This window comes from Nicotiana sylvestris, chromosome 8 (genome assembly GCF_000393655.2).
Source record: "Nicotiana sylvestris chromosome 8, ASM39365v2, whole genome shotgun sequence".
Taxonomy (NCBI): Eukaryota; Viridiplantae; Streptophyta; class Magnoliopsida; order Solanales; family Solanaceae; genus Nicotiana; species Nicotiana sylvestris.
Genome location: NC_091064.1, coordinates 10,902,632 through 10,974,720, shown reverse-complemented (window position 1 = coordinate 10,974,720; position 72,089 = coordinate 10,902,632). Strand labels below are relative to the sequence as shown.

Below are 72,089 nucleotides of genomic sequence, written 5' to 3'. Positions count from 1 at the left end.
CAATTGATTGCTACAAATCAGAAAAGCTAATTTCTTCTTTGAGTTTGTGATTGGAGAAGGATGATGAGGAAGACGAAGAAGTTAGAGAAGAGAAAGAATTTTATGAAGGTGAGGAGAAAGGGTGGAAGAAAGACATGGCTTAGATCTGCAAGTAATTCACGATGATAACTTTAATGCTTCATGTTCTTGTTTCAAGAGACCATTGGGTTCCATAAGGATAATATTCAAGTTCTTAACTCAATATTATGTAGAAAAGTTAGATCTGAAAATTAAATCTATGGATACATGTATTTTCTTATATATAATAATTAAATTTTAATTATTTCTTAAGAAGTTGTTCTATAGGATGACTCAAGGTTATAATAACCATCTGCAAGCCAACTGAGAATTATCATATCCATTTTTCTCAGGAAAACTGCTTATAGTGCAGATCCGGAAGGATCACAATGCTAACCTTAAGAGATCTTCTTATGAAAAATATAAGATCTAAGAAAAATATAAAAAATGTCATATATCTAAGTCTGATCTATCAATACCGCTCATGGCATGGTCTGATGGCTTTCTATATTTGGGATGGCTTGGTTCAGCTGCACCTTTTGTGAGTTGCTTGGAGGCAACTGAAATGGTTTGTTGTTTGGAAACAACGTCTGTAGCAGACTATTTGGGTACTGCTTCAGTAATATTATCCTCCGGCGAAGAGCATGTATTTGAGGATCTGAAATTTCTGCTTTCTTTTTTCTTGGCATTTTATCCCTTGCAAATCGGGTAAGAAAATCTGGAATATAGTTTGAGCTCCCTTTGATATATTCTATATCAAAATCAAAAAATAAAATAGCTTGCCATCTAGCAAATATATGTTTAGAACCAAGATTTTGTACCTCTTTTTGTAAAACAGATTTCGCAGGTTTACAATCAATTCTTAACAAAAAAAATTTGATTTAATAAATCAGCTTGAATTTAGAAATGCACAAAACAATTGCTAATTCTTTTTAATTGTAGGGTAATTTTGTTGGGAATTATTCCAATATTTTGATGCAAATGCAACAATTTGTCCCTTGTCATCTTTTTCCCGCTTTAAAATGCCACCATAACCAATATCGTATGCATCAGTCTCAACTATTTTGAATGCAGAAGGATCAGGGAGAGATAAGAAAGGAAGGTCTTTGACTTTCAATTTGATTTCTTTTATAATGTTGCTATGGACTGAAGTCCACGGAGGTGGAGGTTTCTTCAACCTATCGTGGAGAGGTTTTAGAAGATTGCTAAGGTTTGAAATGAAATATGATACATAATTAACACATCTTAAAAATCTTTGAAGCTAGATTTTATCTAATATTTGGTCAGAAATTTGTCAGCAAATTTTATGGATCTTTGAATAGGAACAATAGTTCCCTGCTGGATATTGTGCCCAAGAAATCGGATATTAATTTGAAAAAGACTATATTTAGTTTTTGACACCTTATTTATTTTAAATAAATACCATTTAAAAAAATTATATTCTATAGATACCTTTTAAGGTTTATAGCAAAATATTTAATTTTGGTTACCTCCTAGCCCTAAGCTACTAAATACGCTAATTTGTTACCCTATTTTCTTTCTCTCTCTACTTTGATACATCTCATTCTCTTCCCCCATCCTATTAAAATTTCCGATCTCCTCATCCTTCCACTGAATTTGTGCAAATCCCACTTTAGAGATGCTGATTTCGACCATGGAATTTCAGGGGATCTCAGGTTTCCTGATCGAGTCTTCCCCGGGCAAAAATCCATTCGCAATCCATGGTCTTAGTTTTTGTAATCCACCATCTCTTTTAAGAAACAGAAGCTTCTAAATGAAGATGATGATGTTCTGAGTGATGTGCAGACTCTAAATTCTTTGGGAGCCACAAATGATTATTTGGTCCTTCAATATGCACCAACAATGCGAATCATAGTAAAAATTATTAGTGGACGCACTTTAAAGTTAATGGTTGAGTCTGATTATATTGTTGCGGATGTTAAGGTCGCAATTCAAGAGAAGGAGGGTATTCGATTTCATAAACAGTTTTTAATCTTTGAGGGACGGCGATTGGAAAATACTAAGACTCCGGCGGATTACGAATACAATTTCAATGTATTGTAATTCAATGTATCTCGTTGTATTCCATGTATTTCATTGTATTCACTGTCTTTTTTTCATTGAATTTCAATGTATCCTATTGTATTCTATGTATTTTATTGTATTCACTGTCTCGCTATATACCATGAATGTATTCATATATTTTTTTAATTAATATAATTTATGTATTCAGATGTATTATATAATTTCTCTGAAGATTGCTATGTTTTGGGGTATTTTTCGGTTGAGAATCTTTCTTATAACTGAAAATACAATTTTTGTGTATTATAATTGAGTTTGTTGAGTTATATTAGGAGTCTATTATGTTAATTGATTCACTTTCCATTTTAAAAACAGTGTAATCCCCTATTTCACGCCGTGAATACAGTCGAATACAATAATCTGTCCAACTGTAATCCTATCTTTCACTCCATGAATATAGTCGAATACACTCGAATACAACAATTGATTAGTTGGACTTCCCTGATTCACATCTATTTTTGCTACTGTATTCATGAATACAATAGCTTAAATACATCAAATACATCTTATAACCACAGAAAAGGTATCTATAATCCGTAATATAACAAATGGTATTTATAGATGGCTAATTACTAATAAAACATAGTGCTTTATGAAAATTTTTCATTAAAAAAAACCTTTAGATGTTTAAAATATTGATCTATGCTAGTAGAAAATACTAAAATATCATCAATATAAACAACAATAAATTTTGAAAAGGGATTAAAAATATCATTCATTATCCGTTCAAATTTGGCAGGAGCATTTTTTAAACCAAATGGCATTACGTTCCATTCATATTGTCCAAAATATACCGTACAAGCAGTTTTATACCTTTCCTTGGGATCTACTTGAATTTGCCAAAATCCTTATTTTAAATCAAATTTTGAAAACATAGTTGCAGCATAAAGCCTTTGAAGTAATCCTTTTTGTTCAGAATAGGATCTCTATTCCTGGTATACACACACACACACACAAACACACACACACACATAGTGAGCCATACGCAAAACCTCTTCATTCTATTTTGGCAGAATAGCTTCTTGGCCACTTAAACTTGTAGGGTTTTTAAAAGCCAATACATGACCTTTCAACTTTCTCATTTGAACACTCGAACTCATTTTTCCTGTAACTAATAAACACATTTGACTATTGACCATGCGCGCGTGTATTACACATACACACACACGCACACACACACACACACACACACACACACTGTAGACATGTGATTTTTGACCCTCCCCAAGATTTTACATATTTTAGCATTTAAATACTTAGTTTAGGTCTAATATAGTTATTTCAACTAGTTTTGACTCTTTTACTTTATTTTATCACAAAAAATAAAAATTACAAAAATAGTTTTGTTAATGTTTTGTAGTCATACTATTTTACTAGAATTTTTATTTTTTATTTAATCTTGAAAAAATACCAAAATAGTCTCACAATATAATACTAGCTATTTTAATTAATTAAGATTAGTTTTATATTTTTATGTTATAAATTGTATATAATTTTAGAAGGAAGAGTTAGTTTTGGGTTGGTTTATCCCATTTTTATGAATTTTGTTGTCCATTTTTAGTCTTTGGCCCAATTTTAAGGCCTAATAAGATCAAACTCATACTCCCTTAACCTAAAAAACCCTATACATATACATTCTAGACCCCTAGACCTATACACACATCTAATCCCCCGCTTTTTCGAAAGGGACCCTAAATGTCATCTTCTTCTTCATGAGCACACCATAGAAGACCTAAGAGCTAAGTCTCAAAGCCAGCCGTTTTTTAAGGAGGGAGAACCTCAATGAACCTAAGCTCTTCTTCTTCATGAAGATTGAACAAGAAACAGGACCCTAGCGTGAAGCCCCAACCGCTGAACACTAAAAATTGACCCCAACCCCCTGAAGATCATTGTAGACATGTGATATTTGACCCTCCCCAAGATTTTACACATTTTTGTATTTAAATATTTAGTTTAGGTCTAATATAGTTATTTTAACTAGTTTTAACCCTTTTACTTTATTTTATCACAAAATAAAAATTACAAAAATATTTCTTCTTTTTAGTTGCTTTTAGTTTATATACCTTTCGTAAAACTAAAAAAAATACAAAAATAGTACCTTATTTTTATTTTAATATGATATTTAAAAATCCAAAAAATAGGTTTGTTTTAACGGTTAGTCTTATTTTAATAGTTATTTTATTTAAGTAGGTTTAATTAGTAAATGAGGTCGTATTTTAGTGTCGTTCACGAAAAAAGAATAAAATTTGAGCTCAAACAACCTATTTTAGGCCTAATTTTTGGATCTAGCCCATAATTCCCAAGCCCATACCTCCTAACCTAAAAATAACCCAAAAAACCTAATACTACTTAGAGCTATCAGCTGAAAATACACAAAAAAAGAGAACCTAGAGACCCCTAGACCTAAGCAGCGCCGCAAAACACAAAACGACCCCCCCGAACTTCATATCCCTCGACACACCCCATCAGCTCTCTTCTGCTGGAACAAAAACACACACAAACCCTAATCAGATTTTCTAACACAATAGGGGAGATTAGCCGCACCAACAAAAGGGACCCTCCCCTCCGTTCTGCTTCGTCATCATCTTCCTTTACAATAAAACACACAGAGATTAAAGAGAGGCAACAACCCAGTCCTCTCTCTCAAGCAGCGAACCAGACGACCCCATCCGTTTCCATCATCAACCTTGAACACACCCTAACCTAGAGCTCCATCGGCGGATCCTCTAAAAAAGCTGTTGGAAAACACGGTTCATCGTCATATTTTAAAAATTCAAAATACACTTCTACCTCTTTCTTAGATTCCGATCGTTAGTCCCAAACATGGAGTACGATTAGGTTCGAGTTGAGTTTGATATCTCCGGCGTTGTTCGAGTGATATTGCTGGTTGGCATTTCGTTTTTGTGGAACAAGTTCCTGTTGTTCATTCAATTGTATTTCAGAGCTGAAATCCCTGTAATTGTTGGGAGTACTCATCAATTGAAAGACTATTTCAATCAAATTTTGGAATCGGAGCTGCTGTACTCTTTTGATTTTTCTTCATTATTGAGAAGATTTTGGGTTACCACTATTGCCGATTCGAGATCTTGTTTGATCTTATTGCTTATGAGTTTCAAAGCAGTCCAAGCGTGTGAGTTTCAAATTCAATATTAAGCTCAGTTGAAGGTGGATTGAGCTCCTGAAGTTGCTGTCGCTTGTTGAGAACCAGTGGTCTAGACTTCTGATGTTATAGATTTTGTTTGGTTGTTCGAGCTTGTATCTCTTGCTGAGAGTGAAACGGAAAGTGAGGTCCTGCTGAGAGTGAAACGGAAAGTGAGGTTCGAGTCAGTTCAGTCGCCGATTCGAGTTCGCGTCTGCGGTTCATCATATTTTTCAGTTAAAACAGTGAAACAATCAATTTTCTGGCTATATTGAGGTTGAACTCTTTCATCCTCCATTCATTTTATTCTAGCTTAATATTTATTGTTGGTTTGGTGATTTGATTCTATGATTTGTTTAATTGGTGACAATGGTTTTGAAAGTTGTTCATGTAGTTATCTGCTCGCATGTTACTCGAATTGGTAATAGCTGAACATGGTTTTGTCACAGTATAGAAATTGGGTTGCTATCGATCAATTGAATTACGCCAAATTAGATAAAAGGGGCTCGGATGTGGATTTCATGTGACCCTGCCATAATTTCGAATAATAATAATAAAATAAACATGTTTTAAATCGCGGGTGCACTTCATGTGACGCGGTTCGCAAGTGTATGAAAACCGTGACTTGTTTCAGAAAATAATTCCATAAATAATTAAAAACGGTTAAAAGGTTAAAAATGCACGTAGGTTTAAAATGCGTAATTAATCAGATAATTGAGCCAATATCAATAGTTGAGCGGCTGTGCTAAAATCACGGAACTCGGGAATGGCTAACACCTTCTCCCGAGTTAACAGAATTCCTTACCCGGATTTCTGTGTTTCGCGGACCATAAATAGAGTCAAACGTCCTCGATTCGGGATTTAAACCGGTGACTTGGGACACCATAAATTATCTCAAGTGGCGACTCTGAATTTAATAAAATAATTCCGTTTCGATTGTCACTTTAATTGGAAAAACTCCCTTATACCTCTCTCAGAGCAGTAAAAAGGAGGTGTGACAGCTCTGACAACTCTGCTGGGGAAAAGAACCCAGAATCTCTGGTTCAGGGTTCAGAATTCAAGCTTAGAATATCTGTTATAGTTGGCTTTATTCATTAACTGATTTTTTATATGTTTGAACATAATGTGCTAAATGCCGTTTTTTTTACCGCTTTGATATTGTTGAAATGTATATAAATTATTATGAAACCTTTCTCTCTCTAAGTCTTCTAAATCATCTGGGAAGTGTGCACTTCATGTGACTTCTTTTCTGTTATAGTCATATCCCAATTTTAGAACGAGGTTCGGACAAGTTGCAAAGCCGGTGAAACTTCTGTATTCCCGGTACGCTGCCTCCTTCGGCTCGAGCTGTCCGCTCGGGTAAGCCAGGTCTAGAACAAATAAGTCCAGGATTTTAAATCTAGAATAACATAGTCTCATGCCGGATCCCTAGTAGGAACGCTTGTTTGCATCACGCGCATCTGACTTTCCGGACTCAACACAGGGTTTGGGTCCGTCTAGAATAGGTGTACCCAAAAATAAAAGACCATCCTGATGCATCCTAATGTGCTACACCTTGCAATCTTCAAGGGTAAAAGGGGTCATTTGACAGACCAATGAGGTTTGAGGGTAAATGAGAAAGAAAACAGGTTGAAGTGCAAAAAATAAAGTGTGACGACCCGGCCGGTAGTCTTAAGAATTAACGCCCCGATCCCCTATTAACTGCTTTTCCCAAGTTTATTTCTGCTATTTCGATTTGTCGGGATGATCGGTTTTGAGTTTTAGAGGGTTTTGGGACACTTAGTCCCTAAATGAGAGCTTAAGTGTTGGAAAATTGGTCGTAGTCGGAACAATGTGAAGATGACCTCGGAATGGAAATCTGATGGTTCTGTTAGCTCTGTTGGGTGATTTTGGGGTTAGGAGCGTGTTCAGATTGTGTTTTGGAGGTCCGTAGCTAATTTAGGCTTGAAATGCCGAAAGTTGAATTTTTGAAGTTTCCGGTTCGATAGTGAGATTTTGATCCAAAGGTCGAAATGGATTTCCGGAAGTTGGAGTAGCTCCGTATTGTTTAATGTGATGTGTATACAAAATTTCAGGTCATTCGAACGAGGTTTGATAGACTTTTTGATCGAAAACATATTTTGAGGAAATTTAGAGTTCTTAGGCTTAAATCCTTGGTTAATTCGAGGTTTCGAGGTTGTTTTAAGTGTTTTAAGGATTGGTACAAGTTTGAATAAGGTATTAGGTGATGTTTGTGATTTTGGTTGAGATCTCGGGGGTCTCGAGGTGATTTCGGATGTTAACGAGGAGTTGAGGAAATATTGCAGCTGCTGTATTTTGCTGCTTCTGGTATTTTCGCATCTGCGGTTTGGGGACCGCAGATGCGGCGCCGCAGAAGCGGCTAAGGGGCCGCATAAGCGGATTTTGGTCTTTTCTTCAGGAACCACAGAAGCGGTACCGCATCTGTGGATTTAGAGTCGCAGATGCAGAAGTTGGCTCGTTAAGTGAAAGTCGCAGATGCGACATGTGCTCCGCAGAAGCAGGACCGCAGATGCGAAAATTGCTGGTCATTATTTTAAAAGGGGTTCCGCGACTTAGGGGTTTATTTCCACCATTTCTAATCGTTTTTGGAGCTCTTTGAAGGGGATAGAAGAAGGATTCGAGGGGAATCGCTTGGAGGTAACATCCTTGACTTCATAACTCATTTTTATGTGATTAAAGACCTAATTAGTGATGAGAAATTTGGGAAAAATGGTTAATTAGGGCTTGAGTTTAAGAGGCCTTTAAATGAGGATTTGGGGGGTCATTTGGACTCCGATTTCAGTGTTCATGTTATGTATAGACTCGTGAGTGTACGAGGTTTCTGAAAATGTAAATTTCACCCAATTCTGAGATGTGGGCCCGAGGGGCATTTGGGTCATTTTACATAATTTCGCGTATTCGCTTAGACTTTAATTGTAGAATCAGTTACTTGCAATGTTATTTGTGTCATGCAATTGCATTGAATAGATTTGGGCCATTTGGAGTCGAGTACTCATGGCAAAGACGTGGTGTCGGGTTGATTTTGAGCTGGTTCGAGGTAAGTGACTTGTCTAACCTTGTGTGGGGGACATTCCCCTTAGGATATGATATATTTGATAATTGAAATGCCTTATACATGAGGTGACGAGGGCGTACTTGAGCTAATTGTTGAAAATCCGATTTTTCCTTAAGTATTTCAATTGAGTTCTGTTTCCTGTTTTATTCTACTTGTGAATTTAGCATGTTGCTAGTTAGAAAAGCATGTTTAGTTGACTTAATTGCCTATTTGTTTAAACTGCCTTGATTGCATTACGTGAAGCATGTTAGGCTAGAATTAATTATTTACTTGGTACGAAATTTAGCTTAATTGAGTATTTTTTTTGTTGCTGCTGTGTATTTTTACTTTGGGACTACGGGACGACATCCCGGAAGATCCCCTGTATGTATTTATGATCTGAACTGAGGTGTGGGATACCAAGAGATCCCTGGCACGTATATTGAGGATACCAAGAGATCCCTAGCCTATATTGAGGATACCAAGAGATCCTCGGGATACCAAGAGTTCCCTAGCATATATTGAGGATACCAAGAGATTCTCGGGATACCAAGAGATCCCTAGCATATATTGAGGATACCAAGAGATCCTCAGGATACCAAGAGATCCCTGTTATCATCCTTGTTATGAGTGGCATTTCCTAGTGTTTGCCTTTATTTCTGTTTCGTTATTGTACTCTTATTAACCTATATAGATTCTTACTGTAGATTTTCAATTGTACTGCTTATCCTATCTTGTCATCTTTATATTTATTTAATCTCAGTAGGGCCCTGACCTTTCCTCGTCACTACCCAACAGAGGTTAGGCTTGACACTTACTGAGTACCACTGTGGTGTACTCATGCCCCTTCTGTGCATGTTTTTCATATGCAGATCCAGGTACCGCTATTCAGGCCTATCATCCTTGAGGAGGCGACTACTTTAGAGACTTCGAGGTACATCTGCCGCGTCCGCAGACCGAGAAGTCCCTTTCTATTCCTGCTTTTAATATTTAGCCCTTCTGTATATTTCTGTTCTTATTAGACATTCCGGAGTTAGAGCTATGTAGTATTGATCTTAGCTTGTGATTCGTGGGTTTTCGGGTCTTGGATTTACGTATTGGTATTGAGAGTTAAACATGGTGTATGCCGAGTGGCACATTTAAACACTATTATTAATTTATTCCTGTTTTAAATTATTTTACTTCTGCAAATTTTGGTTTTTCTTCCGCAATTTAGGCTTACCTAGTCGTAGAGACTAGGTGCCGTCACGACGGTTCACGGAGGGCGAACCGGGGTCACGACATAAAGCAAGTAGGGCCCAGTTATAATTTTCTTTCACGCTTTTTCAAGAAAAGACCAAAAATTGAAAATGAAAAAAAATCGAAAAAGATTTTGCACTTTCCCATCATTTTTTTCAAAAAACAAAATCAAAAAAAGAGGAAAACCAAAATCCAAAAAGATTTTATATGTGTCACACCTCCTTCTTCCGCCCCCGCGGGGGTGCAAGGGAGTTTTTTCCAATTAAAGGACAATCGAAACGGGATTTATTTATTTATTTCAGAGTCGCCACTTGGGAGATTTAGGGTGTCCCAAGTCACCAATTTTAATCCCGAATCGAGGAAAATAATGACTCTATATTACAGTCTGCGTACCAGAAATCCGGATAAGGAATTCTGTTAACCCGGGAGAAGGTGTTAGGCATTCCCGAGTTCCGTGGTTCTAGCACGGTCGCTCAACTGTTATATTTGGCTTATTTATCTGATTTTTAATACAATTATGAACCATGTGCAAATTTTATCTTTTTACCGCTTTTATCATTATATTTTTAAAAGAATGTGAACATCGTTTAAAAACATGTCTTTGGATTGCGTCACATAAAATGCACCCGCCCCCCGCGGGGGTGCAAGAGAGTTTTTTCCAATTAAAGGACAATCGAAACAGGATTTATTTATTTATTTCAGAGTCTCCACTTGGGAGATTTAGGGTGTCCCAAGTCACCAATTTTAATCCCGAATCGAGGAAAAGAATGACTCCGTATTACAGTCTGCGCACCAGAAATCCGGATAAGGAATTCTGTTAACCCGGGAGAAGGTGTTAGGCATTCCCGAGTTCCGTGGTTCTAGCACAGTCGCTCAACTGTCGTATTTGGCTCAAATATCTGATTTTTATACAATTATGAGCTCATGTGCAAATTTTATCTTTTTACCACTTTTATCATTATATTTTTAAAAGAATGTGAACATCGTTTAAAAACATGTCTTTGGATTGCGTCACATAAAATGCACCCGCGATCCGGAACGTATTTTTATTCAATGTTTTGGGATTTGGATTTGGGTCGCATAAATGCGCACCCGTGTTTAAGAATGTATTATTATTAAAATCGTGCCTAAAGCGATTAGCGTATTATTATTTATGGGTAAGACTGTGGAATTCACTAAACAGTCCATCCCGAATTCTAAATACTCAATTAAACATTTATTGAGGGCCCCGCAATTGATGCATTTTATTGGGCGAGGCTCATCTCATTTTATTTTTAAAGGACAATCCTAAAATGCCTACATTTTTCTCTTATTAAATTTGTCTCTACAAAATAAAAGAGAAAATATCTTAATTTATTTACATGTTATTACCTAGTTACATTATACTAGGCATGTTCTCAGTTTGTCAAATTAAAAAAAACTTAGAAATCTAATTTTTATCCTAGACCATTTACATGCTGAAATTAACCAATATTATTTAACTAAACAATATTCCTACCAAGTTCCTACTAGATGGCTTATTCGTTTGATTTTTTGACTCGACGGAGTTACTACACCATTTATTTATTTTTAGGCAATATATATAGATAGTTCATCCGTTAAGCTATCGTCGGATGTTCCACTATATATATTAAATAGCTACATGATTCTGATTTTTGCAAGCTAAATAATTTATACATACAAATAAAATTCAGAATATAATTAAATATAATTCAGAATTTCAACTCTTCATTTTTTGTATTCATGCTTCATATTTCGGTTTACAATAACCAGCGTGTCAGTTGTGTACCTGATATTGGAAGCAAAAGAAAATGAAGATGAGAATCAGCAGCAGTAATAATAACAGCAACAACAGTCCAGCAACAGTAACAACCCAGGAACAGAGTTTGCAAACCAGTGGAGCAGTAATCCCAAAACAAAAATTTCTAGCTTGTATGAAACAACAACAATTAATGCTGATTTCAAACAATGAAAGAAAGCAGAAGATTTTTTTTTAGTTTTTTTTTATTTGAATGTTTGAATATTTTTCGGAATTTTTCTATCTCTTAAATATTCAGCTCTTTTTTCTCTCTATTTGTGTTTTAATTCTCTCTCTTATTATTCTCTGTTATTCTCTCTTTTTTGTATTCTTCTCTTGTTTTCTTCAAAAATCTGATTCAAGACTTCTATATATATCTCATCCCATAAATCTTTTAATCAATTAAAATCAACCCATTTTCTCCTACCAAACCCATTATCTTCCCACTCATCCCCATTACATTAAATAAGTATATCAACCCCACCCCATTATATTTTGTCCCCCATGCCTACCATAAACAATTACCATATTCCCCTCCATTATATTTTGTCTTGTCCCCCATTCAATTAAACAATAATATCAAAACTCACTCCATTACATTTTGTCCCTCATGCTTAACATAAAGAATTACAAAATGTTCAATTACCAAACTACCCATCCGACCTTATTGCAATTACCATTTTACCCCTGATCGTACTACAAATTACCAAACTACCCCCATCAGCTATAACAATCAATTAATCAAACTTAACCAAAATATAGACAATATGATCAATTTCTAACAATGTTCAAACAACAAATCACATGAACATGATTTCTTCAATATTTCAACAACAAATCACATGAACATGATTTCTTCAACATTTCAACAACAAATCACATGAACACAAATTGAACAACAAAGAACAACTAAAATTTGATTGAACAATATTTTAGCAACAAACAAACCTATTTTCAGATTCAACAACAACAACAACAAACAAGTATATTCAGATTTCTAAATTCAATAATATTGAACTTAAAATCAACTCTAACAACATTACAACCAACAATTCCTATATTAAACTTAAACAAGATTATGAGACAAATTCAAGAAATAATCATAAATGATAAACAAGAAATCAAACTATACAAATTTCGGATTCAAGATCAACCAAACAAAGTATGAACATGAATGAAAATATTCAATAACAATAACAAACAAACTTTGTTCAAACTTCGAATTAAACTTAAACAAAACAAATAAACATATTCAAATTACTAATCTTCAAATAATCAATTAATCTTTCTTAAATTAAATCCAACCAAAAATATAACAAAGATATATGATCCAAAATTAAAAAGCAAAACATAACTTCACATTAAATTACTAAATTAAAAACGAACTTCAAACAAAGATGAACATGAACTAAATCTATTTTTAAACAACAAAACATGACGGATTCACATGATTTAAACAATGTTAGCAATTTCTGAAAATACATAAAACACATGAAATAAATTGAAGAAACAATTAATTTAAACTTCAATTTGAATCTAACAAACATTAAACTAACAATTCCTTTTTTACAAAAATGAATAAAATCAACATGAAATAAACATGAAAAATAACTAATTAATTTCCCATTTGAATCTGAAAATTAAATTAACAAAACACATGAACAAAACAAGGATCGAACATTTATCGATTTTTACTTTGAGAAATATAAAAACGAAATATGGACAAAAATAAAACTCAAAACCAACTAACCGGAGATGAATCAACGACGAACTCGATTGTAAACAAATCTGTCCGGGCCTCGACTCAATGAAAGACCTTCGAACTTTGACGAGACGAAGAAGACGAAGCAACAGTAGAAGCCGAAACGTGAAGCAGGCGTAGCTGGCCATGGCAAAGAGGCAGCAGTGGTCGCGGCAGCTGGAAGGAGGAAGGGAAGTAGCAGCAACATGGGCTGAAACGTGAGCAGCTGTGCGTGCTTGTCCATGGCGGAGAAGCAACAGCTCGGAGGAGAAGAAAGGAGGAAGAGAAGCAGCAACACTGGAGCGCGGGCAGCAACGGCTGCGTCAATGGCGGACGCGGGCAGCAGCTGCGACGGAGAAGGTGAAGGTCGACGAGCTGTTCGTCATCGATGGAGCAGTGGAAACGCAACAACAATGGAGGACAAAAAGCAGCAGCAATGGACGATGCAGAAACAGCTGCGACGATGGTCGTTTGGACGCGACGACGAAGAAGAAAGGCAGCTTGCTTGGCGTTTCGTTTGGAGAAGATGGAGTTCGTTGGAGCTGCTGGTTTTGTCGACGTTGGGCAGCCATGGTTGGAAGGTTTGGAGCTTTGGGAAGATGAAGAAAGAAAGAGGGGGGGGGATGGCTTAGCTCTTAGGGTTTTCTTGATTTTTTTTTTTTTTTTTGCTTTGTTTTATGAAAAATGAAAGAAAAGGGGGTTTGAGTCTCTTTGGGTTATGGACTGGGTCGACCCAGTTTGAAATGGACTGGGTCGTTTGGGAAGATTGGGTATTTTTTGGGCTTGTAGCTTGAATTTGAAGAAGAGGCTCAATTCCAACTTTCTTTATATTTTTGCTCTCTTTTCTTCTTTTATTTTTCTAAAACTAAATTATAAAAATACTTAACTTATTATTAAGAACTAAATTAAGTTATAAAAGCGCAAATTAACTCCCAATAACAATTAACGCACAATTAAGTAATAATTAAGCATAAAATTGTATATTTGGACATTAAATGCTAAAAATGCAAACGATGCCTATTTTTGTAATTTTTATTTTTTGTAAAACAAACTTAATTACTAACAATTGTAGAATTAAATCCTACATGCAAAATGCGACATATTTTTGTATTTTTATTAATTTAACAAATAAATATGCACAGATAAATACAAATAATTATTCAAAAATATCACAAAATTGCACACCAAGAAAAATCATTTTATTTTTGAATTTTTGGGAGTAATTCTCATATAGGGCAAAAATCACGTGCTTACAGCTGCCCCTCTTTGCCCGAAGACACGAAGGGTTTTCGTGCAAAGATAAAGTGAGCGATTTTTGCCCATCCGAGTACTCCGTGTGAAGCATTTTTTTGAAAAAGATTTGACCGAACCTTTGCTTCAGAGGTTTCCTACATATCCTGGGCTAAACAGGAATCAGGTCAATGTAGTTCGGGAAGTTTTTGGTAGCTGGGACTACCGTGGGACTGCAATGTTACTGTTGTTGCATGCTATTACCACTGCTTACCGATCTCCTTGTTACACCGTGCTTAAAAGAAAACAAGAAGCTAGGCTAGACTGCAATTTGTTCTTGTTGCCTTGCTTTCTTGTCCGCTTGCGTTTCTTCCGGTGCTTTTCTTCCTTTTGACACATGCACTTGAGTTTGTGCTGGGACCTCTTGTTGCAACCTTTTGCTTCCCGGTGCTGGGGATTTTTATTGCTTCCTGCTGGGGATTCCTGTTGTAACCCTCTGTTTTATTGTTCTCTGACTTGATCTTGAAATGTATGCCTCTGTTGTATGGGCGGGCTCCCAACTTCAATACTTGAAAATTAATGCTGAATGTATTCCTCTGTTATATGGGCGGGCTCCCAACTTCAATACTTGAAATGAAAAGACTGAAATGTATTCCTCTGTTATATGGGCGTGCTCCCAACTTCAACGCTTGAAATGAAAAGACTGAATGTATTCCTCTGTTCTATGGGCGGGCTCCCAACTTCAACGCTTGAAATGAAAAGACTGAAATGTATTCCTCTGTTATATGCGCGGGCTCCCAACTTCAACACTTGAAATGTAAAGACTGAATGTATTCCTCTGTTATATGGGCGGGCTCCCAACTTCAACACTTGAAATGTAAAGACTGAATGTATTCCTCTGTTATATGGGCGAGCTCCCAACTTCAACACTTGAAATGAAAAAAACTGAACGTATTCCTCTGTTATATGGGCGGGCTCCCAACTTCAACGCTTGAAATGTAAAGACTGAAATGTATTCCTCTGTTATATGGGCGGGCTCCCAACTTCAACACTTGAAATGTAAAGACTGAATGTATTCCTCTATTATATGGGCGGGCTCCCAACTTCAACACTTGAAATGTAAAGACTGAATGTATTCCTCTGTTATATGGGCGGGCTCCCAACTTCAACACTTGAAATGAAAAAAACTGAATGTATTCCTCTGTTATATGGGCGGGCTCCCAACTTCAACGCTTGAAATGTAAAGACTGAAATGTATGCCTCTGTTATTTGGGCGGGCTCCCAACTTCAACGCTTGAAATGTAAAGACTGAAATGTATGCCTCGGTTATCTGGGCGGGCTCCCAACTTCAACGCTTGAAATGTAAAGACTGAAATGTATTCCTCTGTTATATGGGCGGGCTCCCAACTTCAACACTTGAAATGTAATACTGAAATGTATGCCTCTGTTCTATGGGCGGGCTCCCAACTTCAACACTTGAAATGTAAAGACTGAAATGTATTCCCTTATTCTCCAGGTGGGCTCCTGATTGCTGATACTTCAATTGTATTCCCTTATTCTCCAGGTGGGCTCCTGATTGCTGATACTTCAATTGTATTCCCTTATTCTCCAGGTGGGCTCCTGATTGCTGATACTTCAACTGTTCTTCCTTGTTTTCCAGGTGGACGCCTGATTGCTGATATTTCAACTGTTCTTCCTTGTTCTCTAGGTGGACGCCTGATTGCTGATACTTCCATTGTTCTTCCTTGTTCTCCAGGTGGATGCCTGATTGCTATTTCAATTGCTCTTCCTTGTTCTCCAGGTGGACGCCTGATTGCTAATACTTCCATTGTTCTTCCTTGTTCTCCAGGTGGACGCCTGATTGCTGGGGATAATACCACTGGGGGAGTCTCCTTTCTTCCCCTCCTTCAAATTCATAATTTTTTTTTCAACACTGCTGGGGATAAAAGTGTTATCTTCTTGGGATAACGTTGTTGAGGATAACACTGCTGGGGAATTTTATCCCTTCAAATCGATGCTTCATTCTTCTGGAAGCTGCTGGGGATGATAATGGCTTTTTGCTTTTCTGAGCACAAGTGTCATCCCTTTATTCTGTCTGCTGGGGAATACTTCCTCCATTGAAACTTATTATGTTGGGGCAACACTGGTTCAAACACCACTTCCCTTGAGACTGGTGCTATCTTTATTCTTCCTCGAATGGGTACCTGACTTCCAGAAAATTTTCCAAATGAAAGGAAAATTTTCTGCCCCAGTTTGACAGTCTCCCTTATGGCATGCATTTCTGTCATCAATGCCATTTCCTTTACCTGTTTCAAATCAAACAAAATTTGTTAGTTTAAAACGTGGTGGTTGGTTGTGATACTCCTACTGGGATGGCTTTTCCTTTTCTCCTTCCTTGCTCTGCGCTCCACAACTTGTTGGGGATGATATTATTTGCTGGGGATAATCCCTTTCCGCTGGGGATATCCCTATTCTTTTGTGGCACAGCTCGGAAATTGGCCTTTCCCCGACCTTTTAGTCTCGCATGAATTTCCCAAATCATGCTTATTGCTCTCCTTGTTTTGTCCACGGGCTCTGGTCTTGAGGTTTAATAACCTTTGATTTCGGCAAGGATATCCCTCTTGACACTCGTCAATCCTTTTGTTGGGGATATCTTTTTTTGACACTGGCCTCGCGCTTGTTCCTTACTGACTATACCACTTGGATGTACTAGTCAGATCTCATCCTGCATAATTGGAAAGCTGATGGCATATTTTGAAGTCAATTCTCACTTGTTCTGACCAGACAGACTCTACTGGGGAATATTTCTATGAAAGGAAAAGATAAAAGGGAACAGAATAAAAGACAAAGGAAAAAGATGACTCTTTAACAAAAGAAACTATAAATAAAAACCTATCAAACGCAGACACCGACTCTAATGGTCATGACATGCATATGTGGCCTATCCTCCGTCGTCAATCGTCTTTCAAGATCTTCCCTTGACTATCCCCCATCTGATTCCCAATCTTATTCGACTTGTAGTGCCCGAAGGGTTTTCACTATCAAGCCTCTCTCATTTTGGTCTTTCTCTCAGCTTTCATCGCCTTATGGTGTCCGTGAAGATCTTCACCGATAAGACTCTCTCATTTATATCACTTTCCAGCTGGGGATTTGGAGTGTTGCCGGTATGACTTTCTCTGCTGGAGATTAGAGTCCTTTCTATTGTGGAACAGAATGTTATATTTGCCGGTAAGACTCTCATTTGTCTGACTTGGCATCTTTTGAAGACTGATCAGAAGGTCTTTCTTTGGACCATAATGTGAGTTTTGGATAAGCTAGAAAGAAAGGGTATTAAAGGCTCAAAAATAAATCAATTTGGGGTTCAAAATTACAACCTACGAAATCATATTTTTTTACAACAAGCGCAACCCTTGCCCCAGTTTCTTGCTTGGGGATTATTTATTATTATATATATTTTTTATTACACCATGTACACTGTGACCATTGTGGCCATTATGCACCCTATGACCGAGCCGTGAAGCGCCTACGTATCCTCTTTGAGGAATCAGGTCAAACGTAGTTCCCAATTCCTCTTTTTTCATTTGACTTTCTTTTGTTTTTTGTTATCATTTTTCTCTTCTTTTCCTTTTTTTTCATTTTTTTTCTAGACTCGTATTTCCTAGTCGTTGCTATTGATTCCGAACGAGGGGTATGAAAGAAAATAAATAAGGCTCAAAAGAGGTAACGAAGTATAAAGTGTTTAGGTAGCAGAACAAAATGCCTTCGTCATTCCAGTCTTTAAAACATGCCAAGTGCAAACAACGCAATTGAACATAGATTTATAGTCTCTTCCGATGGTGCTGGACTTGACAATTGTGTTAAACACTTGCTTTTTTCATTTGTCATTTCTAAAGCACCGTTGGGCGACACTCTCACTTCTCATTATCATGAAGACCCTTATGTCAATTTGGCGAATCTTGCCTTTAACGTTTTTCTTTATGTTTTATTTGCCCCAGTTCCACATGACTCGAGCTCCGAATAATTTCAAACCGTCCTTATTTCCTTTAAATGTTCTGATCACCTCTCCAGGATTTTATGATTAACTTTAAAGACTAGGCCCAAACTGTGTGCACATGTCATGTCACGAGAATCGGTGCTGAACAAAAATGATAAAATGACTAAACAAAAAGATGACTGGAAATAATAAAAGACCGACTTTTGTATTAGACTACCGGCGAAATGGTTTGAATAATAAAACAAACAAAAACCAGAATAAAATCCTAACACAGCGTCGACAAAACTTAAACAAACTGATATGACAAACTGGAAAGATAAGAAGGTTTGACCCAAGACAATATTCGGATTACAACCCTAAGAATAATCCGGACAACAAAAATGACAACAAAATAAGCCACCACAAGCTTCTCTCTTGCTAACCAAGGAACGGAGCGTCCTCCCACTTTATCAAAATTGACATCTTAGCCACTGAGCTTTGCATTAATATTGTCGAGACCATTGCCAACTTCAATATCATCAACCTTAGTCAACAAGTCCCAATAGGATTCGAGTGCTTCTGTTATCAAGCCTGATCCCTGCAAAGTGTGCTTCTGGGTCTTGTATTTCCGGCTTACCACAAACCAACCACCTTAACTTTCTTTGTGATTCAAAGCGAAACAGGTTAGAATGGACTCCGTCGGTCCCCATTATTAATAACATCTTTTTTTCTTTTTTCTTTCTTTTCTTTCATTTTTCTTTTTTTCGATTTTTTTTTCCTTTTTTTCATTCTTTTTTTTTTCGATTTTTTTTTCCCTTTTTTTCATTTTCTTTTTCATTTTTTGTTGTGGTCGAATCTTATGGAGATTGCCTACGTATCATGACCCCGCATGAATCAGACCTTGCGTAGTTCGGACCAATAAAAGATAAACAATATTAATCATTTTTTTTTCAATTTTCATATTAAAACAAACTGGGTTCCAATGGTTTGAATATGACCTACAAACTCGAAAATCAAACAACCCACATATTTTAATCAAAAGATTTACAAACTCCAAAACAAAAAGGCCAGCTTCCTTTCCCCGTTTGACAAATGCAACCAAACGGCTATTTTTGCAAATGTGGCCCCTTCCAAATCTCACATGAATTTTGAGGCCGGGGAGGATTATTTTGACACTTTACAAACTTGACCGTTCTTTTATGAAAATAGCCTTTCGATAACTGAAAGATACTCTAAGTCTATTTCGGCAAGAACGATTTAAGACACGGCCAACGCTGGCTCGACTTATTTTGACCAAAAAATTCAAATGGTATTCACCTAACCGCTGACTCTTTGTTTTTTTTTCAAATTACAATGAAAACGTGGTGTTGCAAACACGGCCCTTCAGCGCCTCGGGGACGAAGATTTTTAAGGCTGTGTGGGTCAACTGGACCAAAATCCTAAACATGACCCAAAAGGTGGCTGTTTATGCGAAGTCAGCCTTCCGGCGTCCCTTTCGGGAACATTCGGCTATTTTTGACAAAAACAGCATCACCCTGACTTATTTATGACAAAAATTAAAATTTGACATATTTTTTGGTTATTGTTTAGCAAAAGGGGAGGTTGGATACCGCTCGACTTATTTATGACAAAAATTAAAATTTTGACACTTTATTTATTTATTTATTGGTTTTTAGCTATTTTAGCAAAAAAAAGGGTTGGACCCGATGAGGGTTGCCTACGTATCTCACATCCGGTGAGAATCAAACCCGCGTAGTTCGGGCAAATTAACCGACCTATTTTAAAACATGACTCTTTTTCATTTTTATTTTTGGCATTTCATAAGCGAATAAAAACTATTTTTAGAAACGAGACTCTCTTTTTTCTTTTTTCTTTTCAACAAATAAAACAGCCTATTTTTCCAAGATAAAAATAACAGACTCTTTTTTTCTTTTTCATTTTCCACAGACAATAAAACAACCTGTTTTCCAAACTAAAAATAACAAACTCTTTTTCCTTTCCTTTTTCAACAAATAATGAAACAACTTATGTTTTTCAAACTAAAACAAAAACTTTTCTTATCCTTTTCTTTTTCAACAACCAACTTTCCAAAAATAAAAGACTCTTTTTTTCTATTTCTCTTTGCTTTTTTTTTAGTAAAACAAAATAAAACATTTTCCCCTTTTTTTTCTCAAAATTTCGGCAGAGTTTCGCCAGTAATTGGTCATTGATTTTTTATTTCTAAAATAATCAATTAACTCCCTAACTGATATATTTTTTCTCTTCTTTTCTTTTTTTTCTCAATTTTCCAACATTCCCGAGATTCAGAAACCGGTCAACATGCAGGTTCGAAACAAATATATGTACAGAGCAAGTAGGATGCATCAGGATGGTCTTTTCATTTCAGGTTGCTAGTCCTAGACGGACCCAACCCCTGTGTTGAGTCCCCTAAGTCAAATGCAACGTGATGCAAATAAGCGTTCCTACTAGGGATCCGGCATGAAGTCACGTTATTCTATATTCAAAACCTGGGTCAGTGTACTAGACTGTGTACCCGAGCGGACAACTCGAGTCGAGGAGGGGGCAACTTACCGGGAACCAAAAGGCCATCCGGCTTCGTAACTTGTCCGACCTCTTTCTTATTTCAGGGTATGACACTAATAGAATAGGGAGTCTCAACCAGTAAGCACATCCCCGGAGGTGAAGAGAGAAGGGTGTCGGCACAGTTTATATACAGTTCAGATAATATAAAAGCGGTAACATTTAACACATTTAGCATAAAACATGTAGGAAAATCAGATACAATTAAATACAACAATTTATCTAAGCTCGAATTCTGAACCCTGAACCAGAGATTCTGGGTTTTATCCCCAGCAGAGTCGCCAGAGCTGTCACACCTCCTTCTTCCGCCCCCGCGGGGGTGCAAGGGAGTTTTTTCCAATTAAAGGACAATCGAAACGGGATTTATTTATTTATTTCAGAGTCTCCACTTGGGAGATTTAGGGTGTCCCAAGTCACCAATTTTAATCCCGAATCGAGGAAAAGAATGACTCTGTATTACAGTCTGCGCACCAGAAATCCGGATAAGGAATTCTGTTAACCTGGGAGAAGGTGTTAGGCATTCCCGAGTTCCGTGGTTCTAGCACAGTCGCTCAACTGTCGTATTTGGCTCAAATATCTGATTTTTATACAATTATGAGCTCATGTGCAAATTTTATCTTTTTACCGCTTTTATCATTATATTTTTAAAAGAATGTGAACATCGTTTAAAAACATGTCTTTGGATTGCGTCACATAAAATGCACCCGCGATCCGGAACGTATTTTTATTCAATGTTTTGGGATTTGGATTTGGGTCGCATAAATGCGCACCCGTATTTAGGAATGTATTATTATTAAAATCGTGCCTAAAGCGATTAGCGTATTATTATTTCTGAGTGCGATTAGAGAGAAAATAAAAATACGATAAACCTAATGGGTGGGGAGAGAACCAATTTATATAGGTTCTCATTTAATCTGGTACGTCCATCAAGTAACCGATTGGACGGATGAGATTTTATCATTAATTAAATATTAATTACGGGCTTTGAACATATTGGACCACCAATATACGTAGGAAAATTTTACATTCTCCCAGTTGGCCCAATAATCACATAATATTAATATTTAATATAGGAGTAGTTGCGTAAAATAAATCTCTTCTATAGTGTCCATCATTAATACCATAATACGCTAAACTACTAATTGTGAGTTATGGCAGTTATATATAATTTGTCTACATACTCACTTTCACATACTACAATATTAGCAACTCATCGTACTAGGTTCATAAGCTATAAAATATTATGGTCCACAATAAAGTCTCTTTAAGACTTATCCTGTAATATCTCAAAACAATAATGTGTCCACTATTATGAGAAATAGAAAATCATTAATGTATATCAGAAACACATAAATGAGCTCAGAGTGTCAAAACATCATAAATACATCAGTCATAAATACAACCAAGACCCATTCTATGTACATGTTATTTAATATCTTTGGTTGTAAACCTTTCGTTAACGGATCTGCAATCATAAGATCTGTTCTAATATGATCAAGTGACACTCTTTGTTTCTGAACTTCTTCCATGACAGTAAAGTACTTTAATTCCATATGTTTGGTACCTTTAGAGTACTTATCGCTTTTGGAGAAGAATACTGCTGCAGAATTACCACAATAAATTTTCAGCGGCTTGGTAATGGTGTCGACAATCCCAAGTCCTGAAATAAAGTTTCGCAGCCATAATGCATGAATTGTGGCTTCAAAACATGCCACAAATTTTGCTTCCATCGTGGATGTAGAAATGACAGACTGTTTGGCTCTCTTCCATGATATTACTCCTTCAGCTAATTGGAACAAATAACCAAACGTAGACTTTCTAGTGTCATTACATCCAGCGAAATCTGAATCCGAGTATCCAACAACTTCTAAATGCTTGGATTTCCTACACATGAGCATGTAATCCTTCATTCCTTTTAGGTACCTCAAAACTTTATTTGCAGGTTTCTAGTGATCAATTCCTGGGTTGCTCTGATATCTTCCAAGCATTCCGATCGCAAAATAAATATCTGGTCTTGTGCAAGTCTGAGCATACATTAGACTGCCAACATTTGAAGAGTAAGGAATTGATTCCATTTCTTTTCGTTCTACATCATTCTTAGGCATTGCATGAGACTAAATTTGTTCCCATTTTGAATTGGAACAATTCCTGCTAAACAGTTATTCATGTTAAATCTCTCTAGAACTCTTTCGATATAGCCTTTCTGAGACAATCCCAACAATTCTTGTGATCTGTCACAGAATATTTCTATTCCTATCACATAGGATGCCTGACTCATATCTTACATTTCAAAATTCTTACAAAGAAAATCTTTAGTCTCATGCAATATGCCTAAATCATTAGTTGCAAGTTGGATATCTTCAACATATAAGGCTAAAAATATAAACTTGCTCCCATTGATCTTTTGGTATATACACAGATCAACGGTATTTTTCACAAATCCAAAAGACGTTATGGTATCATTAAACTTTATATACCATTGTCGTGAAGCTTGTTTAAGTCCATATATTGACTTTCTCAGTTTAAACATCATTTGACCTTTTCCTTTAGTTTCAAAACCCTCTGGTTGGTCAATATAAACTTCCTCCTCGAGATCTCCATTAAGAAAGACAGTTTTCACATCCATTTGATGTAACTCTAAATCATAATGAGCCATCAAAGCCATAATAATTCTTAACGAGTCTTTCTTTGAGACCGGTGAAAAGGTCTCTTTATAATCAATGCCTCCTTACTGAGTATAGTCCTTGGCAACAAGTCTGGCTTTGTATCGTTCAATATTACCATTTGAATCGTGTTTGGTCTTAAAGACCCACCTACACCTGATTCTTTTAGAACTTTCTGGCAATTCAACAAGATCCCCGACTTTATTGTATTCTATGAATTTTAACTCTTCCTTCATGGCATCAATCCATTTGTCAGACTTATTACTTTCTACGGCTTATGATAATGAAATCGGATCCTTATTACGACCAATGTCAAAATCTGACTCTTGCAAATAAACCATGTAATCATCTGAAATAGCCGATTTTCTAACTCTTTGAGATTTTCTTAATGGCATTTCTTGTGGTTCATTTGTATCAGATATTTGTGACCTCATGAAGTATTTCATCCAAATGTTGCTTGGTGTTGTCAAAGTATTCTTCAACAACTGGAACAATATTTGGTATTTGTGTATAAGTAGGCACATTTGTGGGTAATGGAATATTGACTCTCACCTCTTTTATTTTCACACTTTATTTTCCAACACCCCCACTAACTTTACCATTCTCAATGAATATTGCATTACCGGTTTCAACAATTCTCGAACTATGGCTTGGACAGTAAAACACATACCCTTTATATTTCTCTTGGTAACCAATAAAGTAACCACTTATTGTTCGAGAATCTAATTTTTTTTCTTGTGGATTATAAACTCTAGCTTCCGTTGGGCAACACAAACATACAGGTGCCTTAAACTAGGTTTTCTTCCTGTCTATAGTTCAAAAGGAGTCTTTGGAACTGCCTTACTAAGAACCCTGTTTAATAAATATACTGGTTTTAAAAGCATATATCCACAATGATTTGGGTAATGAGGAATTACTCATCATGCTCCTAACCATATTCATAAGTATTCGATTACGCCTTTCTGCAATACCATTTTGTTGAGGTGTTCCTGGCATAGTATATTGTGCACATATGTCATGTTCCTCGAGGAACTTTGCAAATGGACCTAGACATTGTCCTGATTCATTATATTTTCCATAATATTCATCATCTCTATCTGACCTAATGATTTTCACCTTTGTATTTAATTGCCTTTCAACCTCATTAAAAAACACTTTGAGAGCATCTGTTGCTTGGGATTTTTCTTTCAGCAAACAGATGTATCTGTAACGTGAAAAGTCATCGATAAAAGTGATAAAATAGTTTTCTCCACCAAAAGATGGAACATCAAAGGGTTCACAAATATCAGTGTGTATAATTTTAAGAAACTGGGTGCTTCTTGTGGCACCTTTCTTACTATACTTGGTTTGCTTTCCCTTAATGCAATCCAAACATAAAGTAAGATCAGTAAAATTCAGATTCGGAAGAATCTCATTCTTACTAATCTTTCTAACCTTTCTTTGGATATATGACCCAAATGTCTATACCGCAAGTAAGCAGAACTTTCATCTAGAGAACTACGTTTAATTCCAATATTATGTTAAACAGTAAAAAAGGATTCAGAAAAACCAATATCGAGTTTCAATTTATATAAACTATCACTAAGAAAACTAGAACCATAAAAATAGCATTCTTATATAAATTGAAACATCCATTTTCAAATTTTAATGTCTTTATTGTTGAATATTTTAGGACAATGTCATGACACATCTCATATTTTGTATTATTTTCTTGAAAAATATCTTATATAGTTGTATCTTATTAGGATTAAAGAAATATTTTGAGCACAAGTTATATGTTTTGTGCTATGAAGATTTTACCAAAAAAAATTCGTATAACCCGAAAATCCAAGATTGAGAAACCCGAATTTTATTGGTTTGGTTTGATTTGGTCTTTAGATTTAATAATCTGACACAATTAGTTTGGTTTAATAATTACAAAATCCGAACCAACCCGACCTATGTACACCCCTACATTCACATACACATACGGCTCTCACATGAAAATACAAATGTTTGCCTATTGTAGAATTATTACTCATTACAAGCAATTGCTATATAAAGTAAAGTTAAAAAAGAGAATAAAATTGCTACTCGTCAAGGCTTGGAGGCTTTGTTTTGTCAAATTAAAGGGCAGCACGGTGTACAAGGTATCTCGCATTCATACAGAATATGGGAAAAAATCGCACCTCAAAGAATGTGATATAGACGGTCTACCCTAATGCAAGCATTAGTTATTGCTTCCATAGCTCGAACGTATGACCTATAGGTCACACGGAGACAACTTTACGGTTGCTTCAAGGCTCACCTTCTATTTTGTCAAAATTGTAAACAAATTAGTAGCTAGTCTTCATCAAGAAACTGATAGACGAAGTTGGTGAACAAGTTGAAATGGATCTTCCCTCTGTCGAAACCACCCGTGGTGATCCCTTTACACTTCCGAATTTATGTACGCTAATAGTATAAAGAATTTTTACGCTATAAGTACAATTTGACGTGGCTCTTGCGACCGAGCATAGTATAGTATTGCTTAGAGTAGTAGAGAAGTGGGGTATTCATATGGTCCATGAAAAAGACAATACTACTAGCTTATACTAATGAAGGTGTGGAATATTCAAGCAGTAAGCATGAGGTTTGAACATTAAAAGATTGTCAAAATGAAATTGCCCTCGCATTTTCTTGTCCTTGTCACCAATATATAATTGTGAGAGTGGGTGTTATTGTTGTTTTTACTTGTGGCCATTACTCTTTTTCCTCCTTTCTATAGTCGAGGGTCTATCGGATACAACATTTCTGTGCTTTTAGGATAGGGATAAGGTTATGTATATTTTACCCTCCCCATACTTTACTTGTGAGAAAATTATTGTCACACCCCTTTTCTACCCCTCAAAATAATAATAATATGTGTATGGGCCAAAGAGTTTTTCCAATTAAAGTGACAAAATTTGAATAGGGATTATTTTATTGTTCAGAGTCGCCACTTAGAATTGATTTTTTCGGTGTTCCAAGTCACCATTTATTTGGATCCCTAGTCAAAGGAAGGTTTGACTCTATTTTAATCGGTCCGTAAAAACAAAGTTCGGGTAAGGAATTCTGTTGACCGGGGAGAAGGTATAAGGCATTCCCCGAGTCCCGTGGTTCTAGCACGGTCGCTTTATTGACTTAAACTTGGCTTGAATTAATTTTGGACAAACTGTGATTTATATTTTTTTCGTGTTTTACCTATCCTCTTTTATCTCTTGATTATTAGAAAAATTTAAAGAATATTTTTGAATAATAAGATGTCATAACCACACTACGCAAGCGAATGCGTGATCTACGAAATTTATTATTTAGTCATAACAGCGCTACGCAAGCGAATCCGCAGTCATGACAGACGATTGTTAGCACCTTATTTACTTTTGAAAAATTGCTGCAATTGTGTTGGAGAAAACATTAACCTTTTTTTTTCAGAAAATTTATTAAATGTCACTACCACGCTACGCAAGTGAATCCGTGATTATGACAAAAGATTTATAAATTAATTTAAACTATTGAATATGACATGAAATAGATGAATTAACTTATCAAAAGTTAAGCGTCACGCTACACAAGTGAGTCCGTGAAGTTAAAGCGCACCTACTATTTGCCTAACGTTTAAATTAATTAAAGGGAAACTAGTTAATTAAAATAGTAGAAAAATCTGATATTATTATTATTATTTCGAGCTTTGTAGTTGGGAAAAATTATGCAAATAAATGTTGGACCAACTTTATCTATTTTAAAAGAAATGAGCCAATTTCTTGTTAAAAAAAAATGGGCCAGCTTGTATGGAACTTTTGGGCTGCGGGAATTTATTATTAAAATGGGCCAAGAAATGAATTTCAATTGGCTCAATGCTATATAGAAAAAAAAGGGGTAATTTTGTTGTTTAAAGGTAAATGGGCCAACTTTTATATTTGATTCAATGAGGCCCAAAGTTGATACAATCTTAGCTCTTTACTTAGTTTGACTCCATGACCATTAACTACAGTCACAATTGTATAAACGCCCACTTTACAAAAATAACCATTTTTGCAAATCCGGCAAAATGACCAGATTCACAAAGATATTATCACAGCATTCCTAGAAGCATATGTTGGCAGTGAAATTTCAGCAACTAAAACAAACTCATGCTATGTGTTATACACCTCAAGTCATTCATGGCATACTTAGCATTGTTACTCGGATATAATAGCTTGAAAACATGCTTAAAAATCCATAAATGACTTACATATCACATTCAAAAACTTACAATTCAATATTCAAGTATTATGAAGGGCTATATTCACATTATCACATGCTTGATACATAACAATAACATACAAGCTCTTTTGTTGTCAAACTATTCATCACATCAAACAAATTTAAATGGTGCAGCATGTTCAAGTTGTTCCAATTGCTGAAAATACGTACATTACGAGTCATAAAGGATTACCTGGTAGCAAAAGAATAAACAGTAGTTCAGCAACTAAAGCAGCATAAAAACAACAGCAAAACCAGCAGCAAATCCGTGTTAAAACAACCCGAAAACTTAGAGAACTCTAAAGAGGACTTATACTTTTTTAAAAGTTTGCACTCTAAGATTCACTCCCAAAGCTCACCATTTCAGCTTACTTTTCATGTGTTCAACTGCTGAATTTTTTTTTATTTTTGTGACAAAGCAATTATAAAAAATGCCCCCTGGAAGTGTGATGGAGTCCCCCCAAAGTGAGGAAAGGGCAACCCTTAAATAGGCAAATTTGGACAGATTTTGGTTCACCAAATGTTTGTCCGACAAAAACTTACATTGTGTGCTAAACACTGTTCAAAATCTGTCCAAAGGTCAAAGGAAATCTACTATGTCAGAAACAAAGAGAAAAAATATCATTTCAGCCACCCTAACTAGTAAAAGTAGGCTACTAGCACTCTATTTTGTGATAAAATAATATAAACTTCAGATTTTAACAACATCAATATCATCCTGTTGATTCAAACTAAACCAAGTATTAAAACATGTAATTAAACTTCACACATGTATTATGAACCAATCGTAAGCAAACAAAAATTAACTATTAAAGCCAAACGAAACACACGTTATTGCTGGAGCGATTTAATAAAACCAACTAGACAAACATAATCAAAAATGGATTAAATGAAGAAACAAGATAGAAACTAACTTTAACTAAAAAAAATCAAAAAAATTAATAACGGGGCAGTATTACGATTTTACCATATACTCTCAAGCATTTCCTCACTACCTCACTTTAATCAACACAAAGTTATTTTACTACTTCAACAAGTGCAAAAACAAAAAATTTAACATTCCAAAACTTCAAAAACTAATGCTAAAATAATTAATAATAAAAATAAAATATGAAAAATAAAAATAAAAAATCAGCCATGAAAAAGAATTGGATTTTACCATTTTATAATTCAAGTAGCCGAAAAAAATGGTAGTATGCCAGAAGAGGGTGTTCGAGGAGGTCGCCGGAATTTGGCCGTATTTTGGTCGTTGGATTTTCAGGGTGAAATTGGCATCAATAGCTAGGTCTTGAGGAGCTCTATCCATTGATGTAGGTATTGTGGGGTGGTAGTGGTTGGAGCTTCAATAATTTGGGCAAAAAAGTGACGGAAAAGTTTCCTAGATCTAAGATTCAAGGAGTTTGAGGGATTTTTGAAGGATTTGGTTTGGAGATATGGAAAGAGGAAGTTGTGGAGATTACATGGTGTGAATTTGGAGGTGTTTGGAGGTGGTCCGCCGCCGGCGGCGATTTCCGGCCGGCGACGGTGGGCGGAGCTGGGGCGGCGTAGAGAGAGTGAAGAGAGAGAGAAGAGAGAAGAAGGAGAAAAGAATTATGGGTGAAAATGAGGATAATTTTCAGATTTTTGAGGCTTTAAATACCTAAGCCAAGAGTGAATGAGATCCATTGGATCAAGATGGAATGGATGAGTATGATTTAATCTTGTTTCATTTAGTGAAACGACGTAGTTTTGAGGCAAAACTACGTAGTTTCAGACCCTTTCAATGGCAGCCCTTTATCTTGCACTCTTGAACACTTTTTCTTTCAAATTTGGCCAAATTTCTTCCTTAATCCTACTTATTAATCTAATTTTACACAAATAAATTAATTAAATAACTTATTCTAATGATCAATTAATTAGATTAATTCACCAACTGAACAGCTAGTTAATTCTTAAAATGCACAAATGAAGAAAGAACTATTTTTTTTAAAGTATTTTATGATAGGAAATATGCAATTAAAGTCAAAAAATTTGAGAAAAATAATTAAAATAACAAAACACTAATAACTTTAGGAGGTGTTAAAATAGTGCAAAAATTAGGTGTTCACAGTTGCCCCTCTTTGCTTGAGAACATGAAGAGTTTTCGTGCAAAGAAAAGTGAATGTCATAGCTAATTTTTGCTCACATGTCACTCCAATGGAAGCAATTTTATTTTTGAAAAAAAAGGTGACCGAACCTTGCTTCCGTGGCTGCCTACATATCCTTGGCTATAAAGGAATCAGGTCAGTGTAGTTTTGGAAAAATTTGGTAGCTGGGACTACCGGACACTAGAGTTAAGACTGTTGATGTTGTTGTTGTTGCGGTTGCTATTGCTGTTACTCGCTTCTTACATCAAAAAAGAAAAAGAGAAGAGTATTATATATGTCTGCAAACTAAGAGTACAAAATTCCTATCTATGCGTCTTCTGGAGTCAAATCTTGATTCTTGACCTGCTCATTTGCGTTGACCTTAGATTAGATTTTGATACTCTTTGAAGAAACGATTATGACTCAATTTCAGTTGCTTGCTTTCCTGATCTGAAATTGAGAAGATGAATCTTGAGAAGCTGAGTTACTGACACATTGTCAAAGTTAACTCCAAATATCCTGTGATCGAAAAACTTCTTCCTTATGATGAGAAACTGAAACTGCAAGCTTTAATCTTCACTTGTGCTATACGGCCGAGCCTGCAAAACCATCAAAAATGAACAAAAAAAAATTCTGCCCCAGTCTGGCACTAGAACAATTTTGTGAGTTATTAGAGAAATTTGTAAATTGTCTAATTTATTGAAAAGGTAGACAGAAATAGTAGTATAAACTAGCTAAAAGAGATAAAATTTGGTAACGAATGATTGTGTAACCAGGGATCGGTATCACGTACTACTGAAAGGAAATGTAATCAAGGGCTGGTACCTTCTCTTACTAGAAGGAAATAGAATCGAGTGTTAGCACCATGTATTATTGATAAAGTGTTGAATCCTTTTAGGTGAAAAAAGGTTCGATCTGAGTTAAATTGTATTAAACAACCTAAGCGAAGATTACTTCTACCCGGAACTACGAACTGGATCCCCCTAGGCAAAATGATTCTACCTGGGTTAAGCTACGTAAAACACCCTGAGTGAAGAGTACTTCTACCGAAAATTATGATCTGGATCCCCCTAGGTGAAACAGTTCTACCTGGGTTAAGCTACGTAAAAACAACCAGAGCGAAGAGTACTTCTACCCGAAACTATGAGTTGGATCCCTCTAGGCGAAAATGTTCTACCTGGGTTAAGCTAATGTAAAACAACCTGAGTGAAAAGTACTTCTACTCGGAAACTATGAGCTGGATCCCCCTAGGCGAAAAAGTTCTACCTAGGTTAAGCTGCATAAAACAACATGAGCGAAGAGTACTTCTACCCGGAACTATGAGCTGGATCCCCCTAGGCAAAACGGTTCTACCTGGGTTAAGCTACGTAAAACACCCTGAGCAAAAAGTACTTCTACCCGGAAACTATGAGCTGGATTCCCCTAGGCGAAAAGGTTCTACTTGGGTTAAGCTAATGTAAAACAACCTGAGCGAAGAGTACTTCTACCCGGAAACTATGAGCTGGATCCCCCTAGGCGAAATAGCTCTACCTGAGTTAAGCTGCGCAAAACAACCTGAGCGAAGAGTACTTCTACCCGGAACTATGAGCTTGATCCCCCTAGGCGAAACGGTTCTACCTGAGTTAAGCTGCGTAAAATAGCCGGAGCGAAGAGTACTTCTACCCGGAATTATGAGCTGGATCCCCCTAGGCAAAAAGGTTCTACTTGGGTTAAGCTATGTAAAACACCCTGAGCGAAGAGTACTTCTACCCGGAAACTATGAGCTGGATCCCCCTAGGCGAAACGGTTCTACTTGGGTTAAGCTGCGTAAAACACCCTGAGCGAAGAGTACTTCTACCCGGAACTATGAGCTGGATACCCCTAGGCGAAAGGATTCTACCTGAGTTAAGCTGCGGAAAACACCCTGAGCAAAGAGTACTTCTACCCGGAAATATGAGCTGGATCCCCCTAGGCAAAATAGTTCTGCCTGAGTTAAGCTACGCAAAACAACCTGAGCGAAGAGTACTTCTACCCGGAACTATGAGCTGGATCCCCTAGGAGAAAATGTTCTACATGAGTTAAGCTACGTAAAAATAGGAGGTGTGAACAATAGTGATGTATGCCGAAAGTAAAAGAAAAATAGAGATTTTAAGGAGCTTACGTTTGGTGACATTCGTTCTTTTAGAATCACCATTCTGCATGTTGTGTTCCTGCTTCAAACAAAGAAATATTTGTGAGTTTTCAAAGTGGTGGTTGGTTTTGTGACCTTGATTGTTTTGATCACTTGATCTCGGCCCTTTCAACTGAAACTTGTTGCTTCCTGAATACCGATTGCCTTTCTGACTCTGGAGAAACTCTAGCTTTTCTAGACTTTGTCATGATGATTGGTTGGTGGAACTCAACTTTTTCGACTTTTTCTTGCCTTCGTAGGCCTTTTCCTTCTGATTTCTCTTTTTTTTTTCTTTTTTTTTTATATTCTTTTTTTCATCATTTTTTTCTTTTCTTTTCTTCGGAACATTGGGGAACTTTTGGCTTCTCAAATTTTGCTACAATGGCTAGTCGCGTGGGACTTAACCTTTTCCAATTTTATTTCGCCTTCGTTGGCCTTTCTTTTCTGGCTTCTTTCTCCCAACTTCAAATTCAGAGCATTTGGGATGCCTTGGCTTTTTACAACTCTTTGCCGAGACGGTTAGCCACGTGAGACTCAACCTTTTCAACTTCATTTGCCTTTAAAGGCGCTCCATTTGATTTTCTCTTTCCAAGAGTTTTGATTTCGAAGCATCGGCCGCCATGGCTAGTCGGGGTCGACTTGATGCTCGTACGAGGCTGGGTGCCTTTCTGCACATTAGCTCGCGCCAAATGAGAACCCTATAAATCAGTCTTGCCATCCTTTCTTTGTCTTAGTTTCGGAACAGTGTTAGACCGAAATGGATTCAAAGAAAACAAACAATGGAATGGAGAATGAGTTTAAAACAAGAAGTGTCCCTTTCGGGGAAAGGAAAGAAGGACTTATCTGGAGTACATGCGGACTTCAATGAACATGACATGCCTTTTGGACTGGATGCATGATCTGTGTAAACCGTCTGACTCTCAGAAATTCATCACAATGTTTTCCTCAAAATCGAGAAACCTTGCCAGGACTCTATCGGTGCCGATGGTTGTGAGGATCCTCTTTTCGATCAGGAGTGCCCTTTGCGGGTTTTCATGAGCTGACCTCTCTCATTTTTCTTCTCGCCTTATAGTGCTCTTTACGAGTTTTCACTAACAAGACTCTCTTATTTTTCATTTCTCTTCTTACCATCGCCTCATGGTGCCCGTGTGGGTTTTCACCAATAAGACTCTCTCATTTTATTTCTCTCATTTTTATTGCATCGGATCCAAGTAGTCGTATTCTCTGATCCTTGAACATTCTCACCAATTGATCGGAAGGACTTGAAAGGATTTGGGTAAAAATGATTTGGATCGAATTACAACTTTGGAACCATTCAGGCGGGATCATCGCCGGACCATTACAACATCTGCCCCAGTTTCACTTTTGGGGAATTTGGATTTTTATTTTGGTGTGACTGAACCCCAGAGAGAGGTTGCCTACGTATCCTTTCGGAATCAAGTCGAACGTAGTTCAGGGATCTTTTTTTTCTTTCGTTTTTCTGTTTTGTTTTGTTTGCTCTTTCTTTTTCCTTTCCTTTTCCTCTTTTATTTTTCTTTTCCTTTGTCTTTTCTTCCTCTTTATTTTGTACATTTTTTTTCTTCTTTTTCTTTTTTTTTTTTCATTTCGTTTTTCAATAACACTTTCAGGTTCCAAAGAGGGTGTTCAAAGAATGGGAGCTGGCTCAAAGGATTTGCAAAGGGTTGATAGTATTTGGTTAGCGAGAATGAAAACCTTCGTCATCCCAATTGGAGAATATTAGCACTATATGGAGGATCCACCATAGTACCTTTTGACTACATTTGCATTGACAGTTATTTCAGGGACATTTCTTTCGATGTGTCCCAAGTGCGACGCACTCTTTTGGTAGTACTCTTATTGCAATGTACGGACCTTTCCAATCCGGGAACCAATTTTCCTTTAGTTGTTCCAACTCTTTATTTTATTTCCTTAAACTTTATCTTCATTGCGATCTAATCCTTGATTCATTATTTCGAGGCCTGACAGCTTTCAGGATCTGGGCATGAAGTCCGCAAGCATGTCATGATATTGAAATCTGCATTTAACAGAACTAAAAAGAGAATAAGAAAGAAAAATGACAAGATTAAGAAAAGAGACATTCCTGGAAAATGAAATATTAATTTCATTTGATTTTTTTTTTCAATTTTTTGAAGATAGAAGGGTTTGCATCAGAATGTAAGACAATAAGATAAAATATCCGGATCACACCTGAGATAATCCAGATGCAGAAAGGATAGCAAGACTGGCCACTAAGACTCTCGTTTGATGAGGAACTTTCATGCTTGGCGACCATTTTTGCCTTTTCTTCTATCTCGGCAAAGGCTGCAACGGCCTTCGGTGGGCAGACAACAGATTGTTCATCACATCATAAGTTTCTTCATCCCGAAAAACGATTCTTTCAGTTTCAATCAAATCTTCAACTACCCTTTTGAGGGTCCAACGGTCCTCTGTGCTGTGTCCCACTGCTCTAGAGTGGTATTCACATCTAACATCAGCTCGGTGCGAGGGGGACTCGGGGTTCGGCCATTTCGGGGCCACTGGCTGCAATAGATCTAACCTGATTAGCTTCTGGAACAAGCTTGAATACGATTCACCAATATCGGAGATCTAACCTGATTAGCTTTTGCAATAGATCTCTCTTGGGCAAGGATTGTATCGGAGATCATTTGGTTGGGGATTATATGGAGCTGAGTAAGGATGTGTATTTCTGGGAGGTGGAGCTCGGTTTTGTGTATAATGTTGTGGCCGCGTGCAAGGTTGTGCGTTCATCACGACATACCAACAAAACCAACCACCTGAAAAGAACCTGACTAATTTGCTCACATCACAACCTCGTTAGTTTTGAGACATTTAACAAATAGGAAATCACACGTTGGGGATGCAATGCACCTAATAGTTAAACATTTCTACCATGTGTTTGAACGGTTGCATGTTTCATCCCGGCCTTAACTAACCCTTTAAGTATGTACCTCTTTTCTTTTATTTCTACCTCTATTTAATCACTCTTGATTTTTTTCGTCTCTGTCGTTTTTTATTTTTTGGCATTCTCCTTTTTTTGGTCACTCTTTTATTTTTGTCACTTTTTTTTTCTTTTTTTTCTTTTTTTTTAGTTTATTTTTTCCTCAGTTAATTCTATGGTTATGATCAAATCCGATGGGGATTGTCTACGTATCATGACGCCGCATGAATCAGATCATTACGTAGTTCAGAAAAAATCAAGAATAAAGTACACAAACTAACTCTCGTTTTTTACTCATATACAAATAACTCCACGAAAACTCCTAACAAGGAAAATGATTTTGGATTTTTTTTTTGGTAGAAAGAAAGGATTCAAAAGAAGAAAGAATTTTTTTTTAGATTTCAATTTTTTATTGAATTGTTGAAAGTGAGACTTCTAAAAAAGAGCAATTTTTTTTTTGAAATTCGATTTTTTTTCATTTTGTTTTTGGAATTGTTGACAAAAAGAATTAAAAAAAAATTATTTTTATTTATTTTTGGAATTTTTTGAAATAAACACTTCTAAAGAAGAAATAAAATATTTTTGAAGTTCGAATATTTTTTTTTTCAATTTTTGAAATAAAAACTTCTGAAGCAGAAAAAAAAAATCTTGGAATTCACCAAATTTGTTTTTTTTTTGGAATTTTCGATTTTTTCTTTCATTTATTTATTTTTTGTGATTTTTGAAGAGAAAAAAAATCTGATTTTGATTTTTTTTGTGGAAGAAAAATTTATAAAAGAAAAAAGAAGAAAATATTTTTGAATTTTTTTTTGATTTTTTGAAAATTGGGGTCTCTAAGAAATTATTTTCTAAAGAAGGAAGTAAAGGGGAATATATTTGATTTTTTTTTTTGAAAATTGGGGGCCGGAACCGATGAGGTTTGCCTACGTATCTCACATCCGATGAGAATCAGACCCGCGTAGTTCGGTCAAACTGGGTACCTTTTTTTTTTAATAATTCTGCTACACTAACTTTCTAAAGCCGGTCGACAATGCAAGTAAGCCTTCCAAATGATGTATCAAGTAGCACATACGTGAACATGATGGTCTCAAATAGGATACCTGTCTTATACGGACCCGGCCACTGTGCCGAGTTTCGCTAAGTCAAATGCATGTGATGCACATAGAGCGAACCTACTAGGAAAAATCCGGTATGAGGTTTGTTCTCCTAGGTTTAAATCTTGGTGGAAAAGGTATCTAGACTGGCTTACTCGAGCGGACAACTCAAGCCGAGGAGGGTCAGAGTACCGGTAACATTACTTTCTGGCTTAACTGGTGGTGCTCCACGCCTAAAATAGGTGTGACTAAAATCCTTCACCGGGTGACAAACACCTCGGCTATCTCAAAGAAAGCGGGCTATGTCAAGCAAATGCCCAATTTTAATTCAAGAAGACTCGGAGGGGGTACGTGAGAAGACAGTTTATATGTACCATTCAAAAATATCAAAGCGGTAAAAAGTAAACAAGTGGCACATTATACCCAAATAAATCACAGTATATACAAAATTAATAAAGCCAAATAAAAGTCAACATGTACAAGCTCGAATTCTGGTTGTCCCCAGCAGAGTCGACAGAGCTGTCACATCCCTTTTCTACCCCTCAAAATAATAATAATATGTGTATGGGCCAAAGAGTTTTTCCAATTAAAGTGACAAAATTTGAATATGGATTATTTTATTGTTCGGAATCGCCACTTAGAATTGATTTTTTCGGTGTTCCAAGTCACCATTTATTTGGATCCCTAGTCAAAGGAAAGGTTGACTCTATTTTAATCGGTCCGTAAAAACAAAGTTCGGTTAAGGAATTCTGTTGACCGGGGAGAAGGTATAAGGCATTCCCCGAGTCTCGTGGTTCTAGCACGGTCGCTTTATTGACTTAAACTTGGCTTGAATTAATTTTGGACAAACTGTGATTTATATTATTTTCGTGTTTTACCTATCCTCTTTTATCTCTTGATTATTAGAAAAAATTAAAGAATATTTTTGAATAATAAGATGTCATAACCACACTACGCAAGTGAATGCGTGATCGACGGAATTTATTATTTAGTCATAACGACGCTACGCAAGCGAATCCGCAGTCATGACAGATGATTGTTAGCAAATTATTTACTTTTGAAAAATTGCTGCTATTGTATTGGAGGAAACATTAACTCTCTTTTTTTCCAGAAAATTTATTAAATATCACTACCACGCTACGCAAGCGAATCCGTGATTATGAAAAAAGATTTATAAATTAATTAAAACTATTGAATATGACATGAAATTGATGAATTAACTTATCAAAAGTTAAGCGTCACGCTACACAAGTGAGTCCGTGAAGTTAAAGTGCACCTACTATTTGCCTAATGTTTAAATTAATTAAAGGGAAACTAGTTAATTAAAATAGTAGAAAAATCTGATATTATTATTATTATTTCGAGCTTTGTAGTTGGGAAAAATTATGCAAATAAATGTTGGACCAACTTTATCTATTTTAAAAAAAATGAGTCAATTTCTTGTTAAAAAAAATGGGTCAGCTTGTATGGAACTTTTGGGATGCTGGAATTTATTATTAAAATAAGCCAAGAAATGAATTTCAATTGGCCCAATGCTATATAGAAGAAAATGAGTAATTTTGTTGTTTAAAGGTAAATGAGCCAACTTTTATCTTTGATTCAATAAGGCCCAAAGTTGATACAATCTTAGCTCTTTACTTAGTTTGAGTTCATGACCCTTAACTACATAGTCACAATTGTATAAACGCCTACTTTACAAAAATAGCCATTTTTGCAAATTCGGCAAAATGGCTAGATTCACAAAGATATTATCACAGCATTCCTAGAAGCATATGTTGGCAGTGAAATTTCAGCAACTAAAACGAACTCATGCTATGTGTTATACACTTAAAGTCATTCATGGCATACTTAGCATTGTTACTCAGATATAATAGCTTGAAAACATGCTTAAAAAATCCATAAACGACTTAAATATCACATTCAAAAACTTACAACTCAATATTCAAGTATTATGAAGGGCTATATTCACATTATCACATGCTTGATACATAACAATAACATACAAGCTCTTTTGTTGTCAAACTATTCATCACATCAAACACATTTAAATGGTGCAACATATTCAAGTTGTTCCCATTGCTGAAAATACGTACATTACGAGTCATAAAGGATTACCTGGTAGCAAAAGAATAAACAGTAGTTCAACAACTAAAGCAGCATAAAACCAGCAGCAAAACCAGCAGCAAATCCGTGTTAAAACAACCCGAAAACTTAGAGAGGGAACCTAGAAACGAACTCTAAAGAGGACTTATACTTTTTTAAAAGTTTGCACTCTAAGATTCACTCCCAAAGCTCACCATTTCAGCTTACTTTTCATGTGTTCAATTGCTGATTTTTTTTTTGTTTTTGTGACAAAGCAATTATAAAAAATGCCCCTGGAAGTGTGATGGAGTCCTCCAAAGTGAGGAAAGGACAGCCCTTAAATAGGCAAATTTGGAAAGATTTTGGTTCACCAAATCTCTGTCCGACAAAAACTGACATTGTGTGCTAAACACTGTTCAAAATCTGTCCAAAGGTCAAAGGAAATCTACTATGTCATAAACAAAGAGAAAACATATCATTTCAGCCACCCTAACTAGTAAAAGTAGGCTACTAGCACCTTATTTTGTGATAAAATAACATAAACTTCAGATTTTAACAACATCAATATCACCCTGTTGATTCAAACTAAACCAGGTATTAAAACATGTAATTAAACTTCACACATGTGTTATGAACCAATCGTAAGCAAACAAAAATTAACTATTAAAGCCAAACGAAACGCACGCTATCGCTGGAGCGATTTAATAAAACCAACTAGACAAACATAATAAAAAATGAATTAAATGAAGAAACAAGATAGAAACTAACTTTAACTAAAAAAATTAATAACGGGGCAAAATTACGATTTTACCATATACTCTCAAGCATTTCCTCACTACCTCACTTTAATTAACACAAAGCTATTTTACTACTTCAATAAGTGCAAAAACAGTAAATTTAACATTCCAAAACTTCAAAAACTAATGCTAAAATAATTAATAATAAAAATAAAAAATCAGCCATGAAAAAGAATAGGATTTTACCATTTTACAATTCAAGTGGCCGAAAAAAATAGTGTTATGCCAAAAGAGGGTGTTCGGGGAGGTCGCCGAATTTTCAGGGTGAAATTGGCATCAATAGCTAGGTCTTGAGGAGCTCTATCCATTGATGTAGGTATTGTGAGGTGGTAGTGGTTGGAGCTTCAATAATTTGGGCAAAAAGGTGACGGGAAAGTTTCCTAGATCTAAGATTCAAGGAGTTTGAGGGATTTTTGAAGGATTTGGTTTGGAGATATGAAAAGAGGAAGTTGTGGAGATTACATGGTGTGAATTTGGAGGTGTTTGGAGGTGGTCCTCCGGCGGCGGCGATTTCCGGCCGGCGGCGGCAATTTCCGGCCGGCGGCGGTGGGCGGAGCTGGGGCGGCGTAGAGAGAGTGAAGAGAGAGAGAAGAGAGAAGAAGGAGAAAAGAATTATGGGTGAAAATGAGGATAATTTTCAGATTTTTGAGGCTTTAAATACCTAAGCCAAGTGTGAATGAGATCCATTGGATCAAGATGGAATGGATGGGTATGATTTAATCTTGTTTCATTTAGTGAAACGACGTAGTTTTGAGGCAAAACTACGTAGTTTCAGATCCTTTCAATGGCAACCCTTTATCTTGCACTCTTGGACACTTTTTCTTTCAAATTTGGCCAAATTTCTTCCTTAATCCTACTTATTAAACTAATTTTACACAAATAAATTAATTAAATAACTTATTCTAATGATCAATTAACTATATTAATTCACCAACTGAACAACTAGTTAATTCTTAAAATGCACAAATGAAGAAAGAACTATTTTTTTTAGTATTTTATGATAGGAAATATGCAATTAAAGTCACAAAAATTGAAAAAAATAATTAAAATAACAAACACTAATAACTTTAGGAGGTGTTGAAATAGTGCAAAAATTAGGTGTTCACAATCATTGAGTTTGTTATTGTTGTTTGGAGAGTGGATGATGTTGGCAAGGGATAACAGACAAGAGGAAGACGTCTGTTGAGATTGATATGTAGAATAGCTCAAACAAACATTTTTTTGCAAAGACTCAAAAACTGAATTTTAAAACCCATAAACTTCAAATTCTGACTCCGCCACTGTTCAGACGATCGTCGAACAAAAAAGAAAATACTGCTAACTTTTACTTATGTAGGAGTGGAATATTCAAGCACTAAACATGAGGATTGAAAAAATAGACATATATTAGACTATGTCACAATCAAGATTGTCAAAATGAAATTGCCCAGCATTTTCTTGTCCTTATCACCAATATATAATTATGAGAGTGGGTGCAGGGGCGAATTTATAGGTGTAATTACGGGGCACGTGAACCCATAATCTCTATGTAAAATTAGATATTTTATGTACATATTTTCTAAATTAGTATAATATTAACTGTTGGCATCCATATTTCAAAAAGGTTGAATGGTGCACTTGGTTGAATGTTGAGTTATTTACCAAAAGGTATAAGGATCAATTTTCGCTAGATACATTTTTTCCTCATTTTTCTTAGTAGTATACCCATGTACTAAAAATTCTAAATTCGCCTCCGACGGATGGCAAGGGGTAGCAGACAAGAGGGAGTCGTCTGTTGAGATTGATATGTAGAAAAGCTCAAACAAACATTTTAATTTTTTTTTTTTTTTTTTGCAAAAACTCAAAAACTGAATATTCAAAACAAATGCCACCTTAGGTTTGGTTTTTAAGATAGATAATTAATTCATAGAACTCCTTTGTGTACCTTGGCAAACATGTTAGGCCGACTCTTCAATGTGTAATAAACTTTATTGCGATAGATGTATTTATCAACTTCTGCTCTATGTATGTCAATACTTTTTTCTTTGTAGTAATATAATTAAAGCTCACCAAAATATTGTTAAAAATCAAAGGGATTATTGTTTTAATTCAAAATGTGAAAGAAATATTATTTTCTAATCATTAAAAGTTAAGGGAGTTTGAAATTTACTCTAGAAAAATTGTATGAAACGATGTACATAGATAGACTGATGAGCATATCATATGGTATGTTACCTCATTCGTAGAGGCGGACCCGAAATTTTAACGTAACGGAGGCATCACTATTTTGCTTAACTAGTGTTCCCAAAGATTTTAGTATTCAGTGTCAAATTATTTATGAAATTATTTTTAAGATATACGTATATAAATATACAAGATTTCTGCCAAAATTTACGGGGTGCAATGATCCCTCACCACGACACATAGGTCCGCTCTGCTTATCGGTATTTGGTAGGGAATCTCATTGACAAGCTGGTTGATTGGATTGTCTTGCTCCTCAAAATAAATTAAGAAATGAAAGGAAAGAATAAGTTGACAATAAGGGCCTATCTTAATGGTAATGTGGCATCAAATCAAATTGCAAAAGCACGAAACCATATTTTATCTCCAATATATAATTTAATTAAATAAACTTTCTTTTATATAATGCATCTACATCCCTTATACATATTATTGAACGAAACGCATTAATGCATATGCACTTATTCAAAGAAAAACAAAATCTCTTTTCTGTTCCCTTGTAACGGTAAATGATATTATTATTTAAAGACCAAGAATTCACTACTAAAAAACAGCAATTATTGATAGATAAATTTTGTAGATAAGCACAAAAATTTATTGCTAATCCTATTTAGTGATGAATTAACGACATATTATTAAGAAATTATGTTAGCTACCAGCGATTTAGCGATTAATAATTGAGGAAGTTCGTAGCTAATTTTAGTTTTTATTATTATAATTAATTTCAAAGATAATGTTCTTCTTTATAACCTTTTGCTCCCTTGAGAAACTTTCGCTACGTCACATATTCATAATGAAATAGGAAAAAACTTATCTCATCTTTGCTTATGAAAATTATGGTTAAAAATATCCGTAGAAAAAGCATTACGTGTATCCAGTGTATGCACCAAATTTAATTAATATAGCTTTAAAAGAACATTAATTGCAAACTGAGGCAAGTGAGACTTTCTTAATTTTTCTCTTTGATTATGAGTTTTACGGTTTTAAACTTACCATAATCAAACATCAATTTTTCGAATCTAGGAAAATTAAAATAAAGAAAATCAAATACATAAAAATGGAAAAAACCATTCTCTCATTTCGTTCACAAAAACAAGAACATGAGAACTTCATTTCCTAGCCAGAAAATAGATGTTTTAGCATTTGACACAAGGATATGGCATAAGGATGTGCAATTGCCATTCATCATCTGGTAGCTATTCATGGATAAATTCCTAGTGATAGAGGGTGGCAAGATATAGGCTAAACACTGAAAAATGCTATTTTTGCAAATCTCCCTGAATCAAGATGAGCATTAGACGTAGTGTTGTTTCCAGCTCAAGCAAAAAACGGTAGCCCGGTGCACAAAGCATCTTTCATTCACACCGGCTCCGGGGAAGGGTGGCACCCTAAGGGGTGTGAAGTAAACCGCCTACCCTAATGCAAGTATTAATAACTATTTTTCCTCTCCTTTTTTCAGACAGGAATTAGCAGTTGCTTCTAATAAGTAGTAACTCTGCAATAAACAGCTTCTTGGATATGCACCTGAATGGATGAAGTTTAAGTTACTGGCACGCCTTATGTTCTTTTTTTTTTTTTTTTTTTTTTTGTGAGAGCCAGAATGAGTTTCTAAGCACAGACACTGTAATTTTTATATACAATCAGATCACTTATTAGGTAATTATAGGCAGGTTTCTTGATATGCACTAATAGGTAATCTGGTAAAAATAGCAACAAAGTTGCTGTCACAGGCTAAAATTCACTAATAGTCCTAGCCAGAAAAAAGATGGAAAAACTTCCTTGGCATGTAACATTGAGCCAAGCTCGTATATTCATCTTCTACTATTGTATTCATATTTCTAAATGTATACAAATGTAGAGGAAAAAGTGGTCAAAACAAGAGGAGACATGCCACTACGCAACAGAAGAAGAAAAAATACACTCTGCCAAGTGATTTATCAGCAAGTAATAGTTGCCGTCTCATTCTCAAACTACTGCTCCCTGCTTGGTGATATGAGTTTGGATATGAATACAACGTTGGTGAAGCATTTGCAAATACTCGTGCATAAACCATTTCCTCAATCATGGGATGTACAACGTTCATTGTCGTGCCATCAGGGATGGCAGGATAAGACTGATGTGTTTGAGACTGCTGGCTTCGATGGTGAAGTTGCTGGAATGGATGTGAATCGGTAGTTGACATCAGTGTGTGACCCCCCCATCTTAGACTTGGAGGCCTTTGTGGTATGACCATACCTTTACTTTGAACGTCGTCTTCAGATGGTTTTGTAGCTTGGTCGCGGCCATAGAGTGGAATCAAGGTTTTTTGTGAAACTTCAGCCTTGCAAACAGGGCATTGAGGCTGTTGGTGATCCGAATTTTCTGAAGGGATGCTCTGGAATTGAATCCACTTGTAAATGCAAGGCCAGCAATAGAGGTGACCACAAAATGTAACAACGGGATCATGCACACAATCCAGGCATATATTACAATCAAAACCACCAGAGCGATTGTCTTCGAGGTCATCATCACACGTCGTCTTCCACTTCTCTAAGGGAGTACTACGCTCGTCAAAAGTTGTCTCTGTTATTTGCTCTTGGAAATGAAGATCTAGGGCCATATCCTGCTTTTCGATGTAATGTTATTGATTGCTATTAGCGCCTGTAGAAACATATTCCGAGAGAGAAAAGGATTAGAATTTCAGGATCTCGATACAGCCAGAACAAACAAAAATATGTGGAAATTATTTAGACATAACTAATATGGAGATTTGCAAACACTGACACTGAAACATAAAAGTAAATATTTCACTTTGTCCTTCTAAAGGTTGGTTCTCAAAATATTCAAAGGAGTAAGGCAAAGGTCCAAGTATGATGTTTGATTTACTAGTAAGAGTATAAAGATCTCTATGAAAGAAGTAAACTTTGCAATTTATATTACTTAAGCTCCATTTTGGCCATAAAATTCGGGAGCTTTTCTTCAAATTTTGTTTTTAAATGTCTGTTTGTTTATAGATTGTAACCATTTTTTTTGACAGATTTTGAAAATAAAATCTTAAAATCCCAAAAACAACTCTAGAGTAGTTTTTGAAGTTTTCTACCCACAAAACTTCAAATTCCTTTCATGTCCAAACACAATTTCAACTTTCAACAATCATTTTTCATCTCTATCTTCAAATTTCAACTAATTTAAGTTTATATCTTCCTATCTACCTTCTCTCCTCCCCCCCAATCCCAACCAAAGCAAAGAAAAATCTATTTTTCCAGGCAATTTTTGGGGATTAATAAGGTCATAAGACATAACTCTACCAGGTCAAATCCAGAGCTGTAAATGCAATAGATATATCCAAATCTTGCCCAGCTAAAACTTAAAGTAGAGTTCAGATATTATTATTTTGTAAACCACTGGCCTAATTTCTATCCAAATTAAATTAAAACTCTTGAATCTTTTTTCTAGATAAAAAGAAAAAAAAAGTTTGCCACACAACAAATCCAAACCACAAAAAGCTGTAACCTTATCAATCAAATATAAATGAAAAAATAGACATAAAGAAGGAAAGAAAATAAATACCTGAATATATTTATATCAAGAATATTGTCCTTTGTATTATTATGCTGACTGAGTTAAAGCTAAAAAAAATGGAGGTTTTTAGATGGAGAAAGCAAGTAGTGAAGATAGAATGAAGGGGTTTTGGGTTTGGCTCTATATTTATAATGTGCTTTACAAAGACGCGCCTATAGATACAAGTGGAACTGTATGTATAGGAAATTTATTAGCGCGTGGAGTAATATAAAATCTTCGTACCTATTTTAGTACTCATTTTACTTGTCAACTTCTTCTGGATAATATCTCAATAGGGCCGGGTTTTTTGGCCTTCGCCTATTGACGTGGCGCTGACGGAGGATGAGGATTACTCTTTTTTCTTTTTATTTGGATTTTTCCACTTTCTGTTGCTCTTTTTGGCTTTTAACAAATACCTTTAGTTTAGTATTTATTGAATTTTCTTATAAATGGAAAAAAGTACTAAACTTTTTCCCTACTTTTTCATTTTTCAGATTTATTCCTGTCTTTATTTACATTCAAATAATAACTAAATACTCAATTCAAGGTAAAGGGAGTGTATAAATTAAACTCTTTTTGGTTTATTGAATAACATTTTTCTCATAAAATAATGTAATTTTTAGTTTGTTAAAAAAAACACATCTTTTTATATTTAATGATGTTGCAATAAGGTACTCTCTCTGATCCACTATAATTAATTTTTTGACTGTTTTCACAAGTATTATTCCTCCTGATAATTATTTGATAATATTAAGTCAATTTATCGGTCTTTTTCACCCAATTTTTTTTTATTCTTTTAGGTTTTTATTTATTCATCACCTTTTGCTGCTGATGGACCCCATCCTTTCGTTTTCGTTTCACACTTGCAGACCTATTGGCAGTTTCTTAATCCTGAGTACACCATCCTCTAGCTCTATATAATAATGCTATTAATTAAAATAATAAGCAAGTCATTATCTGCTTTATACTTGTAATCAATACTGCAATTAGTACTTTACGCGTTCTTGCAATTAAATAAAGTTAGAACTATAATACCTCGAGTCAAATTGCAACTTCCAAATTGTGTGCTAAAATATCTCTTTTCCGAAACTACATCTCCATCCAAGTTTACTTGTTCACTAAACTAAAATAAATGTTCACTTTTACTTATTTAGTTTCGAAAGTCAAATAATTTACCGTTTTATACCTACTTTACCTTTCTTATTAAATACTACTCCCTCTAGTCCACTTTAATTAATTTTTTGATATATATTTTTGTGGTCCATAATATTTGATTTTTTAATATTGCAAGTAACTTCTTTTTTCTAATTAAAGTTGTCTTAGAGTAAATAAACTAGGAGTATTTGTTGCATTTCCAATGAACAAGTTAATAAGGTTAATATGGTCAATTTTTATGTTAATTAATACTAAAAGGTGGATTCCTTAATATGTGCGAAAACAGCCAAAAAATCAATTAAAGTAGACAGAAGGGAATACTTGTTATTTTTCAACATATAATAAATGTGGGTAATATAGTAAAAGTATCATGTTATTTATTATTTTTTAATAGGTGTGCCAAATCAATACTCCCTCCGGTCCACTTTAAGTAATTTTTTTATTCTTTTCACACATATTAAGAAATTCAGCTTTTAGCATTAGTTAATAATGAAATTGATCATATTAACCTTAATTTGCTCATTAGAAATATAACAAATTACTTTTAGGCTCTTTATTCAAAAGACATCTTTGAAAAAAAGAAAATAATTTCTTTTTTATATCTGAAAAAATTAAATATTGTGAACTACAAAAAAGGTGAAAAAATCACTTAAAGTAGACCGGAGGAAGTAGTGGATAAAGAAACTTGTAATATATTCTGCTGTTCTTTCGTTCGCCTAGATATTTTTGTTTGTTTCTTCTAATTTATGGGAAAGAAAAGTTTAATCCCAAGAAAGCACCAACTACTCGTAGTAGGTGTTGGTGCAAACCAATTGACCTCTAAAAAGCCTTTGGCTTTCTAAAATGATTTGTAATATAATATATTAGTAGTCTAATATAGTATGTACTCTTTCTGTCCCAATGATATGGTGATTCTCCTTTTTAATAATCAAAATTTTTTTTTTTTAATTTTATACTTAATGAGACGATTATAAATAGAAAGAATTACAAGAAAATACATATGACTTCACATCATAACAAAAAATGGCTCATGTTTTTAAATTTTACCCGACTTAGCCCATATTGCACATATTTTGAAAACAGTAGCTCTTGCAAATTCAAAATCTGTGTTCTTATAACCATTGCTTCTAAAAGCTATAGAGTTAAATCTGTGTTCTCACAACCATTGTTTTCACTCTCTCTTCTTCTCACATCTTTTACATATGCTTCAAGGGGCCGTCCGCATTACTGCTTCTCCCCCTATGTCAACTGGTTGCAATGTAAAAAAATTAAAGAGTAGAAGTCCACCATTGAAGGCCATCAAAAGCTTTGCTTTCGAAAATATGACTTTTTCAGCTTGTTAGTTGTTTGTATTGTGTAGTGTTCCAATTGATTGAAAATATCAAGAAGAGTTCAAAATTTAAATTTGAAATGGTTTGGAGTAGATTTGAGCAAGATTTGAGTTAAATTTCAGAAAAGACGCAGGGAAGAAGACGAAGTCAATTTTTTATATAATTATGTATAATCTTGTATAATAGTGTATATGAGTGTATAAGCACATCTTATACATTATTATACACCTTATACAAGCGTCTGTAGACGAACTTCTTCCACGATTTTCAGTTGTAATTCTTGTCCAAAACCTGTCCAAATCTCCATTAAATGACTTCAAATTTTATATACAACCTCCTTATACTATTTCTAACAAGTCTAAATAACACTCACTCCAAATTTCTCACAAAATCAAATTCGGAATTTAAACCCACATATTTAAGCTTGTTAAAAATCTAATTTTCACCACCCAAATGAATTTAGTTTGTTGAACTAATATTTGAGTCACAGTTACTGATTCGAAAATTAACATAAAAGTTTGAACAATATTCTTTTTTAAAAATTAAATAGTAATTTTGATAACCTATTGGAATTGGATGTTGAATCCTAACCTATTATTTTTGGGCTAGTTGGTTGTAAATTGAAATATGGGCTATAAAATTGAAAAGTAGAGAGACAGTTATTTTTATGTGAAATTTTCCCTTATAAATACGTAGTATTTTTAAAAAATTCTTTTTTAAACTCTTCGGTCAAAGTTGTATCGCATAAATTAGTACGGAGGGAGTAGTACTTTAAATTTTGCTTAGTGTTGCATTTTACATGAGGAGTCCTAAGTTAATAGTCATTTTCAGTCAAGAGTCTTAGGAGAAAAAATACAATTCAATTTACAAGATTCTTCTGACATTTTTTTGAAGTAATATTTCTCGTGGCAAACCCACCCAGAAGTCAGAGGTAAACAACCAAGGGGCTTCAAACTGTTGGCAGCTCAACGAGCGGCCGCCGCCTCTTCTCTTATTTTCAGAGAGATAAATATTGTATAATGTGTATGCAAAATCAGTATCTTGATATTTCGTGTTAAGTTCAATTATTAAAACTTAATAGGAGTACTATTTATCACTACTCATAGTATATATATATATATAGTGAAGTTTACTACATATAAATACTGAATGAGCATTTATATTCTTTTACTCTTTTCTTGCGCCGTTGATCTATTTAAAATAATATCTTTATCTTTAAGATAGGGGCGAGGTCTACTTACACACTATCATACCCAGACCCAAACTTGAGAAACTATACCGGGTTTGTTGACTTTGAAAATGACAGCATGTGGACATATGGTTTGTGAGTCCTAGAATGATCTAGAAAGAGAAGACAAGTCTAACAAAGAATAGTGTGAATTTCTGAGCTCGTCAGACATTATGAAAGCCTCCTTGAATAGCCAGACGTAATTTGTCATTTGTCCATTATTGAATACCCTGCAAACACTTTATGTTTTGACGAATCGAAATGTGACATTCGAGATGCAATATACAAATTATCCTTAGTTCTTTTTCTTTTTGCCCTTTTGTCTATAATGAAAGCCTGCACCAGTCAGCATGTGGTACGAAACACAGGAATACATTGAGAAATGATTTTCGGCATTGTTTCCACCCTTATTTTATAATTATCCCACTCTCCTTAATAGTAGAAATTCAAACGTTCCAAGTGAATTATATCTACAGCAGCAAGTTGGACCAAGTAAAGAGTCCTAGGCAGTGGCCAAATCAGAAACTTATACATTGGAATTAGAAAAAATGTTAAAATGAAAGTATATACATATACATTTATCTTTACGCTATTTATGTAGTGTAATTTTCAAAGTAAGGCATTCCCCCTATCTAGTTCCGCTCTGGAATAAATGTCGATTTACTACTCCATCCGTTCACTTTTAGTTGTCCACTTTTAATTTTGTATTTCCTTTAACAAAAAATAAATGAAGTATATATTTTATAATTTTACCCATATTAGTGATAGGATTTCCAAAAGTTTTGAAAAATGGTTTGGGGAATAAGCAGTTAATAATAAGGGTAAAACAGTGAGAAAAAAAAGATTGTCTTTCTCTTAATTTAGTATAATGGACAAGTAAAAGTGAAAATATAGTTTTAGTATAATGGACAAGTAAAAGTGAACGGAGGGAGTATGTCTTTGTATAAATGATTGCCAAATTACAATAAATATTGTTGCAGAACATTTTAAATTGATTGAACTGGTGAATTAACGATAGCTAAATTTACCAACTACTAATTTCCAAATGAAGCCATACGGTTAACATCGGACAGGAGACTATATTACTCTATGATGGATTCATAGGATACTTTATGAGAGGTCCTACAGTAATGGTAGGAGTGTTCAAAGAAAACCAACAAACAACACTAAACGGGCAATTTGAGTCAAACCAAGAAAAAAACACGGCTAGCGGTTTGGTAAGTGAAAAACTCGAACCAACCTGACCTATGTACACCCTTAAGTCACAATATCTATGTCGAACTAAATACTCTTTACACTCATGATGTATAAGATGGGGAAGAATGGGCTATGGGTTTGACTGTTGACTGGTCGAAGCTCAAGATGAATCACTCGCCGTCTCCATCTCCATTTAGGTTCTATAGTTGGTTTCCCAAAGAGCAAACCAATTCCTCAACTAATTGGTTCTTTTACATATATATTTTGGAGTTTTTCTTTTGTGAGATGATGCAAAGATGGGGCCAGAGGCAAAAAAATGGAATTTCATTTAATTGGCACAAATCTAGTACAGGACCATCAGCATCAAGAGCGTAACATGCATTCATTTGCTTGGGCTAAACACCAGGTGCGGGTGAGTAAGTTTTTACCGATATTATAACCAGGAATGGAAAATCTGGGATCACTATGACAACAGAACCAAGTATAGCTTTGGGCTTACCATTTAACAGCTTTTACAAGTATTTGTCTATGCTGGCAGTTAGACTGGTTTTGGGTACAGCTCCTATTATTGCATCTTTCTTCTCTCCATCGACAAAGATCATTATCGTTGGGATGCTCCGGATTCCATATCTGGTCGCTACAGGAGGACTGTCGTCAGTGTTCAATTTGAAGCAGCTAACCCTCCCTGCATATTGCTTGGCCAGATCGCTAATCACTGGATGGAACATGCGACATGGTCCACACCAGGGAGCCCAAAACTCAACCACCACGGGTTCAGTAGAGTTGAGAACAAGTGATTCCCATGTTTCCTCTGTCACAGAAGGAACTGAAAGAAAAACACAAGAAATTAAAACACAAAACAAGATTAGGCAAAACACTTTCGACTATCTATGAATCCCTCTCACAACTAATGGAAACCACACTTGAAATCTCTTATCTATAAATTGTCAGGCATTTCGAATGCTCAAGGAATTATTACTTGGTGGAGACTAACACATCCTTAGCTCCTAAACCTCCCAAAATAAAGAATAATAATAACAACAAAAATAACTTTCTTTTAGCAAGTATAATGCCAAAGAATACTTATTATCTGCTCCTATATTATAAGAGAATACCGACTAAATAAGCATTTTCACAGGCTACAGTTTCTCTAAATCAATAGATAAACAAAGTAGGCAAGCTGGCCAAACTTTTTTCTTGTATTACAGACACTAAATCAGTCATTCTTTTACTTTGTGGCTTGTGAAAAAATGTTATTTGCTAACAACGAAAAAACGAAAAGAATTTTCTCCTTACAAATTCGTAATAGTTGTAGAAGATATCAATTCACTTTGACCTGACCTTGCACAAAGATAGTCAACAGTTGCCACTGATTTCCCAAGACGAAAACCTCATAATACAATCTATGGCCAAGGCTTTAGAGTTCTATTATTTTTACCAGCATACTTACTCCTCTACAGCAGCACATGGAAAATAGCTATGTCATTGTCTCTCCAATAGAGAGATATTGCAAGCTTAAGAAGCCACTACACCATAGGAAAAAGGTTCCATTTATGTCATGTACATCTTGAGACAGAAACGTATATATAGTAGACAGTAGATAATACAAACAGGTTTTAACACTACCAATCACCTTTTGCATCAGTTAGCTCCTAGTTGCTGTACAATCATTTAGCTGCAGGGAATAACAGATCAGTACACCAATTTCTTATATGGATGATATTAATACGATAACAAAACAAAACCAAGAGGAGGAGCAAAAAGGGAGGGAAGAGGAATGGAGAATGAGATATTAGGCCAACTTCATACAGAGAAAATCACCTTCCTATAGATTTGAGACGAATACTGCAGCAGAAAGCACCTTGATGATACCATTTCAATTTTGGGGTTAGAAGATAAGAGTAGAAGCAGAAGGGGAGTGCTATACAATCGAACTTCTCTATAACAACCATCTTCTATAACAACACTTCACTGAACGGTTTTCTTTGGAACCAATTTTTCATACTATGTTATAATATATGTTCTATATAACAACACTTCGCTTTAACAACTAAAAAATATCCTGAACAAACAAACGGTAGGCCTTAATACATCTTCAGAGAGGAGCTATTAACTCTCATTTCAGAGGGAGTGTCAACTTTAGACACAAAAGCAAAGACTAAGTAAAGAGGTAATAAAAGATTTTACCAAGCAATTTTAGTAAACATAGCAATCGATGCCCCAAGCTTTTAACAACTTCCTAGCATAACTGAATGCCTTGTTCATCTTTACCAAGCATTCACATGAATTTGCTCTTCAAAATCCTCAGATTCTTCCAAAAGAGGTAATAAAAGCTTTATCCTCCGGAAAAATTGTGGCTTTGCTGAATCAATCTTTGAAAAATCTATAATTTGAAGCGCCTAAGGGTGTGGCCCAGTGGTCAATGAAATGGATTGAGAACCATGAGGTCTTATGTCCAAATCCTAGCAGAGGTGAAAAAAACATTAAGTGGTTTATTCCCATCTGTCCAACTGTTGGTGGACAGAATTACCTGATACCTGTTAGTGGTGAGAGGTAACAGGTATCCCCTGAAATTAGTCGAGGTGGCGTAAACTAGCCCGGAAACCATAGTAAAAAAAATCTACAATTTGAAATTTTGGGTATTTGGTTGCTTCTTGATGCTATTTTCACGGTAAGTTCTCTTAATATTTGTTCTTTTTTCTTCTTTCTGGTTGGAACTTCTTGAAAAATCAATTGTTTTCCTTTGTGGGTTGAATTCTATGAAATTATTTAGAGTTTATCTAAATTGATATTTAAAATTTTAATTCAGCTTAAATTTCAATGAAGAAATATTATCTTAAAGCAACTTTCAAAACCAAGTTCATAATGTCAAGATCATATAACTTCGAAGAAAGGACCAATGAGTCGAAACAACATCGACAAAGTGAAGGAGTTGATTTAAATTCCTTAAAGGTTGGGGGAGAAACAAGTATTTCGAAAAATATCATCCAACTTATCATGATGTAACAAGAAGCGCATATCTTCAAAAAGGTCTTTTCCAACCTCTAACACAAAATTTTCCTCGAAGAAATATTTATGGTAAATTGCATCGCGTTAATCCTTAGATGGTTTATTAGTATGGAGTATGGTGTAACAAAAGATGCGGTTGTTTACTTCAATCGTTATTTGTTTCAAGATGAATGCATCAATTAAGAGAGATTCTTACATCAAACAATACTAATTTATCATGTTTAAGTGATAAATTAAGGTAAGAATATGTATTAATTAACTTATGGTTTAGTGAAAATTCTTTTTTGAGAAGACATAGGTCATGTATTTATTGGGTTGGTGTAAACACCCGATGCGAGTAAGTATTTACCGTTGAGATATATTTTCAAGTATAGGGTTTACAAGTTGAAACAAGAAGGACATATTTGATATGCATATTATTAGACCAAATAGAGTTCATAAAAATTTGATGAGACAAAAATAATCCATTCAAAGTGCATTGCTAAATAATCCGATTAACAAAAGTTAGATCAAATATTGAATTCGTATAGAAGCTATAATTGATATGATAAGATATCTTTTGAGCCACGAATTATCATTTTGGGATATAAAATTATTAGTCCCTTGTTCTTATACGGTGTGTCATTATTATCAGTAGGATGGTATTATTCTTGTAGTTTCGTATCCCTGGATCTCTGCTATTACTCGTTGTATTATTTGCTTCCATTTTCTTATTCCTTGTTATTGCTATTGTTTCTCTATTGCTTCATTTTTACTGTTCTTGAGCTGAAGGTCTTTCGGAAACAGCCGCTCTACCTTCATAAGGTAGGAGTAAGGTCAGCATACACACTACCCTCCCCTGATCCCACTTGCGGGATTTCACTGGGTTTTTTGTTGATGTAAATTGCTTAGCAAGTGCACTTTAAATGGATTGTTTTTGTCTCATCAAATCTTCACAGTTCTTTTTTGATTGATTATGTATATTGTTTGGTCCATCAATGTGCATATTAAATTTGTTCTTCTTGTTCCAACTTGTAAATCATATACTTGAAAATACATCTCCAAGGTAAATACTTACTCGCATCGGGTGTTTATAACAACCCAATAAATACATGACATATGTCCTCTCAAACAAGAATTATTACTAAATCACAAGTTAATTAATACATATTCTTACCTTAATTTATCACTTAAACATGATAAATTAATATTATTTGGTGTAAAAACCTCTTTTAATTGATGCATTCATCTTGAAACAAATAACAATTGAAGTGAAAAGCCGTATCTTTTGTTACACGATACTCCAACAATTAAAGCGACACAATTTTCCATAAAATTTCTTAGAAGAAAATTGTGATTTCAAGGTTGGAAAAGACCTTTTTGAAGATATGTTCTTCTTATTGCATCACGATCATTTGGATGATATTTTCGAATTGCTAATCTTTCTTCAAAATCAGCTTTTAAGGAATTTAAATTAACTCCCTCACTTTGTCGATGTAGTTCCGACTTATAGGCCCTTTATTCCAAGTTAGATAAATCTGGATCTTTTCAACTTAGTTTTGGAATTCTAGAAGTTGTTGTAAGATAATATAGTAAAAATAGCACGGGCTAGCCAGTTTTTGGACTGATCATTCAAAAATAGCCAGCGTTTGCAAAGTCATTGAAAAATAGCCACTATTTTGCTGCAATAGGGACAGGTCCAACATAATATACAGGAGATCGGTGTACCTGTGTATGAACTTCCAGCATATTATGCTGGAACTCTAACACGCAGAAAGTTCTAGCATAATATACTGGAGATTGGAGCACCTGTGTATGAACTTCCAGCATATTATGCTGGATCGGTATATTATACTGGAACTCTAGTATATTATGCTAAGAGTTATAGTATACTTATGCTGGAACTCCATTATAATATACTGGAGTTCCAGTATACTTATGCTGGAACTCCAGTATATTATGCTGGAGTATTTTCCGGATTTTGAACAGTGTTTTCGTTCAGATTTATCTTTATATGAAAAGTGGCAAAATTTCAATTACTTTTGAAACTGTGGCTATTTTTGAATGACCACTTGTAAATCTGGCTATTTTTGAATTTCTCCCGATAATATATCGTTCTAAATTAAAAGTTCAAATACCAATTTAGATAAAGCCTAAATAATTTTATAGGATTCAACGCACAAAGGAAAACAACGAATATTTTCAAGAAACTCCAACGAGAAAGAAGAAAGAAAAAAGTATTAAGAGAATCTACCGTGAAAATAGCATCTACATTCCCAAAAATCTAAAATTGTAAAGAGAATAAGTAGTTTGTCAAAGAGAAATGGTTTAGCAAAGCCATAACTTTTTAGAAGGATGAAGCATTTATTACCTCTTTTTGAAGAATTAAAGATTTTGAAGAGCAAATTCTTGCGATTGCTTTCTAAAGAAGAAGAAGAAGGCATGATTCTACCATAAAATTGTTAAAAACTTGGGTTAATGATTGTTTTGTTTAATAAAATTGCTTGGTAAAAGTTTTTTTACCTCTTAACATGGTCAACCTTCTTTGTAATTTTATTGATTCTATTCTCACTCAAAAAAAAAATAGGGTTTTAAGATTGTGCATGCAAAAGTGCAACTCAAAAACGTTTTACTGCTTAAACCCTTGACCTCTCGATAGTATGAAGTGCTTCGTCCAGAAAACCTGCAAGCCATCTTGTTCAAGTGGTGTTTTGAATTTTTATAATTATACTTAGATTTTCGTTTTGGAGAGGATGGTTGAAGTGAGGATGAGGAGCAGTGTGTCCATTCTTGAGAACCAGTTCGGTTTCATGCCGGACCGTTCGACTATGAAAGCTATTCATCTGGTGAGGAGATTGGTGGGGCGGCATAGGGAGATGAAGAAGGACTTGCATATGGTATTTATTGACCTAGAAAAAGCTTATGACAAGGTCCCGAGAGAGGTGCTTTGGAGATGCTTGGAAGCTAAAGGAGTCCCAGCAGCCTATATTAGGGTGACTAAGGACATGTATGATGGAGCTAAGACTCGGGTTAGGACGGTAGGAGGAGAACACTTTCCGGTTGTGATGGGGTTGCACCAGGGATCAGCTCTTAGCCCATTTATATTTTCCTTGGCGATGGACGCATTGACACGACACATTCAAGGAGAGGTGCCATGGTGTATGTTGTTTGCTGATGACATAGTTCTGATTGACGAGACGCGAAGTGGTGTTAATGAGAGACTGGAGGTTTGGAGGCAGGCCCTAGAGTCTAAGCGTTTCAAGTTGAGCAGGACCAAGACGGAATACTTGGAGTGCAAGTTCAACAACGTTATCCAGAAAGCGGACATGGAGGTGAAGTTTGATACACAAGTTATCCCTAAGAGAGGTAATTTCAAGTACCTTGGATCTATAATACAGGGTAACGGGGAGATTGATAAGGATGTCGCGCACTGTACCGGAGCTGAATGGATGAAGTGGAGGCTCGCTTCTGATGTCTTGTGTGATAAAAATGTGCCACTGAGACTTAAAGGTAAGTTCTACAAGGTTGTAGTTAGACCAACTATGTTGTATGACGTAGAGTGTTGGCCGGTCAAGAACACTCATGTTCAGAAGATAAAAGTAGCTGAGATACGGATGTTAAGGTGGATGTGTGGGCATACCAGGTTGGATAAGATTAGGAATGAAGTTATTCAGGATAAGGTGAGAGTGACTTCTGTGGAGAAAAGATGCGGGAGGCAAGGATGAGATAGTTCGGGCATGTTAAGAGGAGAAGTATAGAAGCGAAGCCCCAGTCAGAAGGTGCGAGAGGTTAACCTCAGTGGGCATCAGGAGGGGTAAAGGTAGGCCTAAGAAGTCTTGGGGCGAGGTTATTAGGCGGGACATGGCGAAACTAGAGTTGACTGAGAACATGGCCCTAGATAGAAGGGTGTGGAGGTCGAGGATTAGGGTAGAAGGCTAGTAGGTAGTCGAGCGTATCTCTTTGTCTTTCCCAATTCGCTAGCATTAGTGTTAGTATGATATCCTTTTATTCATAGATTGCTATTATTACCTAGAGTTTAACTGCTTTCTTGGCTTCAGTATTTTCATCTTGTTGTTGTTCCTTCTTGTTGCCATAACTTTTGTCATCTGTTCTCCAGCCGAGTATCTATCAGAAACGACCTCTCTGTCCTTCTAGGGTAGGGGTAAGGCTGCGTACATCTCCCCCTCCCCAGACCCCACTTGTGGGAAAATACTGGCCTTCTTGTTGTTGTATTTTCGTTTTGCTTATTATTTATATATACACACTTAGCAAAGAAAATCGACCGCTTGCCTCGTGGTAGATCTGCTCCCGCAGCCAAGTGATGCACCGAGAATATGCAGCTCGCTTAAGGGCCCAAAGGGAAGTGAGAAAACAACTTAAAAAAGCAGCAAGCTAGCAGTCTATATTACCCCCCCCCCCCAAAAAAAAAAAAAACACACACACACACACACACACAAAAATTCTCCTTACTGCTACTGTGCAAGTTCTTGGAACACTTTTATTTCTCTCCTACTTAATAAGGTACATAACTGCTACTGGGACATGTTTTTCCTCTTTCCAATTTCCATCAAAATCTGGATAAAGATTCCCACATAGTGATGAGTGTTCTTGTTTTGTGTGCACTTGGCTGCTCTCTTGAATGATAAAGAATCGAACTCTTAGTTTTCACATGCTTGTTGTAGGACTGTGCAATCTTGACCTTATGTCCTTGCAGGTGATTTTGTATTCAATCGAAACAAGGATTTTTGATTGGGCGGGTTCAACGAAAAAAAAAGAAGGATTCTTTGTTTACATTACTTACTTTTTCGCCCTCTTAGACACATGGTTCTAAAGATCCAATTTCAAAGTTGTACTAAAGATTTGGCAGAACTAGAATTCTTCGCCCATCCCGTTGTACCAAGAAGCAAGTTCAGAACATAAAAATAGGAATGTGAAGTGAAGGAAAAACATTTATTTAGGTTTTTAGAATTCGTTCGTCCACTGAAGAATTTGGACTAGTTAATCAGCTACTAAAAAGTAAAACCAAATATCAAGATTACAAATTTATGAGGTGGGGCACTATTTTATGTGAAAGTAAATAGGAAAAGGATCTAATCAAGACCTTTCTTTCCCTATTCCTTAGTAAAGATCCATACTAATATGCTTCACAAGCTAAAGTGACAATAGTCTAACAAATCGGTGTCAATCATCTTTCGATGAAACGACGGTATGATGCGAGGAAGCCCCGTCGGCATCAATGAACCGGAAGCGCCCCTTCTTTCAAAGAGGAGGACGGGTTATTCACATTTCATTTGATGGTCAGAAGCGAATTAAAAGTTAAGCAGTGGGAATTCTAAAGATTCCCGGGGAAAAATAGAGATGTCTCCTACGTTACCCATAGTATGTGGAAGCTCAATCAAGCAACATAATGTATTCATATCATACTTTTCATGTAACTTCTGAATATGTAAACCTTATTTCAAAAAGATTAAGAAATCAATATTCAAATTCACACTGAAACTCAAACGCGTCGACTCTCAATGAGGGAGTAACAATTAGCTAGTACATTACGTGGCAGGATAAATTAAAATCTAAATACTAGTAGTAAAATATTGCAGCTGAAATAAAAGAAAAAGGATTATCTTTTGACAAATCTAATGTAAATTAAATGCAAATATAATGCTCTTAACGAAGTAAAAAAAAAATGAAAAAATGAAAAAAATGAGAACGAACCATCGAAAGCAACATCAGAAGCTTCGCCGGAGACGCTACTTGAGCGACAACAACTTGTTGAAGAAGACAAAAGTGAAACTTGCTTTAAAGGGGTACAGGATTTAAAAGCGGTGTATTTGAGAGGGGAACGGCGGTCCCATGTGGCGGACAACGGCGGCGAGGGGCGGAGGGCTGGTCGGATATTAGAAGGAGAAGAGGAAAAAATGGAAGAGAGGGCGAGTGAATCGAGAATCGTCGACATTGGCGAGAGCAAAGGAGGGAAACTGTGGGTTTGTTGACTATTTCTATGTTTTCTGAAATGTGAAAAAGACATCTTTATTACACTTACAAAAAAGTATTTATATTAAATTATACCACTAAGTATGTGTTTGGACATAAAAAAATATAATTTTTTTAAAAAAAATAATATTTGGAGTTAAGTTGAAAAATAGTACTTAAAAACATGCATTTCACTTGAAAAAATATTGAAGTTTTGTAAGTGGACAAAAAAGTAAAAAATTTCAAAGTTGCAAAATTTCATGAACAAATACATTTTTGAATATTTTTTTTTTAAAAAAAAAAAGATTATGGATAAACAAGCCTAATTTACTATGATTAAGAGATTTTATTAGGTAAACATATATATCAATTAATTAATTATGATTAAGTAAGATGAGTTTATTTACAAATACATGTCATCCATCTATTGGTTTGATATAAACACTCGATCCGAGTATGTATTTATCGTTAACAATACAATACAAGCACATTTAGGGTGTGTTTGGTATAACGGAAAATGTTTTCCAACGCCATATTTTTCTTGAAAAACAAGTAGTAATCTTATTCGTTTTTCGGTGTTTGGTACACAAATTAAGGAAAATGACTTCTCAAGAGTATTCATAAATAATTTAGATATAATAAACATGAAGCCATAAACTTTCAAACGAACAACCTTCCAAACTCACAAATTTCATAAACTTTCGAACCGCTAAACTTTTAAAATCGCGGAATTTCGAATCCATAAACTTTATAATTTCTAAACCCGTAAACTTCCAAACACATAAACCTCCGAACTCATAATTTTGGAACTTGTAAAATTTTGAACCTTTAAACCGATAAATAAAAAAATTAAAACTAAAAAATATATTTAAAAAATATTTTTTCCGGGGAGGGGGGGGCAGTAAAACAAAAAAACAGAAATTTAAAGTACAAAAAAAATTGTGCTGGGGTTGGGGATGGGTGATGCAGAAAAATAAAAAAACAGAAATTTGAAATTGCAAAAAAGAAAAAAATTAAGGTAATTTTTTTTTGTGTGTGTGGGAGTGGGGGGTTCATAAGAAAAATATTTTGCAAAACATTTAAGCCAACTAAATATGAAAAAATTAGAAAGCATTTTTCGGAAAATATTTTCCTTCGTACCAAACACACCCTTAAACTATTAAATCGACATAACAATATTAATAGAAAAGCATGTTTGTGAAAGGCATATCTTTTAAATCTAAATAAAAGTAAGTTTGTGAAAGCCTCTCGTCAAGGACGGATATCAATTAAATATGTTGTATTAGTTTATTTATTTATTATAAATATATATATATATAAAAGACAACCCAACAAGAGATCCGCTTAGGATCCAAGTAGAGTAGGGAAGAACGTGACAAAGGTTTAAAAGGAGAATGGCCTGCGGTTTCAGAAATTATGCGTATTGTGATCATGCTTCTGTGCTCCTCACCTCCTCTTCTGATTCTGTCTAATTCCTCATCCCCTTTCTAATTACCGATCCTATTTCTTCAGTTTTTCTGTAACTTCTTTCATTTTTACATTCTAAAGTTGTAATCTTTCAGTCATTGAGATCTTTATAGTATAAAATACCTTAGCGTTGTGTTGAGCAATTCGGGTTGTTACATTCAACTTAATATAATTAACTGTGAAAATGAAAGAAATTAACACAAATAATAAAATTAGTCAGAAAAAGTGAATTTCAAATACTAAATATTTTTAAAGAATAATATAATAGTATTGGTTTAGCTTGTTATTTCTCCTATTAAAATCCATGTTATAGTGGTCCGCCAATGGGTAATGGAGAGGTTAAACCGGTTAAACCAAGGGGGAAGTGTACGGCTGACCACTAATTAGAGACGTCTTTACTCTTTAGCTACGGTTTAAAATATATTTATTCTTTAGCTAATGTTTAATAAATTTTTATCCACTCGGACGAAAATACCTATGTGCTAGACATGAATGTTGTGTAAATATTAAAGACATGGTGCCCTTAATTTCATGAATACTGTGTAAATATTAAGGACAAAATGTTCTGTCATGTCCTTAACTTCATATGTGCAGTGTAAATGTTAAGGACATGTCATCCTTAACTTCATGTGTGCAGTGTAAATGTTAAGGACATAATATCCTTAACTTGTATTTGCACTTTCTGTTGTTAAACTTTAGGACTTCATGTCCTTAACTTCATATGTGTAGTGTAAATGTTAAGGACATGGTGTCCTTAACTTCATGTGTGCAGTGTAAATTTTAAGAACATAGTGTCCTTAACTTTATGAGTGAGTAAATATTAAGGACATGATGTCCTTAACTTCATGAATGTTGTGTAAATATTAAGGACAAAGTGTCCTGTCATGTCCTTAACTTTATATGTACAGTGTAAATGTTAAGATATGGCGTCCTTAACTTCATGTGTGCAATGTAAATGTTAAGGACACCATGTCATTAATATTTATACAACATTCATGAAAAAAGATTGCACTTAATTTTAATAAAGTGCTGGCTATTTTTGCTCAGCATTAAAAATACTGAATAAAAATTAAATACCACATTAAAGAGTGGCTATCCCACGCCATTTCTGCGTTAAATCAATTACATCTATAATTTTTGGGAGACAAATAAAGTACACCTACGTTTTGGGTTTTCTACTGAAACCAAGTCAAAGGCAATAATGCATAAGGAATTGGTAAACTATATAATTTTATTTCAAATTAGACAATATTAATGTTTGTAGAAAAAATTTAAAAAAGTACAAAAAAAAATGTAAAAAGGAAAGAAATGTGTCTACTCTTTAATAGTAAAAATATTTTTAGAATTTTGAATTAAACTACTTAAATATTCATATTAGTTAATATATTTTTTACACCAATATCAAAGGTAACATATTACAAATACATGTCTAGCATCTCATTTATTTAAATTATCCTTTTCTAATATAAATAATAATATTACCATGTGAAGCTAAAGACTTTTATGTCATTTTAGAATATATACTATAAACAACAAGTATGAAAAAATAGCAAAATTAATTTTTTTGCATAAATATGTGTGTATACACACATACATACTATATGTGTGTATACGTACTAATCAGTTAAGTTTCGACGTAATGTTCTATCTTTAGTAACCTGTGGAGCTCCACTACTCAGAACATCCCTTCAAGATACCTTGTACATAAATTTCTCCAAAAAGTTTCAAATAAAAAGCTTTTTGACTAAAAATTGACAACTACTTGTAATGTTGTGGATGCAGAACCATGAACGTGCCTTTTTTAATTCGGCTGACTTGGCTTTATGCAAGGTACTTATTAATTAAACCTTTTTAAATGCCTGAATTGTATGAAACTTAAATATACTTTTAGCTTATTGTTGGACATTTAATTACAAAATCTCTTCATTTGTTGTTATTTTTGCTCTACCTTGGTTCTACTCATGAAAAAAAAAGATTTTTGCATAAATACGAAAGCACACAATTAGAATAAATATTCTCTCTGGTTATTGAGATGTTAATTAAGACTTGGCTAAGCTAGAGCAATAATACATTTTAGATGGGGGGATTTCTATGACTAAGTCTAGGGGTGTCCCTATGATATGCAGGAATCAGGAGTCATAGTTTGTTCAAAATTCTCATTCCATAACTAACTACTACTTGGATTTGATAATAGGTCCAATCCGATAAAATTTCACTAAAATTTATTTTTACTACATAAATATTAAATTCAAATCTCTCTGCATGTTACCAATTACTCAGGACTGTTTCACTTTCAGTCTTACTAGTACAAAAGCACACATGTAATACAGTTGGTTCCATACCACGAATTTTGTGACAAGAGTTCAAGTTCTTTGTCACCTTATCTAATATGGTAACCGTATTCATCTGAATAAGAAATATATTAGAGAAGAATAAGGGTGCAAGTCAATTTCTTTACGCATACAAATAATCCACAATTTATCGCTGCAATGATTCAGTTAGAAATCATCTGGTTGAGAAAGAAAAAGCTGTTACATGAAGAAATAAGTGATAGTCATAAGATGAAGTTTCAAACCGGGCCCAAAAATTATTGATTTGCGAATATTATCTATGTTTGAGCCACCTTTACCAATAACTTTATCAACCACATGTCCATGGATAACTATTTCTAGAGCTGTGGGTGTATGCGGTCTGCTCAAAGACATCATATAGCTAGAATAAAATGACACAATGCTTCAGAAAAAAGACAGATAAATTAATTGATCATCATAAAGTACTAAACCCACAATATATCTTTGAGGAATATGAAGAGTACGCTCCATAGCCATCATCCCCCTTCACTATTGTAACTTAGGTCGTTTTTTATGGTGTGGCAAAATTTTAGGCGATTCGGATTCGGTCACCGGACCCATGTAGATGTCGTGGCCTATAGCACATGAAAATTTAGAAATCGGGTGAAATTCTAGTTTTAATTGATATTTTGTCAGATTTTGACAACTATATTTCTATAAACACATGAGACATGATTTTTTCTCGTGTCCAAACTCTAATTTTGTTAAAGTATAAAGAAGGGGCAGCCCCTAATTTGGTTGCATCCATGTCCTTAGATGTAATTCTTAGAATAATTCTCATGACGTATATTCTTGTAAGTTTGGAATCTTTATCAACTATACATAAGTGAAGATGGTCCAGAACTCTAATTCTTTGCTTGGATTGGATTTTAGTGATTGATTGTGATCCACGGCTAAATGATGCAAACGAGCTGCTCAGAGAGTTAAATAAGAGCACTGAACTGTTAAAGTTTGTCAGTATTATAAGAGAAAAGTTTCAAGCAGCTACAACACATGGTATGACTTTGTGTTTCGATTTCTATGTTTCATTATCCTCTGAACCTTATTTGGTAACACCAGAGCCATATACTGTTGTGCAAGAAATCATAGAGTATTGGTTGCTTGCAATCCCCAGAAGAAGCATGTTCTTACACAGTTTATAAATATATAGATAGTTTGTCATCAAATTCCTTATAATGGCTGAATATGGCAGATATAAATATATGGAGAGTTTTTCATCAAATGTCATATAATGGTTCTAAATATGGTTATGTTTCCTATGCATCCAGGAACTCTTCCAGACATAGTATCTCGCGATCAAGACACTTCAATGATCTCTATGTCAACCTCGCTTTCTTCCATTTCAACCGATAATAGCAATGAACTGTTCAAGTTTGTCAAGAGCATGAGAGAAAAATTTCAAGCAACTGTAGCACATGGTATGACTTTGTGTTTCGGTTTCTAACTTGAAAGAGGTTAATATGAGGAGCCATTGGAATGTTTTATCTAACTTTTTACTCCTCTAAAGCTCAGTTTTAAGGCATTTGTTTGCCTTCATTGTTGCGTGCTAATGTAAAGTCATGATTAGAAATTAGATTATGTGTTTCTTTATTCTTGCTAATCTTTATTGATGTTCTTCAATGATTTATAAATTTTCTTTTTGAAATAGCCAAGTCATTGTTGTCCTCTATATAGGTATTCGTAGTAGCATAGTTTGTTTAATTTGGCACTCTTGCTTTAGTTATGACAGAAATGAGCTTGAATTATTATCTTGATGTTAAAATTAATAAAACAGATATTTTTTCCTGGGATTGGAATTGGATGCTCCTTGATTGCTAACTGTATAGGCTATGCTCACTGATAACAAAGCAAAGCGTATACGAAGGCCAGTGTCATTTTTTTAGGTTCATGTCATGGCAATGTTGATAATTTATGTATGTGCCACGACCCAATATCCATTAGTCGTGATGACACCTAACCCAACGCGTTATGTAAGCCAACTAATATCTATCCAGTTTCAATGATATTTAACAGGATAATTAATCAAAAAAATTATCTAAATCTTATATATTCCCAATGACTGGTAGTACAAATCATGAGCTTTTTAAGAATAGAGTTTACAAAGCTGATATGAAGTAAATACATCTTCTGTTTGAAAAGTACATAAACAGAGTTTTACAAAATCTAAGACTACCATGAACAAGAGGCAGCTGAGTCTAGATCGCAGGTGCACCTTCAATGCTAGCTCCCGCCATGCACAGTAACATCGACATTCGAAATTTGCACGCAATGTGCAGGAAGTGTAGAATGAGTACAACCTACCCCATGTACTCAATAAGTAACAAATCTAACCTTAGGTTGAAAGTAGTGATGAGCTGGAACGTAGGCCGGGTCCAACACCAATAACTAACAGCAGTTCATAACAATGTAACATAAGTAAATAAAGAAGCAGCTCAGAGATAACATGCTCAACCTTTTCATAATTTTTCGAAAAATAGTTTCACTTTTCAAGTATATCAGTGAAAACCCAAATTCTTTACCGAAAACTTAAAAAAAGATAGTTTGAAAACTGTAATTTTTTTCCAAAAATCCTTTCCACAATAAATAAGATGTTTCATTTCTTCTTTCTGGATAACAAGTGCGAAATACCTCACTATGCCCACATATCAATATGTGTGAAAAGTCATGAATAATGTGATACCGTACATCATGAGGAAAAATACATCCATATGCCTTTATGTCATGTGTGCATGTCAATGCCATGTATCTCAGAGATGAATCATGTACTCACACTCTCAGAGTACTTAACCTCACTGTCTCACATTATCTCTTACCGTACTCAATACTCAGCACACTCAGTCACTCAGCACTGTACAATACTCGTTGCGCGCGTGCAACCCGATCCATATACATATACATAGTCGACTCCGCCCACTGGGGGTGTGCAGACTCCGGAGGGGTCCCTTCAGCCCAAGCGCTATAATCTGCACGGACAACTCACATGCTATAATATCAAATCAAGATCCGCACGGACAACTCACGTGTTGTACGGACAACTCACGTGCCATAGTATTAATATCGGGATCCGCATGGACAACTTACGTGCCGGACGGACAACTCACGTGCCATAGTAACAATATCTCAAATCAGGCTCTCGTTCTCACTTAATCATCAATCTCTCTAGTCTCTCCCGGGCTCACAATATCATGAAACTAGCCCAAAAATGATGATATGAGGTATCAGTAAATAACAATAGAGACTGAGATATGATATGCATACGAATGTGTATGACTGAGTATATAAAGCAATGAAAACAAATAAATCAACATCAGAAATGACCTCAGTGAGTCCCAACAGGATAAGCACGTAGCCTAGACATGGTGTCTAACATGGATTACAACTCAATTACTTTATCACATGGTGAAAATACAGATATCAACAAAATAAGGCCACTATTCAGTGCCCTGAAAACAACGGAGTCACAATTCACTGGGTGTACGCACACACGGCCATCACCTAGCATGTGCGTCACCTCAACATCAATCATATAACACGTAATTCGGGGTTTCATACCCTCAACACTAAGTTTAGAAGAGTTACTTATCTCAAATAAGTCAATTTTAAATGCCGAACAAGCCAAGCAATGCTCCAAGAGTGACATCTCATGCGTAGCGACCTCCAAACGGCTCAAAACTAGGCAAAAGACAACTCAAATACATCAAATAATGCTAAATGAACCAATCCAATCGAAAAAGGTCGAATCTTTAATCAAAAACCCAAAATCGGCCAAAAAGCCTAACTCGGGTCCGCACCTCGAAACCCGACACAATTTATAAAATCCAACAACCCATTCAATTACGAGTCTAACCATACTTGTTTCACTCAAATCCGACTCTAAATCGGTGTTCAAAACTCAAAAATTTACTTTATGAAATTTTAGACAAAACCCCCAAAATTCACTTTGAAATCATCATTCAGATGCCAAAAACGAAGATGAATTCATGAAATATAACCAAAATCGAGTATAAAACATTTACCCCAATCCATATGGTGAGAATCGCTTTCAAAAATTGTCCAAATTCGAGCTCCCCAACTCAAAATATGACTAAATGAACAAACCTTCCATATTAGGTAATTTTGCCCAACTATTCTATCTCGTTTTACGTGTCAAATGATCCTAAAACTTGTTTTGATGCCTCCAATGGATTCCTTGTGAAATTTCAGTTAAGATAGGCTTTTGAATCACTCCATTTGACCTTATAATGAAGGAGATATGTTGGTTTCAATATTTAAAAATAGTGCAGATTTTTAAATACGAAGTCAGTAACAATTTCGTAATTAATCTGAAAAAAATTTGGCAACCCAATTCTTAGTAAAATGACCATAAAAATCCTCATACGATGTCCAAATTCAGCGATTCTTTTTGCTATGCCTCCGAATTACGATACGGATCTAATGTTTCAATCAAAACAGAAATTGGAGCTCATTTGCTTAATTTGATACTATTTATGCTTGAAGAAACGACGTCGAAACATAAGAAAAACGAGCGCAACATAGTCCAAACCTATCTGAAACTCACCCGAGCCCCTCGGAACCCCGTACGAACATACCGACAAGTCCTATAATATAATATGGACCTACTCAAGGCCTCAAATAACGTATAACAACATCGAAACGACAAAACGCACCTCAAATTTAACTTAATGAACTTTCGACTTCCAAAAACTCGCGCCGAAACATATCAAATCAACTCGGAATGAACTCAAATTTTGTACATAAGTCCTAATACATCATACGGAGCTACTTGTGCCCCCAACTACCGAGCGAAATGCAAATGCTCCAGTATTGCCTACAAGGAGAGTACTTTCATTTGATGAGTTAACTACTTTTTATGCTTCGGTTGGTATAGGGATGAAGGTGCTTTGTAACAGAAAAAGATCATGTCTGCTTCTACAAGTCAACAATACACAAACATCTTATTCTGCTACCTCTAACACCAACAAGCTTAGAGTACTGTAGTTTATACAGATTCACACTTTATATTGGCATATAAGTTTTTCAGCATTCGATGTTAATATTAATCGAACTTTTGGCAGGGCTAACCGGCTAACAGTATTACCACCATCAAACAATAAAACATAAAGAAAGGTAGTATAAGGTCATATTCTTCTTGAATTACCACTTTTATAAAATTTTGCTTGTTTCATTGTTAACTGCCGCCTTAAAAGTTTTCTCTTTGCTTATTGTTTCTTCTGTTTACATTTAAGATCTAAAGTTTTTGGTGGTAATATAATAATATAAATCCAACGTTGTGGAAGATGTCAGGTTCCCTTGTAGTTTCAACGTTGCAACAAATAATCAAATCACTGGTATATATACTCCAAAAGATGGAGTTCCACACTTGACTGTCTATGCACAATTCTTCTGCTTCTCAAATCTTGCTCTGTCATTGCCATGATTCTAAACCTCATATACTCGCCCTTATTTCAGTGTTGCTAAAGCTTATTTGACATAATACTTTATCATTTTTGTTGATAGTAATGCTAATTGCTGCCATATGAATTAGAAATAGAAGGATTAGAAAAAGCAACGTAACTATGTATGGTGTCCTATTACTCTGTATTTTCTATTTCTCTTCTAAACACAGACATCAGTATAACTTTGTTCACGTTGGGCTCGGGCAAAAATTTTCCAGATCATTGTTTACCTCGAAAATACGAGTAACAATTAATTTGATTGGTGGTTTTAAAGATATGTGATTTAGTTCAATACCAATTAATAATCAAGAAATATGAAGTAGAAATGAAAGAAATAAATGAATCAAACCAATGTAACTCAGCAATGGTGACCTCGAGCTCAATGACCTCGAGGGGTTTTAGGACGATAAAAACAATTAAGCAAGAAAAGTAAAGTAAGAGCAGTAGAACTACTAGACAATTCTGATGAACAGTAGGCAAAATGTAGAGAGTATATTATTTTCTCAATGATTAGATGATCTTGCAAATGATTGGGGTCCCCTTTATATAATAGAGGAACTTTGAATAAGGAATATGTCTATTTATAGTAAGGAATATTCTTGATACAGTTGTCTAACCGCCTAGTATGAAATCGTACAATCCTATTCCGGGATTCGCGCCATGATTTTGGGGACATAGCAAGAATCTAGCTCATTTTGTTACAAATCCATAATGGTGCTATTTCGGGCTCGAGCATACAAGGCTTCGGTATTCGTCGTATTCCTATTTCTGGGCATTGCATCTTGTCTCCGAGCTCGAGTCTGATTCATCGGGCTCGAACTCGCCCTCGAGCCTATAAATCGGGGGCATATGATTTTGACCGTATATAATCATAAAAGCTTGCAATACATATTCAAGCAAAAAGAGTTGAATTTGAGGCAATAGAGATGGCTCTAATTACTGAAGGCCTACGCTGTTGATATCTTGTATCATCCCGGCAAGCGATGTGTTTAGTCGGAAGTACCACTAGCATTCTAAAGCATGCAGTTTGAGAAGAATTACGCTTTAATTCCAAACAAATTAGAGTCAGCTAATATATCATTCTTTACAATCTAGCATGGAACATAGACTACAATTAGAGCTGTCAAAATTGGTCAGCCCAGCCTAGCCTAGCCCAAGCCTCGTGAGCTTTTAAATTTGGTGGGCTAGGATGGGCCGACCCGCCATATGAATGGGCCTTAAAATGGCCAGCCCAACCCAACCCTAAGAGGGCTGCGGGCTAGGGCGGGCCAACCTTTCAATTTTTTTTAGAAAAAAGAATTTCTTTAATTCCTTAAATATTTTTTCGTGATGTAATCGATTAATCATGTAAACAACTTCTGTTTGCTTAAAGCGTACAAAAAGCTTGATCTTTGACGAGGAATCTCATAATTGAAATGCAAATTCTCTATATCTCTAGCTCTTTTTTTTTATATGAATATTTACTTAATACTTTTCTTTCATTTTCCTCATATTCAGGGATTGCTTCAAGAAGTTTATATGCTGAGAATTTTAATTTTGGATTAACATCATTTGTTAATTTCATCATTATAGTCCATAAAATTTGTAAAATTCCTGAAATTTGCTAATGGTCAATTTTTTTTGTGTATTTAAAATTGATCTTTTTCTTGCCTGAAGAGCAGTTTAAATAATAATACATTAGAGTAATCCAGACTTATCATTGACTACTTAAAGTAATTTTTTTTTCAAAAAAGATTATTATTGGCCACCTAAAACTTTTCGAGTTCGTTATTAATTAAGCAAAAGAAAAACTAATTTTGTCATATTATATACATGTCAAAAATCTAAATTCTAGTTGATATGGAAGGGTAAATGAGCAATCTAGGGTTGGGGAAATGGGATTATAGTTAATAGTTTTTTTTTTTTTTTTTTTAAATATTAAATATTTAATAGTTAATTAATTTTTGACCCACAGGCCGGCCCAGGCCCAGCCTCGATCAAGCCTCAAGGGCTAGCAGGCTGACTTGGGCTGGGCTTATAAGCCTCATTTTTAAATGGGCTCAAAAGTCCTAGTCCAACCCTATCCAAGTAGCGGGCTGGGTTGGGCTGGCCTCACGGGCCAAACCCATTTTGACGACTTTAACTACAATCAAATATAACCTTGTCATCTTTTCCATATATATATAATATTTTTTTTAAATGTTAAAAACCAATAAATGTGTATAAGTTATGGACGATTTGTTTATACAATGCACGCACTAGAACTATTAGTAAGTCATAATATTTCCGATCGAACAAATAAACAATTCTATTGACTATTAAATGTACCTTTACCATCAACTTTTATAGCAGCAACAACAACATGCTGCCTTAAACCCTATTTATCCTTAATCTCGTTATTATCTTCACTCTCACCAGCAACAAAGTATATAACCTGTTGAACAAAAATGTGGCAGAATCAGAAACCATTTTGACAAGCAAAGGCTACAACATTTAACAAGAAGACAACAGAACTTCAACCTAGCTTAGACAGCAGTATTGAGGCTAATATCAGTCCTCTGTCTGAAATTTCCTCATTGATCATACAAGTCTACAAAGTCTTCGCTAAAAAAAAATTGGAGCTACTACTCACCTGTACCCGCATACATTTCACCATTAAAAGGCTTTGTTATCTGCGGATAGATTATTGGAATAAAGGGGACTATTGGAAAAAAGGGGACTGAATTTTCATTAAAAAGTGAACAAGTCCAGATACAAGAAACTCAGAATTCATGTAAGTTTCAATAGACTATTGGAATAAAGGGGACTGAATTTAAACTTCAACTAAGAGCTTAAAAAGGAAAAGATACGAGAATATAAGAAAGAATTACATTGCGGCGGACGCTCTTTAGTTTCAAAGGCACATTTGGTACTTGAGAGTTGAGGCAGTCTACCTTCTTTCCAGGAGCCAATTCTTACCTGAATTTTGATGTATGCTAGTTAGGGATGACAAACGGGCCGGTGCGGGTGCGGGACGGGGCGGGGCGGGTTTAAGGTTATCCGGGGCAGTGCGGGTTTAAATCTATGCGGGGCGGGGTGGGTGAGGGGCGGATTTAAATACTTTTCATAAAAACTTATGCGGGTTGCGGGTTTACGCGGATGTAAGGATTTTTCTTCTTATTCCGAGTTCCGTGTAATCACCATATGACCCATAAAACTTGCTTCTCAACAACTTTATTATAGAAGACCTCAAATGCCTCTTTCACAGCCTATAGAAGTTCAAAATTTAGACAACAGAAAGCATATCCCAAATTATTTAAGGTAAAAAGTATAACTTCCCAACAACAACAGTTGGATATATATTGTGAAAGAGAGAGTTATTTGCAAAACAGTTGGTCACAAATGCCATATACTTGTCATGCAGCTCAATAACCTTCCTAAGTCCTAAAAAAGACCTGAGGAAAGAGAGGGGTACACACGATTGAACCATCTCTGTACTATTACATAAAAATTCAAATTAAGTAAAATTTCAGAAAAAAACAAAAAGAACTTTCAATTTTTTGGTTGATTAAGTTGAAAATTGCAGCCAAAATATAAAAAGGAAATAAGTAAACAAAATGATAAAAACAAAAAAAAAAACTTATGCGGTGCGGTGCGGTGCGGTGCAGGGCGGGTGGACGCGGGTCTATGTGGGGGCGGGTGGACACAGGTGAAAATACTATGCGGGGCGGGGCGAGTTGAGATCTTCGCGGGTTTATACGGGTTTGCCCCGCAACCATACCACTTGCCATCCCTAATACTAGTGTTAGGTTTTAAGCATAATGTAAAGAGGGTGAATGAGAAATGGAGGGAAAATGAAATATTTGAGATTCTCTCTTTGACAATAGGACATTGTCCCATATTGGAAGAGGAAAAGGTTTTTGATGAGTATATATACAATTGCTCTTCTTTTAGCTCTTAAAGGGTTACGAAGAAGGCAAGCCTCGCGCCGCCTTTGTCGCTCGCTCGGCTTCGGACCATAAGTTGTCCATTCTCTCAAATTTTCCATATGAATTTATGAGTTCTCATCCTTTCTTCTGCATTGTTTTAACTACAAAGAAAGCAACAGTAAGTCCATTCTCTCAAATTTTCCATATGAATTTATGAGTTCTCATCCTTTCTTCTGCATTGTTTTAACTACAAAGAAAGCAACAGTAAGTGTGATTTGCTATCGATCTTTGTCTCCGCTGAAATACTAGGGTTT

General features: G+C 35.3%; 3 protein-coding genes and 2 long non-coding RNA genes across 5 annotated transcripts; 1 reads left to right on the top strand and 4 right to left on the bottom strand.

The window, feature by feature from the left end:
• Positions 1-541: 541 nt before the first annotated feature.
• On the top strand, positions 542-2,121 carry LOC138874678 (uncharacterized). The gene is made up of 2 exons (XM_070153453.1): positions 542-703; positions 1,816-2,121. Exons 1-2 carry the CDS (start codon positions 542-544, stop codon positions 2,119-2,121), a joined length of 468 nt encoding a protein of 155 aa, XP_070009554.1.
• A 25,644-nt stretch (positions 2,122-27,765) lies between these two features.
• LOC104242273 (uncharacterized) lies at positions 27,766-29,403 on the bottom strand. Its single transcript, XR_011401591.1, has 2 exons — positions 28,959-29,403; positions 27,766-27,992 (listed from the first exon to the last, which is right to left on the bottom strand). It is a non-coding gene; the product is annotated as an uncharacterized lncRNA (long non-coding RNA).
• An 8,590-nt stretch (positions 29,404-37,993) lies between these two features.
• On the bottom strand, positions 37,994-39,614 carry LOC138874577 (uncharacterized). Its single transcript, XR_011401597.1, has 2 exons — positions 39,172-39,614; positions 37,994-38,221 (listed from the first exon to the last, which is right to left on the bottom strand). It is a non-coding gene; the product is annotated as an uncharacterized lncRNA (long non-coding RNA).
• A 3,357-nt stretch (positions 39,615-42,971) lies between these two features.
• Positions 42,972-44,878, bottom strand: LOC104213659 (E3 ubiquitin-protein ligase RMA1H1-like). The gene is made up of 2 exons (XM_009763188.2): positions 44,755-44,878; positions 42,972-43,845 (listed from the first exon to the last, which is right to left on the bottom strand). Exon 2 carries the CDS (start codon positions 43,802-43,804, stop codon positions 43,076-43,078), a length of 729 nt encoding a protein of 242 aa, XP_009761490.1. The 5' UTR covers positions 43,805-43,845; positions 44,755-44,878; the 3' UTR covers positions 42,972-43,075.
• Positions 44,879-49,953: 5,075 nt separating this feature from the next.
• LOC104235986 (uncharacterized) lies at positions 49,954-58,661 on the bottom strand. Its single transcript, XM_009789823.2, has 2 exons — positions 58,357-58,661; positions 49,954-50,482 (listed from the first exon to the last, which is right to left on the bottom strand). The coding sequence occupies exons 1-2, from the start codon at positions 58,595-58,597 to the stop codon at positions 50,169-50,171; spliced, it is 555 nt and encodes a 184-aa protein (XP_009788125.1). The 5' UTR covers positions 58,598-58,661; the 3' UTR covers positions 49,954-50,168.
• Between the last annotated feature and the right edge of the window lie 13,428 nt (positions 58,662-72,089).

Bases quoted from the DNA above. Each gene is read 5' to 3' on its own strand.
- LOC138874678 (XM_070153453.1), top strand. From the start codon at position 542: ATGGCATGGTCTGATGGCTTTCTATATTTGGGATGGCTTGGTTCAGCT. The intron at 704-1,815 runs GTATTTGAGGAT...ATCTCTTTTAAG, and splicing joins TATCCTCCGGCGAAGAGCAT to AAACAGAAGCTTCTAAATGA.
- LOC104213659 (XM_009763188.2), bottom strand. From the start codon at position 43,804: ATGGCCCTAGATCTTCATTTCCAAGAGCAAATAACAGAGACAACTTTT.
- LOC104235986 (XM_009789823.2), bottom strand. From the start codon at position 58,597: ATGTCGACGATTCTCGATTCACTCGCCCTCTCTTCCATTTTTTCCTCT. The intron at 50,483-58,356 runs GTTCGTTCTCAT...TTTTTCTTTCAG, and splicing joins TTCTGATGTTGCTTTCGATG to TTCCTTCTGTGACAGAGGAA.